Source organism: Pleurodeles waltl, chromosome 7 (assembly GCF_031143425.1).
Source record: "Pleurodeles waltl isolate 20211129_DDA chromosome 7, aPleWal1.hap1.20221129, whole genome shotgun sequence".
Lineage (NCBI taxonomy): Eukaryota > Metazoa > Chordata > Amphibia > Caudata > Salamandridae > Pleurodeles > Pleurodeles waltl.
In genome coordinates, this window is record NC_090446.1 from 1,164,246,873 (window position 1) to 1,164,318,961 (window position 72,089).

The 72,089-nt window shown below is 46.1% G+C and overlaps 1 protein-coding gene across 1 annotated transcript; it reads left to right on the forward strand.

Moving 5' to 3' along the window:
- Nucleotides 1-22,857: 22,857 nt before the first annotated feature.
- CD7 (CD7 molecule) lies at nt 22,858-51,866 on the forward strand. Its single transcript, XM_069200270.1, has 4 exons — nt 22,858-22,933; nt 41,227-41,562; nt 43,992-44,125; nt 46,539-51,866. The coding sequence occupies exons 1-4, from the start codon at nt 22,861-22,863 to the stop codon at nt 46,716-46,718; spliced, it is 723 nt and encodes a 240-aa protein (XP_069056371.1). The 5' UTR covers nt 22,858-22,860; the 3' UTR covers nt 46,719-51,866.
- Nucleotides 51,867-72,089: the final 20,223 nt, after the last annotated feature.

The following is a 72,089-nucleotide window of genomic DNA, read 5'->3' on the forward strand; positions in this document are numbered from 1 at the left end:
ACATTATCAGAGGTAGCTGGTTCTGGTGGAGGCACCGTACCCAATCCCAGCATACGGCCCTGGGACACTGTCACACTTTGTTGTTCATGCATACATGGGACCCAGACAAGGGATGGGCCATGATTTTGGTATACAAAGACAATTTAACAAATATGGTACAATTAAAAGGCAGATGATGCTATACAATGTATTTGGGTATGCATTGATGAAGCACATGACAAAATACCCTCTGAGGAATGAGAAGTTTGGTAAAGCAAGTGTGGTACATATGTAGCCACAAGGAATCTTTAGGGTAACGCACAGAAAGGTGCCAGACAGGCTGACAGGATGCAGGGTCAATCAGGATCCAGCAATTTCACAAGGTACATAATCAGTGGTCTGACTATGACTGGTTGGAGGAAGAACAAGACAGTTGACATGTAAAACTGTGTCTGTCCTGTGTTTTTGAAGGTGACAGATGAACCCAAGGGCTGTCTCACACGGCGTAATTACTAGCAATGCATAATGGTCTATTTGACAAAATGGCTACTACTTCTATGCTGTTCCAGACATCAGCAGGGGCAGTGCATGTTCAGATGGGTGGTGTGCATGGAGGTGATCACAGGTGTGTGCTGCATCTGTTTCTCACAAGTCCTGTATGTGAGATTTGCATTCAAATGGCCAACAGTACCTTTCACATGGGAAGCAATCTACAGGTGCTAACAGGGCTTAGTAACTACAAGCCAGTGTATTAATTCACCTGACGTTCATGCAGTCAGATGCATAGGAAAGGGTGTAGCACACTGCATCACTATTGTTTGTCTGTGTGTGTAGAGGAGGGAATATCGGGGTACACATATTACTATTCCAGGGACCTCTTCAGACCGGTGGGTTGTGACCAGGAGCATGGGTGTGTCAGGAGTTAGGAAATGGGCTGACATGTACATGGAATGTCATGTGCGCAGTGCTTGTCATATGTGTGGCACTTGTGCTGTCTATGTTCTGCTTATATGGAACTCTAGTCACAGATAGTCCTTGCAAAGAGTGGATGCAGCTGGACTTACTGCTGTCAAAGGTCTGGTCATACATTCCTGTTACCAATGCAATATCACATCAACTGCCTCATGGATGAGGCTTGTTTTCCCCTTATTGAGTGATGGTGTCTTAGTTGTGTGCCATATGCTGCGATGAACCATGTTTCCAACATGTATGTGTGAAATAGGTGTGGTCCTCTGCTATTGCCCTTCAAAGGTGAAATGTACAGGATATATGTCATTTACAGTGTGTGTGTATGTGACCATTGTATGATACACATCACAATTGCTCTGTGATTTTCTGTGTCCTGATCGGTATATCAGCAATGCTCCATGAGGCTACACTCTTATTCTGATAGTTAGATATAAAGGTGAGCAAAAATGATTAGCCAGACCATGCTATGGTGATTATTATCGGTGTTTATTTACATTAGTTCATACAGTGGTGATGGTGATTATTTTTAAAAGAAATTGTTCACGATATGTTGGTGCCTACGCAATCCAACAGCCGTATTTTGTTTTTTCCCCTCATGTTGCAGGCCACCATCCTCCTCTTCCTCCTCTTCAGGCATGTGTGGATCTTGTTCCAAGAGGGGAATGTTCCTTTTTATGCAAATGTTGTGCAGGATGGAACATGTTAGAATGATCTTACAGACCATTTCAGGGGAATATAGGAGGCTACCACCAGTGATGTCGAGGCACCTGAATCTCGACTTGAGGATGCCGAAGGTCCTCTCGACTATGCTGCGTGTTCTCCTATGTGCGTCATTGAAGGCACGCTCTGCTGCAGTGCTTGGGTTGCCAAATGGTGTCATTATCCATGGCTGGATCCCATTCCCCTGATCAGCTGAAAGAGAAAATTAATGGGATCATGTTGAGGTAGCTTGCCCCATTGAAATCACCTTGCATGGCAGTAGTTGTCTTGTGTTGTCTGTGACTCTTTTGTGCTATTGTGTTGCATCCTAGGCTTGTAGGATTTACCATCTGCATTGTGTTGTTTCCTTGGCTGAACGAGTGTTTGGCTGCTGACCGGTTGTCAGCAGTATGTTTTGGGATTTGCAGTACAGTGCGCACTCCCTAGAATTGTGACTTGTGATACAGGTGTCCCTGTGTCTTCACTGGGGGTGAGGTGATAGTTCCATACAAATGGGTTCAATTTGACAGTGTTGTTAACACGTTCACATCAATGCACCCTGGACATCCCAATCCTTTAGACTTATGCAATGGATTAATTTAAACATCATTGAGACGCTTACATTTGGAAGGTGACAATTAGGCAAACCACTCCAAACGTTGTGATCATTGACGTCTTAACATTAGACTGTACACTAATTTCAGATGTGTGACAGGTTCAATGGTGACCTATGAAGCATGGCCAGCGATGTCATGACCTCAGTGTGTTCCTGTCGACATGTTGCTGTTGTGGTGTATGTGTTGTGTGTCCTAGAGGGTTGCTGTGCAGTGTGTATATAAGTAGGTTTTTGTATTTACCAACAAGTAGTCCATTGCCATACCGTCCATCCTGGAAGTTCTGATTGATGGTGCTGTGACGGAAGATGAATGAGTCATGGACACTCCCAGGATATTTGGCCACGATGTTGGTGATCAATTCTTGGTGATCGACAATGGCCTGAACATTGATGGATGGAATGTGTGTGCTTCCTGTTGCGGTAGAGGTGTTCAGTTGCAGCAGGTGGCAAAAGACGTACATGTGTGCAGTCGATTGCACCAAGGACATGTGGGAAGCCACTAATGAGGTAAAACCCCTGTTTTGTTTCCTGCTGCTTCTGCAGTGTGTTAGGGAAGCAGATGTGGCGGGTGTGAGTCCAATGATGGCTTCCAGTAATTTGGACAAAAAGGCAGAGAATGATGGCTGTCATATTCCGGTAACCAGGGCACCAGTTGTTTGAAAAGAGCCACTTGCCAGCATGTGAAGTACGGCAAACAGCTTGGTTTCTGTTGGGATGGTGCGGGGTGTCAGCAAGGTGGGTGCCAACTGTGGCTCTATGTTTCGCAGCAGCTGCTGAATGGCCTGTCAGTTCAACCTGTACCTCTGGGAGATGTCATGTTCCGTGAGGCCATGAAGGGTTGTTCTAGTGCGGAATATCCTCTCCTGCCTTCTGCGCTGCCTTTGGGGTTCCTGCTGGTGGTGTGGTAGCTGCTGTTGTTGTTGCTGGGCTCTGCATCTGTGTGCACGCTGGATGTGAAGCACCTCCATGTCTCCCTTTTGCTGCTCTGCTGCTCTGCTGTTGCTTCTGTGTGTTCTGATTAAATACCGGTGTGTTTGTCCCATTTTAACGCCTGCCCTGACCTAGGCGTTAAATTTTGACGCAAATCGGGCTGTGCGTCATTTTCCGGCTCTGCCTCCCGGCCGTGCAGCATTTTTGCCCGGAAGCATAAATACGACGCACGGGCGTTTCAATAATTTTTTGGATGGGAACGCCTACCTTGCATATGATTAATGCAAGGCGGGTTGCCGCATCCAAAACATGACGCACACGGCGGGATTTTGACATCCGCGGGCGTCAAAGTTTAAATATGGGGCAAGGTTTGCGCTGAATGTGCGTCAACATTTTTGACGCACATTTGGCGCAGACAGATTATAAATATGCCCCTTAATTTATTGTATTTTACTGGAAAGGAATTTAGTGCTCAAAAGGTATTATCCTACTTGACTGATACCATTGTGCATGTCTTTTAGGATGTCATTTTTTGACTGAACTTTATATTTTTTAAACTCTCTTGCACTTGCATTTTTTCATGTTGAAGAATTTGTGAATTGCTGTACTGGAACTGAATATTGTACTAAATGTCATATCTGACCTGTTTTTGGTCTAGAACTCGCCCCCCACGTCTGCAGCACCACCTTGCTGTCTCGTGCCCCTGACCCCCGCCCACACTGCTGCTAGCGTGTTCGAGGCCCTCCTCCACCCGCAGGCATCCTCCTGCGCCTCATCCCTGGTGTCTAGTGGGCTCTGGTAAGCTTCCCTAGACCCGTGTGCTCTCTGCCGCTTTTCGCCGTATCTGTAAGTGTTTTCTACTTGTCTGCGCCTTGCCTCCTTGCGCTCTTGCCCCCATTTGTGCCCCTTCTGATTGCTGTATTCCGATTGTATTTTGTGCCATTTACCGTATTTTGTGACTGTTTTTGACTTGTGCCTTATTTTTGTCATTTTGTGCCTTGTTTAACCTGGTTTTCGCCCCTAAGGCGCTCCCCCTTGCCGCTTCCCCTGCCGCTGCCTCCCTGTGGCCCGCCCCCCTCGCGCCCCCATTCGCCGCCCCCTCCCGCCTCCCAGCTGCTCCTCCCTCCCCCCTCCGTTCTTAATGGCTGGCGCGAGCGTCACGGGTGAGCGACCTCTGACCTGTTTTTGGTCTAGAGCTCGCCCCCCACGTCCGCAGCACCACATTGCTGTCTCGTGCCCCTGACCCCCGCCCACGCTGCTGCTAGCGTGTTCGAGGCCCTCCTCCACCCGCAGGCATCCTCCTGCGCCTCGTACCTGGTGTCTAGTGGGCTCTGGTAAGCTTCGCTAGACCTGTGTTCTCTCTGCCGCTTTTCGCCGTATCTGTAAGTGTTTTCTACTTTTCAGCGCCTTGCCTCCTTGCGCTCTTGCCCCCATTTGTGCCCCTTCTGATTGCTGTATTCCGATTGTATTTTGTGCCACTTACCGTATTTTGTGACTGTTTTTGACTTGTGCCTTATTTTTGTCATTTTGTGCCTTGTTTAACCTGGTTTTCGCCCCTTAGGCGCTCCCCCTTGCCGCTTCCCCTGCCGCTGCCTCCCTGCGGCCCGCCCCCCTCGCGCCCCCATTCGCCGCTCCCTCCCGCCTCCCGCCTCCCAGCTGCTCCTCCCTCCCCCTCCCTTCTTAATGGCTGGCGCTGCGCATCGCGGGTGAGCGACCTCTGACCTGTTTTTGGTCTAGAGCTTGCCCCCCACGTCCGCAGCACCACCTTGCTGTCTCGTGCCCCTGATCCCCGCCCACGCTGCTGCTAGCGTGTTCGAGGTCCTCCTCCACCCGCAGGCATCCTCCTGCGCCTCATCCCTGGTGTCTAGTGGGCTCTGGTAAGCTTCGCTAGACCCGTGTGCTCTCTGCCGCTTTTCGCCATATCTGTAAGTGTTTTCTACTTTTCAGCGCCTTGCCTCCTTGCGCTCTTGCCCCCATTTGTGCCCCTTCTGACTGCTGTATTCCGATTGTATTTTGTGCCATTTATCGTATTTTGTGACTGTTTTTGACTTGTGCCTTATTTTTGTCATTTTATGCCTTGTTTAACCTGGTTTTTGCCCCTTCGGCACTCCCCCTTGCCGCTTCCCCTGCCTCCCTGCGGCCAGCCCCCCTCGCGCCCCCATTCGCCGCTCCCTCCTGCCTCCCAGCTGCTCCTCCCTCCCCCCTCCCTTCTTAATGGCTGGTGCTGCGCGTCGCGGGTGAGCGACCTCTGACCTGTTTTTGGTCTAGAGCTTGCCCGCCACGTCCGCAGCACCACCTTGCTGTCTCGTGCCCCTGACCCCCGCCCACACTGCTGCTAGCGTGTTCGAGGCCCTCCTCCATCCGCAGGCATCCTCCTGCGCCTCATCCCTGGTGTCTAGTGGGCTCTGGTAAGCTTCGCTAGACCTGTGTGCTCTCTGCCGCTTTTCGACGTATCTGTAAGGGTTTTCTACTTTTCAGCGCCTTGCCTCCTTGCGCTCTTGCCCCCATTTGTGCCCCTTCTGACTGCTGTATTCCGATTGTATTTTGTGCCATTTACCGTATTTTGTGACTGTTTTTGACTTGTGCCTTATTTTTGTCATTTTGTGCCTTGTTTAACCTGGTTTTCGCCCCTTAGGCGCTCCCCCTTGCCGCTTCCCCTGCCGCTGCCTCCCTGCGGCCCGCCCCCCTCATGCCCCCATTCGCCGCTCCCTCCCGCCTCCCAGCTGCTCCTCCCTCCCCCCTCCGTTCTTAATGGCTGGCGCGAGCGTCACGGGTGAGCGACCTCTGACCTGTTTTTGGTCTAGAGCTCGCCCCCCACGTCCGCAGCACCACCTTGCTGTCTCGTGCCCCTGACCCCCGCCCACGCTGCTGCTAGCGTGTTCGAGGCCCTCCTCCACCCGCAGGCATCCTCCTGCGCCTCGTCCCTGGTGTCTAGTGGGCTCTGGTAAGCTTCGCTAGACCTGTGTTCTCTCTGCCGCTTTTCGCCGTATCTGTAAGTGTTTTCTACTTTTCAGCGCCTTGCCTCGTTGCGCTCTTGCCCCCATTTGTGCCCCTTCTGATTGCTGTATTCCGATTGTATTTTGTGCCACTTACCGTATTTTGTGACTGTTTTTGACTTGTGCCTTATTTTTGTCATTTTGTGCCTTGTTTAACCTGGTTTTCGCCCCTTAGGCGCTCCCCCTTGCCGCTTCCCCTGCCTCTGCCTCCCTGCGGCCCGCCCCCCTCGCGCCCCCATTCGCCGCTCCCTCCCGCCTCCCGCCTCCCAGCTGCTCCTCCCTCCCCCCTCCCTTCTTAATGGCTGGCGCTGCGCATCGCGGGTGAGCGACCTCTGACCTGTTTTTGGTCTAGAGCTTGCCCCCCACGTCCGCAGCACCACCTTGCTGTCTCGTGCCCCTGATCCCCGCCCACGCTGCTGCTAGCGTGTTCGAGGTCCTCCTCCACCCGCAGGCATCCTCCTGCGCCTCATCCCTGGTGTCTAGTGGGCTCTGGTAAGCTTCGCTAGACCCGTGTGCTCTCTGCCGCTTTTCGCCATATCTGTAAGTGTTTTCTACTTTTCAGCGCCTTGCCTCCTTGCGCTCTTGCCCCCATTTGTGCCCCTTCTGACTGCTGTATTCCGATTGTATTTTGTGCCATTTATCGTATTTTGTGACTGTTTTTGACTTGTGCCTTATTTTTGTCATTTTATGCCTTGTTTAACCTGGTTTTTGCCCCTTCGGCACTCCCCCTTGCCGCTTCCCCTGCCTCCCTGCGGCCTGCCCCCCTCGCGCCCCCATTCGCCGCTCCCTCCTGCCTCCCAGCTGCTCCTCCCTCCCCCCTCCCTTCTTAATGGCTGGTGCTGCGCGTCGCGGGTGAGCGACCTCTGACCTGTTTTTGGTCTAGAGCTTGCCCGCCACGTCCGCAGCACCACCTTGCTGTCTCGTGCCCCTGACCCCCGCCCACACTGCTGCTAGCGTGTTCGAGGCCCTCCTCCATCCGCAGGCATCCTCCTGCGCCTCATCCCTGGTGTCTAGTGGGCTCTGGTAAGCTTCGCTAGACCTGTGTGCTCTCTGCCGCTTTTCGACGTATCTGTAAGGGTTTTCAACTTTTCAGCGCCTTGCCTCCTTGCGCTCTTGCCCCCATTTGTGCCCCTTCTGACTGCTGTATTCCGATTGTATTTTGTGCCATTTACCGTATTTTGTGACTGTTTTTGACTTGTGCCTTATTTTTGTCATTTTGTGCCTTGTTTAACCTGGTTTTCGCCCCTTAGGCGCTCCCCCTTGCCGCTTCCCCTGCCGCTGCCTCCCTGCGGCCCGCCCCCCTCATGCCCCCATTCGCCGCTCCCTCCCGCCTCCTGCCTCCCAGCTGCTCCTCCCTCCCCCCTCCCTTCTTAATGGCTGGCGCTGCGCGTCGCGGGTGAGCGACCTCTGACCTGTTTTTGGTCTAGAGCTCGCCCCCCACGTCCACAGCACCACCTTGCTGTCTCGTGCCCCTGACCCCCGCCCACGCTACTGCTAGCGTGTTCGAGGCCCTCCTCCACCCGCAGGCATCCTCCTGCGCCTCATCCCTGGTGTCTAGTGGGCTCTGGTAAGCTTTGCTAAACCTGTGTGCTCTGTGCCGCCTTTCGCCGTATCTGTAAGTGTTTTCTACTTTTCCGCGCCTTGCCTCCTTGCGCTCTTGCCCCCATTTGTGCCCCTTCTGATTGCTGTATTCCGATTGTATTTTGTGCGATTTACCGTATTTTGTGACTGTTTTTGACTTGTGCCTTATTTTTGTCATTTTGTGCCTTGTTTAACCTGGTTTTCGCCCCTTAGGCGCTCCCCCTTGCCGCTTCCCCTGCCACTGCCTCCCTGTGGCCCCGCCCCCCTCGTGCCCCCATTCGCCGCTCCCTTCCGCCTCCTGCCTCCCAGCTGCTCCTCCCTCCCCCCTCCCTTCTTAATTGCTGGCGCTGCAAGTCGCGGGTGATCGACCTCTGACCTGTTTTTGGTCTAGAGCTCGCCCCCCACGTCCGCAGCACCACCTTGCTGTCTCGTGCCCCTGACCCCTGCCCACGCTGCTGCTAGCGTGTTCGAGGCCCTCCTTCACCTGCAGGCATCCTCCTGCGCCTCATCCCTGGTGTCTAGTGGGCTCTGGTAAGCTTCGCTAGACCCGTGTGCTCTCTGCTGCTTTTCGCCGTATCTGTAAGTGTTTTCTACTTTTCAGCGCCTTGCCTCCTTGCGCTCTTGCCCCCATTTGTGCCCCTTCTGATTGCTGTATTCCGATTGTATTTTGTGCCATTTACCGTATTTTGTGACTGTTTTTGACTTGTGCCTTATTTTTGTCATTTTGTGCCTTGTTTAACCTGGTTTTCGCCCCTTAGGCGCTCCCCCTTGCCGCTTCCCCTGCCGCTGCCTCCCTGCGGCCCGCCCCCCTCATGCCCCCATTCGCCGCTCCCTCCCGCCTCCTGCCTCCCAGCTGCTCCTCCCTCCCCCCTCCCTTCTTAATGGCTGGCGCTGCGCGTCGCGGGTGAGCGACCTCTGACCTGTTTTTGGTCTAGAGCTCGCCCCCCACGTCCACAGCACCACCTTGCTGTCTCGTGCCCCTGACCCCCGCCCACGCTACTGCTAGCGTGTTCGAGGCCCTCCTCCACCCGCAGGCATCCTCCTGCGCCTCATCCCTGGTGTCTAGTGGGCTCTGGTAAGCTTTGCTAAACCTGTGTGCTCTGTGCCGCCTTTCGCCGTATCTGTAAGTGTTTTCTACTTTTCCGCGCCTTGCCTCCTTGCGCTCTTGCCCCCATTTGTGCCCCTTCTGATTGCTGTATTCCGATTGTATTTTGTGCGATTTACCGTATTTTGTGACTGTTTTTGACTTGTGCCTTATTTTTGTCATTTTGTGCCTTGTTTAACCTGGTTTTCGCCCCTTAGGCGCTCCCCCTTGCCGCTTCCCCTGCCGCTGCCTCCCTGCGGCCCCGCCCCCCTCGTGCCCCCATTCGCCGCTCCCTTCCGCCTCCTGCCTCCCAGCTGCTCCTCCCTCCCCCCTCCCTTCTTAATTGCTGGCGCTGCAAGTCGCGGGTGATCGACCTCTGACCTGTTTTTGGTCTAGAGCTCGCCCCCCACGTCCGCAGCACCACCTTGCTGTCTCGTGCCCCTGACCCCTGCCCACGCTGCTGCTAGCGTGTTCGAGGCCCTCCTTCACCTGCAGGCATCCTCCTGCGCCTCATCCCTGGTGTCTAGTGGGCTCTGGTAAGCTTCGCTAGACCCGTGTGCTCTCTGCTGCTTTTCGCCGTATCTGTAAGTGTTTTCTACTTTTCAGCGCCTTGCCTCCTTGCGCTCTTGCCCCCATTTGTGCCCCTTCTGATTGCTGTATTCCGATTGTATTTTGTGCCATTTACCGTATTTTGTGACTGTTTTTGACTTGTGCCTTATTTTTGTCATTTTGTGCCTTGTTTAACCTGGTTTTCGCCCCTTAGGCGCTCCCCCTTGCCGCTTCCCCTGCCGCTGCCTCCCTGCGGCCCGCCCCCCTCATGCCCCCATTCGCCGCTCCCTCCCGCCTCCTGCCTCCCAGCTGCTCCTCCCTCCCCCCTCCCTTCTTAATGGCTGGCGCTGCGCGTCGCGGGTGAGCGACCTCTGACCTGTTTTTGGTCTAGAGCTCGCCCCCCACGTCCACAGCACCACCTTGCTGTCTCGTGCCCCTGACCCCCGCCCACGCTACTGCTACCGTGTTCGAGGCCCTCCTCCACCCGCAGGCATCCTCCTGCGCCTCATCCCTGGTGTCTAGTGGGCTCTGGTAAGCTTTGCTAAACCTGTGTGCTCTCTGCCGCCTTTCGCCGTATCTGTAAGTGTTTTCTACTTTTCCGCGCCTTGCCTCCTTGCGCTCTTGCCCCCATTTGTGCCCCTTCTGATTGCTGTATTCCGATTGTATTTTGTGCGATTTACCGTATTTTGTGACTGTTTTTGACTTGTGCCTTATTTTTGTCATTTTGTGCCTTGTTTAACCTGGTTTTCGCCCCTTAGGCGCTCCCCCTTGCCGCTTCCCCTGCCGCTGCCTCCCTGCGGCCCGCCCCCCTCGTGCCCCCATTCGCCGCTCCCTTCCGCCTCCTGCCTCCCAGCTGCTCCTCCCTCCCCCCTCCCTTCTTAATGGCTGGCGCTGCAAGTCGCGGGTGATCGACCTCTGACCTGTTTTTGGTCTAGAGCTCGCCCCCCACGTCCGCAGCACCACCTTGCTGTCTCGTGCCCCTGACCCCTGCCCACGCTGCTGCTAGCGTGTTCGAGGCCCTCCTTCACCTGCAGGCATCTTCCTGCGCCTCATCCCTGGTGTCTAGTGGGCTCTGGTAAGCTTCGCTAGACCCGTGTGCTCTCTGCTGCTTTTCGCCGTATCTGTAAGTGTTTTCTACTTTTCAGCGCCTTGCCTCCTTGCGCTCTTGCCCCCATTTGTGCCCCTTCTGATTGCTGTATTCCGATTGTATTTTGTGCCATTTACCGTATTTTGTGACTGTTTTTGACTTGTGCCTTATTTTTTTCATTTTGTGCCTTGTTTAACCTGGTTTTCGCCCCTTAGGCGCTCCCCCTTACCGCTTCCCCTGCCGCTGCCTCCCTGCGGCCCTGCCCCCCTCGTGCCCCCATTCGCCGCTCCCTCCCGCCTCCCACCTCCCAGCTGCTCCTCCCTCCCCCCTCCCTTCTTAATGGCTGGCGCTGCGCGTCCGCGCCGCTGGCGCGCCAGAGGTGCGCCAGAGGCAAGCCCGTCTGCGCCTGTCCGCGCCTGGACCGCGCCCAGCGCCACCCTCCCTGGTCCGCACGCCCCCGCACCACCAGCTTTCGCTACTCGGCCAGTGAACTCCTCGCCCTTAACACCGGCTCCTCCACAGCCTGCTTCCAGGCCACTCCGAAGCACACCAAAGGACCCTTCTCCTGCCGCACCTGCAACTTCACCTGCAACAGAACAAAGAAGCCTGCAACAACCAACACCAACCACCTCCACTGCATCCTCCTCAACTCACGCTCCGCACAAAAGCACGCCATTGAGCTCTGGGACCTGCTCGACACCACCGCCCCAGATGTAGCCTTCCTGACCGAAACCTGGTGGAACGATTCCTCTGCCCCAGACATCGCCATCGCCATCCCTGACGGCTACAAGATCACCAGAAGAGATCGCACCAACGGAATCGGTGGAGGAATAGCCATCGTCCACAAATCCACCCTCAAGATCAACACCCACACGGACGACACCTTCAAGACAGCTGAACACCTTCACTTCCAGATCCACACGGACCCCGACACTACCCTCAGAGGAACTCTCATATACCGACCTCCAGGAGCAAGAGCCCCCTTCAGTGACACCATTTCCGACCTCGCAAGCACCCACGCCCTCGCCTCAACGGACTACATCCTCCTTGGAGACCTCAACTTCCACCTGGAGAACAACAACGACGCCAACACCACATCACTGGCCACCAACCTCTCCAACCTCGGACTCAGACTACTGGTCAACACACCTACCCACATCGCCGGTCACACTCTAGACCCACTCTTCACAGCAAGCAACCACATCTCCTTCAGCCACACCACCGAACTCCACTGGACCGACCACCACTGCGTCCACTTCACATTCAAGAAAAACACCGAACACCACCGCACCCCACTACCGCCGCACCGCCGCTGGGGCAAAGTCACCGAGGACCAACTAACCAGCACCCTCGCCAAGAACCTGCCGACCGACCCTACCGACCCGGACTCCGCCGCCATCAACCTCCAACAGTGGATCCTCAACTGCGCCAACAGCCTCGCACCACTCAAGAGGTCCACCGTCAACCAAGAAAAGAAAAAAGCAGCCTGGTTCACAGACGAACTGATCACCTCCAAACGCACCTGCCAGAAACTTGAGAAAAAATGGCTTCTCGAGCGCACACCCGACAGCCTGGCAACCCACAAGGAAGCCACCCGCAAGCACCACCAACTTATCCGACTCGCCAAACGCTCCCACTTCACAGAACGCCTAAACAACAACGCACACGACAGCAAGGAGCTCTTCTGCATCGTGAAGGAGCTCTCCAACCCCAGCGCCAACGTCAATGACGTCCCACCATCCCAGAAACTCTGCGACGCACTCTCCACCTTCTTTTACCAGAAAATCGCCGCCATCCACGACAGCCTCAACACCACACCTCTGCCAGACCCCACCCCCGACAACTCCTCCTACGCCGACCGCCTCACCACCTGGACCCACGTAGATGACGCCGAAACCCGAAAGACCATGAACTCCATCCACTCAGGATCCCCCTCAGACCCCTGCCCACACCACGTCTACAACAAAGCCGACTCCACCATCGCCCCCCAACTTCGTAAGATCATCAACCTATCCTTTGACACTGCAACCTTCCCGGACAGCTGGAAGCACGCCGACATCCGAGCCCTCCTCAAGAAACCCAAGGCTGACCTCAACGACCTCAAAGACTTCCGCCCGATCTCCCTCCTCCCCTTCTCAGCGAAGGTCATCGAGAAGATCGTCAACGCCCAGCTCACCCACTACCTCGAAGACAACTCCATCCTAGACCCCTCCCAATCCGGATTCAGACGCAATCACAGCACCGAGACTGCGCTCCTCGCCGCCACAGATGACATCAGACAGCAAATGGACAACGGCAAAACTTCAGCCCTCATACTCCTAGACCTCTCCGCTGCCTTCGATACGGTCTGCCACCGCACCCTACTAACTCGTCTCCACAAAGCCAGAATACAAGACAAAGCCCTCAACTGGATCTCCTCATTCCTCTCCGGCAGAACCCAGAGAGTCCGACTCTCACCCTTCAGCTCCTAAGCCACCAACCTCATCTGCGGCGTCCCCCAAGGCTCCTCGCTAAGCCCAACGCTGTTCAACGTCTACATGGCACCCCTCGCACAACTGGCCCGTCAGCACAGCCTCAGCATCCTCTCCTACGCCGACGACACCCAGCTCATCCTCTCCCTCACCAATGACCCGCACACCGCCAAAGCCAACCTCCATGAGGGATTGAAATCCATCGCCGAGTGAATGAGAAACAGCCGCCTGAAATTAAACTCCGACAAGACAGAAGTCCTCATTCTCGGACGCACCCCCTCGGCCTGGGACGACTCCTGGTGGCCCACCGCGCTGGGACCCCCCCCCACTCCAGCCAACCACGCACGCAACCTCGGCTTCATCCTCGACTCCGCCCTCACCATGTCCAAACAAGTCAACGCAGTCTCCTCCTCCTGCTTCAACACCCTTCGCATGCTCCGTAGAATCTACAAGTGGATCCCGACGGAAACCAGAAAAACGGTGACCCAGGCCCTCCTCAGTAGCAGACTTGACTATGGCAACGCACTCTACAAAGGCATCCCAGCAAAAGACATCCAACGACTCCAACGCATCCAGAACGCATCCGCCCGCCTGATCCTCGACATACCCCGCCGATGCCACATCTCCCACCACCTAAAGGACCTCCACCGGCTCCCCGTAGACAAGAGGATCACCTTTAAACTCCTCACCCACACGCACAAAGCACTACACAACGCCGGACCCGCCTACCTGAACAACAGACTCAACTTCTATGTCCCCTCCTGCCAACTCCGCTCTGCCAACCTCTCCCTCGCCATTGTTCCCCGATTCCAACGCAAGACCTCCGGTGGCAGATCCTTCTCCTACCTCGCCGCCAAGACCTGGAACTCCCTCCCTACCCCCCTGCGCCAGACTCAGGACCTCCTCACCTTCAGGAGACTCCTCAAGACCTGGCTCTTTGACCAATAGCAGCTGCCCCCCCCCCAAACACCCCCCTCAGCGCCTTGATACCCTAACGGGTACATAGCGCGCGTTATAAATTTAATGATTGATTGATTGATTGATCACAGCACCCAGTTAATTGCAATACATTTATGTGTCTGCATTTACACTTTTATATATTACATGAATGGCTCTCATCAGAAAGGTGCGGCCTCCAGGAATTGTTTTTTTTAGAATGGTATGGAATATAGGCCCTCATTACAACTCTGGCGGTTGTAAAAGTGGTGTTAATACGGCCAACAGGCTGGCTGTAATGACCGCCAAATCATGACCATGGTGGAAAGATCTCAGATAGACAGCTACTTTACCACACCGACTGCCAGGGTGGAAACAACAGCCACCACGGCGGTAGCCACCTACAGCCAGGCGGAAGTCAATGCTCCACCCACCGTATTAACACATGCCAATCCGCCCCCTTTTCCAGGGGGGTACCAACAACATCAAAGGTCTGGTGGACACCCTGCACAGAAGTGAAAGGACTCACCGTTGGAGACACAGGGAAGAACCACGCCGCCATTTAGGCCGAGCTGCATGTCTTTCCCATGATCTTCTACGTGCTGCTCCACCACGAACACCAACGACAGCGAAGATGACGATGGTGAGTACAGCCGCCTAGCACACAAGGGAGGGGGTGAGGAAAAAGAGAGTGACACACGCACAACACACACGCCACACACACCATACATACAACCAGATGCCCAAGAAAACAAGTTATTCCCCCCTATATCGACTGAATAATGCAAGGACTAAATGAATTTACTAAAGTGAGTGTAATAATATCAACAGAATATAAAAATACCTTAGCCAATGTTACGGATATTTACAATTGTACAGTTCAAGGGACACTGCCCAGTCCACAGTTTGCGTGGGCCACAAGCCAAAGTCCAAGGCCCCACTTGTCACCTGCATCAACAAGGACAGAACACTGCAGGGGGATCAGTTGGTAAATAAGCAGGCACCTCAGGGAGACGGGGGCGCCTCAGCCGGGAGATGATGCAAGACCACTGGTTCTGGAGAGGACAACATGCCCTGTGCTTGGTCCTGGGGAGTGCAAGGCCACAGTCTCTCAAGTTGGTGACTTCCCCACATGCTCTGGAGGGGGCAACATGCCCTGTGCTTGGTCCTGGGGAGTGCAAAGCCACAGTCTCTCGGGTGGGTGACTTCCCCACTGGTTCTGGAGGGGGCAACAAGCCCTGTGCTCTTGTTTCTGGGGAGGCTGGGGTTGATGGGTGTCTTACCCACTCGTCCTGGAGGGGGCATCGTGCCATGTGCTCTTGATCCGGGGGAGGCTGGGGTTGGTGGGTGTCTTACCCACTTGTTTTGTAGGGGGCATTGTGCCCTGTGCTCTTGATCCTGAGGAGTCACAGTCTCTCAGGTGGGTGTCATACCCACTGGATTTGCAGGGGGCAGGCCGCATAACAGCCCATGGAGGCAGGACTACATACGGTCTGCCGGCAGTGATGGCTGCTCAGTGGTGGTAGTGGTGCTGTTGCAGTCGCTTGTGGGGGGAAGCTCCAGCCCATCCCCTGCAGCCTCGGATGGCTGCCCACTGGTGGTGGTGGTACTGCTGGTGCGGGGAGGCTCCTGCCCATCCCCTGCAGCCTCGGATGACTGCCCAATGGAGGTGGTGGTGCTGCTCCTGCTGGTGGGGGGAGGCTCCTGCCTATCCCCTGCAGCCTCGGATGGCTGCCCAATGGAGGAGGTGGTGCTTCTGCTGGTGCAGGGAGGATCCTGCCCATCCCCTGCAGCCTCGGATAAATGCCCACAGGTGGTGGTGGTGCTGCTGATGGGGGGAGGCTCCTGCCCATCCTTTGCAGCCTCGGACAGCTGCCCAATGGAGGTGGTGGTGGTGCTGCTGCTGGTGGGGGGAGGCTCCTGCCCATCCCCTGCAGCCTTCGATGGCTGCCCAATGGAGGTGGTGGTGGTGCTGCTGCTGGTGGGGAGAGGCTCCTGCCTGTCCCCTACCGCTTCAGATGGCTGCACAACCATGGATGGTGGTGGGGGCTGCGTCAGAGTTTCTGCCCTAGGCCCCTTGCCCTTCCTGCCTGCTGGGGCAGGCTCCTTGGTCTTCCTGGCAGCTGCTGGAGCAGGCTCCTTGGTCTTCCTGGCAGCAGCTGCGACAGGCTCCTTGGTCTTCCTTGCAGCAGCTGGGGCAGGCTCCTTACCCCTGAGGCTGCCTGGTGCAGGCTCCTTCACCCTCAGGACATGGGCCCTGGATTCTTTCCCACCACAAGTCGGTGTGGTGACTACTGGGCCTGTGGGCTGGGTGGCTGAGGTGCTTGGCTGTCTTTTTGCCACCCTGGCCAGCTGTGCAGGACGGGAGGGGTAGGGAAGAGGTCAATGGTGGATAGGAAAAGCTTTTTAGGGACTTGGGGAGGGAAGAGGGAGAAGGTTTGGGAGTGGAGGAAGAGGGAGTGTTTGTCGGAGGTGTCTGTCTGCTGTTTTTGGGTGCAGGTGCATGGGAAGGATTCTATTGTGAGGAGGATGGCTGTTGGGTGTCTGAGTGCTTGTATTTGTGTACTTTAGGAGGGAGCACAGACACAGTGAGAGAGGACACAGGGGACGTGTGCATGGCTGTTGTGGAGGTGTCTGCCAGTGAGGTGTGTATTCTGCCAGGTGTGGTGGTGATGCTGATAGTGGATGAGGATGTAGTGCATGCAGGTGTGAGTGTAGACGGAACTGGGAGGGAGGTGGCAGAGGAGGAGGGGACACAGTGGAAATTGTGGGTGTTGGTATGTCTGCATCTGGATGGTGTTTGTGTGAGTGCCTGTGGGATGATGTGTGGGGCTTGTGTTTTCCTGTGCTACTGTTGGGTGTTGTCTTGTGTGCATGCTCGTGTGCCTGTGTGCTTGGGATAGGTTGGGGTTGAGGGGAATGGGATTGGGAAGAGGAAGTTGGAGGGGGAGGGTGAAAACAGGAGAAATGGCTGCCATCAGAGATGAGGCCAGATTCTGGATCGATCTCTGTTGGGCCGCCAAGCCAGTGTGAATGCCCTCCAGAAATGCATTAGTCTGTTGCGTCTGGGCTGCCAGCCCTTGGACGGCATTCACAATGGTTGACTGCCCTACAGAGATGGATCTCAGGAGGTCAATAGCCTCCTCACTCAGAGCAGCAGGGCTCACTAGGGCAGGGCCTGAGGTGCCTGGGGCGAAGGAGAAACCCACCCTCCTGGGTGAGCGGGCATGGGCAACTCAATGAGGGGCTGCTGGGAGGGCGGTGCTGGTACGGGGAGTGGCGGTGGCTGTACCTGTAGCAAGGGGGGTCACAGAGGTGTCCGCCACCACCAGGGAGCTTCCATCAGAGGAGGTATCTGTGTCTGAACTGTCCCCTCCAGTCTCCACTGTGGTGCTCCCCTCACCCTCTGTCCTACTGGTGCCCTTACCGTCGGTGGACTTTGCCTCCTGGGTCCTGTGGGATTTAGCTCCCTCCGTTGCCGGTGCCTCTGCTCCTCTGCCAGATGATGGTAATGCAAATAAGGACAGGGTGACGAAACAAAAAGGAGGTGGGAAGAGTCAAAGGATACACTTGGTCAATGGCTGCACCAACACCACCGTTGGCGTACACAGCACACTCACACACAGATTACAGGCCTACGCACTATGCATTGCACTACCAGTGATATTGCTAGCGACCAAGGCATGGGAGGGGTGCACACCGGCAAATCCAGCACACCTGGGACCCACACTGCCTTGACCAGTAGTGGATGCCTACGAGCTAGGTAGCAGGATTATCCCTTATGGACCCTTGCCACCAGGGGACCTATGCTGCAATGTCAGGACTGGCCTAGGGGCACCCACTGACACACATCCCCCACCAGGATACCACCCTACCATGCGTAAGTTGTAATGATGGGCACTGTACTCACCCCGTGTGGCTGCTGTGATGCCCTCAAGCGCCCATCCAGCTCAGGTCAGACCACCTCCAGTATGTGGGCCATCAGTTGGGTCAGGGTTTGACAGGCACCCCTTCCTTCTGGGCCTCTGCCATCTTCCGTGCCCAGTGTCCCAGATCCTCCCACCGTTTCCAACAGTGGGTGCTCTGCCTGACATAGACCCCCAGGGTGTGCACATCCTTGGCGATGGCACCCCATATACCCTTCTTTTGATGGGCGCTGACCTGCAGAGGGAATACACACAGGAAAACAGTATTAGTCAGACAGTCCTGCCTGTTACACGTATGGCTCACCATACCCCTTCACATCACCACTTACACACACATGGCCCAGCACACAACCTGTACACCGCCCAGGGGACATCCACCCACCCCCTTACACAAGGCCTTCACTCACCACTCCATGCATTCATGCCACATGCATCGTGCCAACAGTGTACTGACCTGTTGGTCTGGAGGCCATATACCAGTCCCTCCAACTACGCCGAAGTGAAGGCATGGGCCCTTTCCCCAGTCACACGGTCATGGTAGGTTCCAGACACAGGTCACAGCAGCACATGCAGTGTAGGCCTTCTCCTGTTGAAGGTCAGGTAGCAAGTGAGGAATCAGATAGAAAATTGCAGTCACGTCCACGGCGGTCACATCACCGCCGGCGTACATCACCATTGCCCACTGTAACCCATAGGGCCCAATGTTAACCAAGGAGGATTTGTATGGCGGTTCCTGACCGCCTCCCGCAATGGTGCACAACGTCAGCGGAATTACCCCACTTCCACCTGTCCCTCCACACAGGACAGGCAGTCGCCATTTCAGGGGGGAGGACAGGCCCTGGATAATTACTGTGTCCCTGTTTCAATTTGGACATACAGGACAGTTCTCAGTGACCCATTTTAATTTGACAGCATGCATCGTACTGTTGATGCCCCATTGTTCAGTTTGTGACCGGCTCCTCACTCTTTTGTCCCTTAGATTGCTACCGCTGCGGATGAATAGGAGATGGAGATATACCCCAGTGTAAAGACCCTTGGTGGACCTGGCAACAATGGAGGACAGGCCCTTCATCCCCACCTATAGACTTGACAGGGCCATAATCACAGAGCTGTGTGCCCAATTGGAGCCTGATCTGCTATCGGCTATCCGTCACCCCACTGGGATCCCCCCGCTTGTGCAAGTTCTGTCAGTGCTCCATTTCCTGGCAACTGGTTCTTTCCATGAGACAGTGGGCTTGCAGCAGGAATGTCACAGCCAATGTTCTCAATAGTGCTGACAAGAGTGTTGTCTGCCCTGATTAAACACATATGCAGCTACATTGTATTTCCTCAGGTGGAAGATTTGAACACAGTGAAGACTGACTTCTATGCAATGGGACATATCCCCAACATAATTAGGGCGATTGATGGAATTCATATTGCATTTGTACCCCCGTCAAAATGAACAGGTGTACAGAAATCGTAAGAGTTTCTCACTCAATGAATGTACAGATGGTGTCGTTGGCGGACCAGTACATCTCCCATGTCAATGCTAAGTATCCTGAGTTGGTGCATGATGTCTTTGTCCTGAGGAATAGCAGCATCCCAAATGTGATGACCCAACTACAGAGGCACAGGGTGTGGCTAATAGGTGAGCCCTGGGTCCCACCCAGTTGAAGTTGGTGTATGGGAATGGTGTCGGCTGTATGAGATAGTGTGTGGCTAAATGTTGTCCCTCAATATTTGCAGGTGACTCTGGTTACCCCAACCTATCATGGCTACTGACCCCTGTGAGGAATGCCAGGACAAGGGCAGAAGAACGTTACAATGAGGCACAAGGGTGAACCAGAAGGATCCTTTAAAGAACTTTTGGCCTCCTGATGCCCAGGTTTCGGTGCCTCCATCTAACAGGTGGATCCCTGTGCTACTCACCCAAGAAGGTCTGCCAGATAATAGTGGCATGCTGCATATTGCACAACCTTTCCCTAAGATGCCATGTGCCTTTTCTGCAGGAGGAGGCTGGAGACGCCTGTGTGGCAGCAGTGGACCCTGTGAACAGTGAGGATGAGGAGGCAGAGGATGAGGACAACAGAACAGCAGTGATCAGACAATATTTCCAATGACACCCAGGTAAGACAGTGTTACTTCACATTACATTGTCATTATTTTTAAATTCTTTGGCACTGGCATGCTGTTATTTCCCACTTCTATGCCCACTTACTGTATCCTTTGGCAATTCATTTTACAGATGTTGGTGCCTCACAATAGCTCCTGGTGTGATCACTGCAGCCAACTACAGGTCTTTCATATGTGCTCATTTACTGTACAGTTGAATTGTAATGTGTGTACATGGTTAAACGTATACATACTTAACAAATGTGACACACTCCATACTTCTATTTTTTCCAAGGGTGTTTATTGAAGTGCTAAGATATTGAGGGGCAAGTGCAATGGGATGGGGTGATGATGGAGGAAGTTCCATGGTATAGTTCTAGTCTGTAGCACTGGTGCATTGTTCATGGGACATAGGAAGGGGAGCAATGGCAGTTCAAGGTGGACAGGGTGACAAAGTGGGACACAAGGGTGACAATCAGGAGAGTCTCATTTCCTTGGAGGGGTCTTGGAAATAGTCTCTGGCTTCTGCCTGGATCGCAGGGAACGTTTGTGGGGTAGTTCTCTTTCTGCAGGGGGAGGGGTGCTGGTGGACTGTGAGTACTGTGGCGGGGCCTCCTCTCCACTAGCGACAGCGGAGATGGAAGGTAGTTCAGATGGCTGGCTAGTGGCAGGGGCCCGCTGTTGTGTGACTGCCTCCCTCATAATATTGGCCATGTCTGCCAGCACCCCTGCTGTGGAGACCAGGGTGGTGGTAATGGCCTGCAAGTCCTCCCTGATCCCCTGGTACTGTCCCTCCTGCAGCCGCCTGTTCTCCTGCACATTGTCCAGGATCTGGTCCATTGTGTCCTGGGAATGTTGGTATGCTCCCAGCATCCTTACAAGTGCCTCCTGGAGTGTCGGTGTCCTGGCCCTGTCCTCCCCCTGGCCTATAGCACTCCTCCCAGTTTCCCTGTTGTCCTGTGCCTCTGTCCCGTGACCCGTATGCCCATTGCCACTGACCCCAGGTCCCTGATTGTCATGGGTTTGAGTTGTGCCCAGGGGTCCCTGTAGAGGTGGACACACTGCTGATTGACATGTCCTGGGGACAGAGATGTGGGTACACTGGGTGAGTGCTGTGGTGGTGTTTCCAGATGGGGGAGGCTCTGTGTTTGTCTGTGACTGTGCTTGGGTAACTGACTGTCCAGAGGTCCCTGAAGGGCCAGGTTGGTCATCCAGATCCAGGCGACCAGAGTTGCTGTCATCACTGTGGACCTCTTCAGTTGGGGGACTGGATATTGCTGGCACCTCCTCTCAGGTGACATTGGCTGGGATACCTGTGGGGATGTAAATGATGTGTTATTGTTTCCGTGTGTGACATATTGTGCATCGGTGGCTTGCCCTCTTTGGTTGTATTTGCCCTGGCAGCTTTCATTTGTGTAAGTTGGTATGTGGTGGGCTAGCTGATTCTCTCTAGTGTGCATGCTTTAGTGATAGGTGTCCATGCAGGGCTGTGTGTGATGTCCATGCATTGGTAGGGCATGCAGGGCTTGGCATTGGGATGAGTGAGATGTGATGGTGGGGTGTGTGGGAGGTGGTTGAGTGATGTGAAAGAGGGTGAGGGTATGTGATGGTATGCAGGTAGGGGGTAGTAGTAGTATAGAGTTGACTTACCAAAGTCCAGTTCGCCTCCTACTCCAGCCAGGCCCTCAGGATGCATGATTGCCAAGACTTGCTCCTCCCATGCTGTGAGTTGTGGGGGAGGAGGTGGGGATCCACCGCCAGTCCTCTGTACAGCGAGTTGGTGTCTTGCTGCAATGGAACATACCTTCCCCCGTAGGTTGCTCCACCTCTTCCTGATGTCATCCCTAGTTCTTGTGTGCTGTCCCACCAGGGCAATGACTCTGTCCATGATTCTCCGCCATAGCTCCATCTTCCTAGCTATCGATATCTGCTGCACCTGTGCTTCAAATAGCTGAGGCTCTACCCTGATGATTTCCTCCACCATGACCCTTAGCTCCTCCTCTGAGAATCTGGGGTGTCTTTGTGGTGCCATGGGTGTTGTGTGAGGTGTGTAGGTGAGGGTGTGTAGGGTAATGTGTTGGGGTGTGTGATATGAGGTACGTGAGTGGTGTACAGGTGTGAGTAGTGTGTGGCTCTGGTTGAGTCAGTGGTCTTGCTGTCTCTCTTTGGTGGCAATTGTTTGTAGTTGTAAAGGGTTGTGGGTAATGTGGGTGTGTGTTTTATAGTGGTGTGGGTGTGTGGGTGTGATGTGTGTATGGGTGTCAGGTGTGTAATTGTTAATTGTCAAGAATTGTTTAATGTGGTGTTGTTTTGTTTGTGTGTGTGTATTTTGAGCGCAGTGGTATGTACCACCAATGGTTTACTGCTGTTGAATGTCCGCTATGGTGATTCATGGTTCATAATGTGGTGGGCGTTGTTCTGTTGGTGTAATGGTGTGGGTTTTGATACCGCCAGTTTATCACTGACTTTTGGTGTGGCGGAATTGTGTATGTGGCTGAATAGTGACGGATTGGTGTGTGTGTGTCATGATATGGTGAACGAATGGCGGTCGGTGTGGTGGTATGTTGGTAGCAGTCAGCGTGGCAGTAAGTGGGATTTACCGCCAATGTCATAATGAGGGCCACAGTGTCTACATGCTATTGAGCCACATAGCAGACTGCACTGCATGTGTTTTAAGAAGTAGGATTTCTGTTTTTAATTGCAGTTACATTACAGTCTTCAATTATTGCAAGACTGACAGCTGAAACGATAAATTAATAAACAGGATTAAAAGACTTGTTTATTTGAATTTCTACATGGGCACAGTTATGAAGAGTCTAAGTGCTCTGAATGAATAAGAGGAAGGAAGTCCTGTGGGTGGGCTAGTAAGAGGGGGAGGTGAGGCGTGTAAGAAATCTGCTTCTTTCTGCCCTCAGAAACTAGTTAGAGCATTCCTCACCAGCCATGCTGTTGGGGCCAGCCCCCCCGCTCTTGGTGAGCTCTGCGCTTCTGTTCCTGTGCTGCTGCTTCGAGGCAGGTATGTAAGGTGTGCTCATGCATGCCATGTTTCAGATAAAAGGGATCTCTCTGCCTGAGCCAAGGTGAAACCTGAGTCGGATGAGTTTGGACCTAGAGGTTTTCAGGAAGCAAGCTCTAGTCAGGAAGGTGTTGCCTCAAAGGTTGATAATAAGAGTACCCAAGTGGGAAATAATACCACTTCCTCAAGGGAGTAGTCAGAAAACTAAAATATATGCTTTTAACCATGTTCCATGCCGTTCTAAAGGAGTGGAGGAGACGAGCGAACCTACAGTCATTTGGGAGAATGCTTCCTTGAGGGAATTCTGAAATTCTTATTTTTCCACCCTTCTTTCAGTCTTTTGACCTTCTTTTTCTCAATCCTTCGGTGTCATTTTTCATCTTGCTTTCCTTCTTTCTTTCCATTCTTTCTGGACTTTTTCCATCATTTATTGTATATATCCACATATCTCTCAATCATTCTTTGTCTTTCTTTTTCACCCACCATCTATCCCTTCTTCTCATCATTCATCAACCCATCCATCTCTACATTCTACATTCTCAGCCATCTATCCATCACTCTATCTGTTCTCTCAATCCATTCCTCTCTCCATTCCATTAATCCTTCTGTCCATTTAATAATCATCTGTCCTACTTTCCATCCAACCTTTTCTCCATCCATCCCTTCACCCCTCTCTCATCTATCTATTTCTGCATCCATGCATACATCTACCTCTTCATTCTTTGTCTTCATTATTCTGTTTGTCTACCATTTCACCCACTCTCCATCCATCTCTGCATTAATCCATCCATTCTTTTTTAAGGTTGCCTGATTGCGCACCTTCGCTGGGAGAGAGGACAGCACCTCTCTCTCTCTCTTTCTCTCTTCTGCAGCAACTGTGGTTGCTGAGCTGCCCTGCCTGAAATTTTAGTAATAACACCTGTTAGTTTGGAAGTGAAGGCCTGAGGCGATCTTCATCCCTCCGACCTTTCGTCAAGAGTGTTCAGAGCATCAGAAAAGGGAACACGGCAGGGTGTGTGAGTTGTACAATACTAAACACGTTCATTTAAAGGCTTTCCTCTAGTGTGTGTTCTGGGCTATGGTTACTTCCAAAATAACTAGAAAAAGACTTGCCTCATAGAAATCACTGACACACCAGCACTGTTTGGGATTCATCAGTGTTGTGTGACTGTCATGCTGAAAGGATCCAAAGTGCTCTAAAACGAGGCTCGAACGTGTCTGTGATACCTGCTCTTGCTTTGAGGGTTGTCAGTGCAAATACTTTGACATGAAGCTGCCCTGCATAGAGCTCTTGAAACAAAAGTTACCATGGGGGTTAAAGTTCTCGAAAAAAATCTTAGTTTGAATGCAATATCGGATTGAAGGAAGCCATTTTTAATTGGTGATGATACTTTATCCACCTTCTATAATTAACTTTAAACCTAACAAATCCTTAAAAGAACTATTTTCCCTAGAAATGATGAGAAGCAAAGGTTCTAGCTTCTTTAGGCCCAACCAAAATCAAGTCAAGAGGCTCTCTGTCATATTCCTCAATGGCTAACCCTGACGTTGGAGGTTCTCAGTTGAACGCCTGTGTGAACAGATCATTATTTCGGTGTCTTTTGAAGCACACGTGTTTAAGCAGTGGGTCTTTCAGAGTCTAGCAATCTGAACTCTTTGGTGCCTGCGCTACTTACTTGTATCTTTAAGGCTAACTGGTTGTTTAGATGTGAGGTGTGTTGTCGCTTGGCCATTGCTGCTACGACGGGGAGTGCTTTTTCTGCACTTGTCCTTTGCATGAATGAATGCTTGAATGAGAGGTTTATAAAATGTATGATTACCAGGAAGTGGGTGGCCTGGGCTTAGCATCTGTGGAGAAAAAGACTGCTGCCTAGTAAAAGGTCTCAGAAAATCTTAATGACTAATTGGGACAGAAACTAGTATCATACTGATGTCATGGGGTGGATGCCAGCACAATTTGGTACCAAGGTTGTGACGGAAACCAGACTGACGCGCATTCGGCCACTGATGCTTTACAGTATAGGCAGGTAGGTGCTTGTTCACCAAGCTTTCGGCAATATTAGCCACCTGAAGCACGAAAACGATGGGTTGGTACTTGGACATAACAGATGGGTCAGTGGTAGGACAACAAAGCATTTTCCACCAGTTGGGGATCTACTCCAGAGGACAAGAAGAATTGCATATCTCCATAAGAACTGGATGTAAAGTACTCGTCACATATGTACTCCTAATGCTTATGCAAAGTTTAACGTATTTCAAATATGATCTGATCTTTTACTGCACCGGGAATCGGTGGAGGGTCTCAAGGCTGGTGTTACATTTGTGTAGTCTGAAGCTAATTGCAGCCACCTGATACTTCAGTGAATTTGTGGGGGATTAGTTTAATATCATGCTGCAGTGGCCTAGATGCACCGTCACTGGGGCTCTTATAACATCAACTCGATTGGGAGTTTACTAGAGCAGGAGAACTGACCTTTTTAAATGAGTGACCTGGCCAGAGCAGTAATTTTAGGTGAAAATGCGACATTTCCAGGGCAAGGTTTTCAGGCTTGACTTTGATCCAGTAATGACACCCTGCCTGACCCACTGACAAAGGTGGTCTCGAGACTTGCTGATGGCTGTCTGGTCTCCAGAGCCCTTCCCCAGTGCCATGTGTATCCAGTGTCACCTACATACTTATGAAAGTGCACTTGGTGCTCTTTTCCTGTAGGTGCCCAAGATCCCAAAAAGTTATTGCCATGCATGGTTGAGAAATGGACCCCTGTGACACTTTGCATGCAGTCTTATCTGAGCAATTGCACCAATTCATTTCTGTCTTGTTGGCTTCAGGTGACGAGGAATGAAGATAAAAGCCTGAACAATCCACTCCAGCCAGTTCTGAAGCGCCTTTAACAGTACCACATGGTTCACTGTATTAAAAGCCGCTGAGCCCATGAAGGTGTCATGGTTCTAAATATGTATTCAACGCTCATACACCAAGGTTTCATGGTGTTACCATGTCTGTAAATACTGTAGCTAAGGCTGCAGGACTGTGAAGGAAACACAAATGTTTTCAGTTGTGTACATACACAACTGGGGACAGCAACCCCAATAAATTTCTTTTAAGTTCAGCGGAGGGATAATTAGACCAAAATACACACAAACACTCTCACTTAACCTATTTTGCTTTTTTTGAATAGCATCCAACTGATCTTTGACCCATATTACTTCACTAGCTTAAAAATGAATATTCATCATGAAATGTTGTTACATTCTTAGCTACACAATGGATTAATTTAGATGTACTTCATTAATAATACATTAATTATATTATTTCTTTATCAAAATGTTTTATATAATCCCAATACATATTTTGTTGCACTCTGCCCCTTTCCTCGTTCACACATTCACACACTCATATTGGTAGCAGCCCACGTGGAGAGTCCCAGGAATAACACCTCGGGTGTATTTCCCACACGACTGAGCCATCCAATCACGTAGGACACCGGTATTATCTGTCTGACTAACATAGTTTGAATTCGTGGTACATTTTCGGCCTTCAGCAAAGCCACTCTTAGCTCCATTTGAGTTCTTACTTTGTTAAAAAACATAATTGCAGGCTGGTGCTGCTAAATGTCAGGGTTGTGAATACCAAGGCTGCCCAGTCTTCATTAATTTCACCGTGCGCCTCTTTCTTCTACCGCTCTGCACTTCCTGCCTCTTTCCCTCGCAGGTTTTTTTAGGTCTGGCTTTACTGCACAGCCGTCTATAGACCTGTTATTGCCAATGCTTTGAAATATTGATACAGTGAGCTTCGGCTCTGCCCAAAGAAGTACCCTGTTTGGTATATACTTCTGCCCCCTATAGTTTGTTTCAATATCAGAGGGACTATATTATGTCTCAAAAGCACTCTATATTATCATGCATACCATTCTTTATTTCAATTAAGTTGTTTTTTTTCACCGCAGGAGGCTTTTTTATGTGTTTTAGTCTAGAATCAAAAAGCAATTTCCTATCGTTCCCTTTCTCCTCCATTCTATCTTTTTTGTCTTTCTTTCTAGTCCATTGAGTTAAATTCTGATGATCAAAAAGTAAATACTGGCACCCAAAAAGACACCAAGCATTATATTATGCACTATATCACTCACTCGTCCTAGCATTTACCTATCAGTTCAACCACCATACGAACTGTTCCTAGGTCCCACCACATGTATATGTGACAATCAAATGATTGTCAATCAGTGTAAAATGCTTTAAGTTAAAACAAGTTTAAAAGCCTGACCTATTGGTTTTGCCAGTAATTGCTTAGTGTGTATCCAAACTCTCTATTGTAAGGCCTCCCAACGTGTCCACGCTTCCTATATTACATTATGACTGTCAGTGTTGACTCCCCATATGCTGTGGTGTAATAAAAATTATACCTGCATCCACAGAATGTGAATTTGGCTCTAGGTCTCCGATATCTCACAGATATTCATTGGACCTGGACTGAATCGGGGCTTCCTGAAGGGTTGAGGGGCTATGTAGGGCTAGTGCGCCCCCTGCACCGCAGAGGCTAAAGGTGCTCTCACCAGAATATGACCCCCTCTACCTCCCATTTCACAGACACATAACACCTAGCTCTTTCTGCAGAAGTGAGACTTAAAAAAAATAGATGTGATCTCCTGCTTACTAGAAATCTGATGTCCACCAATGCCACATACAACAAACTGGTGTCCACCTCGTGAGGTAAAATATTGTTAAAACAAATGTTTGTGTGTTCGTTGTTGTGCGACGTGTAAAATAGTTTGTTTGAAAATGTGCAGGCCATCAAAGCAATTTAACTCCGATCAACTGTCCAAGATGTTTCGATGTTAATCTGGCTAATATTTCTTTATATCATGTCCTGTTCTCTTTGCCAGGCATTAAAATAAAAAGATGTGGACCCCCTAGAAGTCGACACAACACATTTTTCAAACTCTTCGGCTTTTAGCCTATCTCCGGCAGAACAATATCTGCACGTATTTTGGATTTATCAATGACAATCGTAGCCGAAGTAAAGTGCAGCTGCTCTGCTTTTTAAGAGAAAATGTGATCAAGTGAAAAAGCTGCAAAAGAGCAAGTTTCCGCGCAAATCGTTTAATTTCGTTAGGTCTGAAAGTGTAAATTTGCATAGTATAAAACATGCAAAAAACTGTGTTCAGTGGGCTATGGATTACATGTTCCCACTCGCCACCGATCACATCCTGGTTGCTGTTAACTGGTGTGAAATGGGTCCAATAGTTTTCTCTGAGTAGCTAGCGCGACATATTTCAGATGGTCCTGCTACTATAAAAATGTGCTATGCTGGGAGAAATGTGCGCTCTCTATCAAATACCTAAACCACACCATAATACCATTTCTCATACCTGCTTAACACTGAAGCAACCTACATTGTTGGATTAAGTGAACCCACACTGTGAGTCCTTAGGCCCAAAACTCTTTCTTGGCTGACAGATATCAAGATCAACAAGCGGATGTTGACGTCTGAGGAGCAGTAGATCTAAAGCAATATTTTGAATCTGTACTGCAGGTGTGCGCTGCATTTGTTTTCCTAATTTCACAGGAAGCTCTTGCAGAGTGCTTACGAGACACCACTTTGGTAAACTAAACAAGTGGGCTGCAAGTTTAATGGCAAGGAAGTGCGCTCTTGCACCTTTGCAAACAGCAGTGGAAATATACGCATCCTCAGAGCCACTTCAGAGCAGGTGCGGAACATTGATGCTGGCCCAAACAAGGCACCAAGAGCGTCAGAGCTCGGCAGGCATAACTGATATCTCACACGCCGTATTACAAGAGCATTATATTCAAGGGCACTTGCAATGCCAAAGTCAGCAGAGCAGGTTCAGCTAAGTTCTTCCCTTCAGAGACAGCATCAGCCCCATTTACAACCCCACGTTTATGCTAAAATGAAATTTCCTTCTAGAAACTACTTTCCTAGTTGTGGACTTTTGTCAGGCTCACAGCAGGTCAGACAAGTGCCAATATCCAAAAAGGCAGGACCACTGGAATTAGGCGGCAGGAGAGGGCCAAACTGCGCGGCAAGGTAGAGTAAATTATGCAGCAGGGAAATCCAAAGTATGCAGCAAAATGCAGCCCGTTTTGTAAATGTATAACTTCATTATTTCGGCATTTTTAAATTTGGTAACACTGCATGGACACTGGTTGCATCCCATCAGTACCAGTTTAACATTCAATATAGCAATAGGCAACAGAAAGATGACTAGTCCATTTTTGCAAAGAACCTTCCACTGCGCAGCAACACGTGTTGCTGAATATTTACTAACTTTTTAACCATTTGAGCTAGAAACGTTTTGTTTTTGTTAAAATCAGCAGATTATGGGTCAGGTGATGGATTATGTGCAAATGTGGCAAATATATAGATATGTGAAAATCGTCACAACTGCACAATCGCATAATTTCATTGGCCCTGCAAACAGGCCAGCAGAAGAAATCCGTTTTAATGATAAATATATACACTTAGATATAGATAAATACAAAAATAGATAAACCAGATTTAAACGTTTTAAGCAAACAAGACTGTTTAGCAATGAAAGGCGGTTGGACAAATTAATGTGTGTGGCAAAATGAATTGTCTGCTTATCGTTTTCTGCGTCACTTCCTGGATCTTTCAGCAATTTTGCTGGTGGCGCACAATGAAGCCAGATCAAATAGAGGTTTGGCCCCGGCCCCATCTGGGCCCCCACTAGAGATTCCACGGACCTCCAGCATACAGAGGAAAAGGGCACACTAACATCAAAAATGTCTCCTGCACTATAAAATCTTGGTCCTCAAGAGGAATATACTCCATTTTATAAATACTATTCGGCACCCACCAGCATAAGGGCAGCATAAAGGCTGGCAAACGTATTTCTGCTGTTAAATTCGCTCTCTCCATACCCTAATTTCCTTCAGAATAGCAGGCAGCTATAACTTGCCTAAACAACAGACCACTTCACTTCTAGGAACGCAGAAACACTTTGATACAGAGAAACAGTGCATTTTTAATTTCCTTTTGTCAACCAAACATTCCACAGCATGATAAGCGATCTCTGCCATAAATCAGTAACCAGACAAAGTGGGCCCTCTACCAGGGAGATCTGGAGACATGGAGTACCAGGTGGCGGATGACATACTGCACATGCCAATCAGCAGTTCCATCTGAAGACCCGAGGTGAGGATTATGCTTAACTTTTAATGTTTCCCCAGCATCCATGTAGGGACATTAGATGTAAAACTAACTTTTCCATAAAAACTTGGGAAAAAGGTAATATGTCAGGTTTATCCAGTCACAATGCTCTACAGTCTATAATAGTTCCTCGTCACTTTCCATGGCCCCCTTTTGTCACTGCTCCAGCAGCTGCAGTTAAGCGTCCCTGTTCTCCTGGGATTGTGTTTGGGGTTTGGTGATACATGTAGCTTAATGGCTTTGTTATCCTTGTAAAAACTATGTTTTTTTTCCCTCAAAAGCTGACTGAGAGACATCGGGCGTTTACCGGGAGGCTAATGCTTTGTTACTTGTAGCAGTGCTGCAGTTTTAAAAAGACTGCAGAACTTTCCTGGAGTTCTCCAATTAATCTACCCCTTCTTCCCGATGTCCTACTGGACACATAAGAAAACCTGCATCACCTGGTAACAGAGGGCGCTTTACATCTTATGGCCTGGAGAAGTACAGGGAGACAGGGAAAGTCCCTGGCCTTTCCGAGCACACTCAGTCACTCTTATCTAAAGCCTGGCCTGATGGAACCATTAGACAATATAATGAGAAATGGTCTAGATGGATGATGGAAGACATTGAGTTGTTGTTTGACAGGATGTAAACCCTTCTTAAGCAACAACCACAATCCTTGTCAGGGTGAACCACAAAAGTTTTTAATTAACTTGTCTTCAACTCTGTAGCACCTTGGTACTAGAGCAGTCAGGCTTAATTTAGAAACAATGTGTTAAGTATTTATGCAGCACCCAAACAGTAATAAAGTGACAACACAACACAAAAACAATCACAAACCATTTTAGAGAAAGAAATTGTGTTTTAATAAATAATTGGAAACCAAAACAAAAATCCACTTAGTATAACAGGAGATATTGAATTTTAAAGGGTTAGATAAACGTGGTGTAAAAAGGTTTAAAGAAACAATTGGGGGTAACTGGCAGCGGTGTATTGGGACACAATCACAAGGTCAGGCTGACCATGAAGGGGCTCAGGCCTGGCACAAGACCAAGTTCAGCCATCTGAGATTTGTACTTATTATCTTGGTGAGAGGTCTGTGTGGCTTTGCTTTACAGGGCTTTGCGTCATCTGGTGTCTGTTCCCAGTGAGTGCAGTGAGGCTTTGCAGAGTTTTGCATCACTCAGTGTAAGTTCCCATGACTGTTTCAGCTATGCAGCAAGGCTTTCTGGGGCTATGCGTCACTCTACATTGGTTCTGATGAAGCTGACAGCTGTGTGTTGAGGCTTTGTGGTGCTTGGTGTCACTTGGCATCGTTCAGATTAAGCTTTTAGCTGTGTGGGGAGGATTGCAGGGCTTGGCATTGCTTGCATCGGTGCAGATGAAGCTTGCTGCGGTGTGAGGTGGTTTTGCAGAACTTTGCATTGCTTAGGGCTGGATTTGCTATGACCTTCAGTTAGGCCAGGAGGATTTCTCTCTGATACCAGCCAAGGGTCCTGGCCCTGTGGAGACATGCAGCAGAGGCCAGCAGGGTTCAGGCAGGCCCAGTTACAGGTCGAGGCATGTCCAGTGCAGCAAATCAGCTGAGTAGTTATAAGGAGGATTCAGGAGCTTGTTGAATCCTTGTAGCTCAGAATAGGAGGTCAGCCAACTGACCCTTGGAATCACTCAGGTACCATGAAACAGGCCTCAAGCAGCAGGGCATTCCTCTGAAGTGCATTGCAGTCCTTCTGAAGTCTTCCACAGGTCCGGGAATATACTGAGGGGTTTGGTCTGAGGGTCCAATATTTTTACCCGATGCCAGCCTTTGAAGTAGGGGAAATGTCTTGACTTCCCCCACTTCTTGTTCTGGAATTTCCCTTCCACCCCTCCCAGGCTCCAAGAGGTCTAGAAGAACACAGGACTGGTGTCAAGTTCCCTGTGAGTGCGCTGGAGCCAACCCCTTTGAAATATGTGTGGGGCCAGGATCAACTCCATACTTCCCATACTGGCAGGATGGCCCATTCTGAAAACACCCAGTTGCGCTTTTTTTCACTATCTGGGAGCAATACACAAAGGCCAACTGCCAACTACACCCTTACATGTGGCCCAGGCACAGACTGCAGGCACCAAATAGTTAGGGCAAGAACATGGCAACTTTCTAAAAGAGGAAGTTTCAGAACTGTGACTTAAAATCTGACTTTACTGTTCAATTATAATTATTTAGAGACCAAACATGATGTTTCTACCCATCCCCAGCCCCACGTTACCACTTATGTAATAAGGCAACCCTATGATATCTTATGGGAGAGGTAGACCTAGTAGTAGTGAAAAATGAATTTAAAATTTTTTCACTACAAGGACATGTGAAACTTCAAAGTGCATGCCACCTTAAGTACACTGCACCCTGCCCTGTGGGCTTTTTAGAGCCTACCTTAGGGGTGACTCTTAAGTATTAAAAGGGAAGATTTAGACTTGGCAAAAATGTTTGTTTTTTTCAAGTCAAATTGGCAGTTTAAAACTGCACACAGGCTGCAATGGCAAACCTGAGATATGTTTTAAAGAGCTGCTGAAGTGGGTTGCACAATAAGTGCACAGGTGCCTCATGCTAACAAAATCAAAGTTCAGAAAACAGGAGGGATGAAAAAAAAATATTACGGGTGGCCCTGCAGAGAGGGCCACCTCCAATGGATGGGTTGGACCTTAAAGAGGAACCTGTTGCCCATATCCTATATTTTTTGGCAAAAGTGGCTTCAGAGGGAAGGAAATACAGGTCGGTGAATACCTTATGATTGGTGATCTTGACAGGGCACTCCTCCATCAAGACTCAACCATCCATTAGTTAGAAAGCTATTAAAGGGTACCCATATCTCAGTAACTCCAGAACCTAGTGATTTCTCACTATGGGATGTCACTACTGTATAGTTCTCAATCTCTTCTTCTCATGGCAGGATAATAAATGCCTAAGTCGGAAAGAACTGTCCAGCAAACTGGCCATGCTCCTGTGCTAAGAATCATGCAGGAGGATCTTAGACATCAGAGCTCTCGACTTAAAGAGAGAACTATTAATCCTGTATAGGGTTGCTTTTTACATATCCAAAAATACTAAATGTAATTCTAGACTTATATCATACCTAGCACTTAGGGATTCCCCAAAGTTGTCTGTGATAAAATACATTAAGGCATGTGAAAGTATGACAGAAGGACGTCGCCGACCAGGTGAGAGGCAATTGCTCATCTCTACCACAAAACCCCACAAAGCAGTCTTTTCCCCAACCACAGCTAAATGGATCTGCTGGGTCATGAAGAAAGTGGGGATAGGCTGTAAAAGCTCTGGGGCCCACTCGCCTAGAGGTGCTATGATTTCAAAAGCCTTCTTTTTTGGTACTAGATTAGAGGACATTCTAAATGCAACAGATTGGTCTTTGGATTCAACCTCCTAGAGGGCTTCCTTTAAACTAGTCACACATGTGGCTACTCCTGTTATCAATAAGCTTTAAGCTAGCATAGTCCTCTCCTCTGATCCTTTCATAGAATGAAAACTTTCATATCTAACATAACAGAGAATTTCAAATTCTGTTAAGGACACAGAGGTGAGGATTATCCCACTGAGGGATCATAGGCCATTCACCCAACCCGGAGACATAAAAATGCACCGAGGTAAGAATAAAACATTGGCTGTAGGTCATTTAGTTTGTTGCTACTAAGGCCCATATTTATACTTTTTTAGCGCTGCATTTGCGTCATTTTTTTGATGCACAATCGGCGCAAACTTACAAAATACAATTGTATTTTGTAAGTTTGCGCCGTTTTTGCGTCAAAAAGCGGCGCAATTGCGGGGCTAAAAAAGTATAAATACGGGCCTAAGTGTCTCCCATTTAGAATGATGTTCAATGAAAACAGGTACGAGGCTATGAAGTTATTTTTGGTCTACATAAAGTCTGCTGTGTTCATACATATGCATTGTTAATAGTGGAAATGGAAACAAACACTGCAGTTATGGTGATAGTGCAACTGTCCCGGCATTTCGGGTAACAAGGGCTCCAAACATGATTAACTGGATTTGATGCATTGGCGCTTGTCGCAGAAAGAAAGGGGGCCATGAAAAGTGACGAGCGCCTTCTATAGACTATTGAGCATGGTGACAGGATAAACTTGACATGTTACCTTTTTCCCAAGTTCTTATGGGAAAGGTAGTTTAATATGTGGTGTTCCTACATGGCTGCTTGAGAGAAATAAAGAAGAATGTCAAGCATCATCCTCACCTCTCTTTCCTTAATAGAATTGAAACATACTGTTGTGTTAGCTTGAAATTTTTCTTTAATTTGCCACTGTGTAACTAAGCTTTCCTCCTATGATGCAGGTTTAGGGACTTCTTTGGATGGAGGATAGGTGAAGGGCATGTTTTGTAATTTGAATTAGTTGGAGCCTAGCAGAGAGAACGCAGGCTAGTCGGAGGATCTTCAGATCAGGAAAGGAGGAGTGATAATGTTTCAAATGTGAGAATGAGAGGCAGACCTGGTCCTATTGTGGGTGGGTGAATGTGAATGCTGGGAGTGGTTGAGACAGAAATACAAACCGGCAAGAATAAGAAGACTTATTCAAAGTTGAAGTTAGGGGTGGGGAGCTTCAGACGTTATGGGGTAAGAACCATATTAGAAACTTTGTGCCATAAAGCTAGTGTCTTGGAAACCTCTTCTGGAGGAAATACACTACAAGCATACCATGTGAAAAAAGCAATCTGTAACCATCCACACTACTAGGCAGTTTTTAACCACCGAAGATTGACTGTCACTAGCCTTGCTGTCTGAAATCTATGGCTCTGTGAGAGTCACTGATAAAATTCCTTGGTGCCTTGCTACCATCTAGTGACTGTTGTCCATAACAGGCATAATCTTCTCTGTCTTGCTGTAGACTAAAGGCTACTCCATTGCAGCACATCTCCTATCTTCTCAGAACTCAACATTCGCCCCCTCCAATCTGCACCTCTTCCACTACCCTTTCAATTTCGCTTTGTGAAGATTTGGTGGCTAACTAGCAAGACAAAAGGGAAATAGGCCCACAAGTGAGCTGCATCTGCCAGTGACACTGTAGGCAACCACTGATGCTCCGGAAAGGGCTGGGCACAGCCCCCAGGCCATCCTGCTCAAAGAAGAAAAACTCTTTTTTACACTCAAGCCGTTTGTCCATTGTCTGGGAGCAATCCACATCTCACTACAGGGACACTGGCAGGAAAGCCCTTTTTTAGTTTAGGCAGCAAAATTACAACTTTCTGAAAGTTTCATTTTCAAAATGGTGATATAAAATCGGACTTTACCGGTAACTGGGTTTTTAAATTACCTTTAACATGAGTCCTTGAACTATTTTTCTAGCTACCAAAACCTCATGTCTGAATCTGAGAGCATAGAGGTTGTAACGCTCTGCCTGCCTCACCTAAGGGATTAGCCTCAGCCCCATACCTGTGTTGAATAGCCAGAGTCTGCCTGCTGTATGGATGCCAATCCTCTTGGGAAGCTGAGAAGTCAGCACCAGGGTCAGCAAAGCTGGCTGCCAGGCATTACATGTCACAGGACGGTCATGACCGGAATGCCCTCTACCCTCCTTGACCCTATGTGTTGCTTACATAATGATCCATGCATCATTCAGGAGAACAGTCCTGTTGTAACGCTTTGTGTCAGAGATAGAAGCTGGCTCCTGGGCTGGCAACATGACTTAGCATATCATGTACTGTAGGTAGCAGCCTTGGCCAAAGGTGCAAATTACATGTGGTACAACAGCTGATCAAATGTGCAGTGTGAACCTTGCCTTCCTAGAAGAAGCAACTGATAAAATATGTAAAAACAATTGCTAAAGGCAGCCCCTCTAAAACATGAATAAAAATGTATATGAATGTAAAAAAGGCACAAGCCATGAAACTAAGTTAGGACAGGGGTGCTCAGCCTTGGTACTAAAAAGGGTCCCCACGACAAGTCAAAAATCCAATAAATATTGGTTCTAACAGCTTTCGTTTAACCAGTTTAGACTGTCGCTCTATATCTAAAAAAATTTGGAAATCTCTGTTTTGATTTTAGATCTTAATCTGGGTGTGTATTTTTTTACTGAAGTGTAGGTCAACCCTTATTCCAGCCCTGATATAGTGTTGGCGCTTCCAGCTTACTTCTCTGTTGTAAGCGCCACCTTCACGGGCAGAGGAGTTGCTATTATTCACAAATCTCACAGCACCTACACTTTTAATCTCCTTGATGTTTCGGGATGTGACGGTATTGTGATCTCATTACATTTTTCAGGCTACTTCTCAGTCCCGGGTGCATTGATTTATCACCCACATGCCTTGGAATCTAGTTTTCACTCTCCATTGGCTGATTACATCTCGCTATTTGCATGAATTGTGCCAATTTGATGATAGTGGGTGATTTTAACCTTCATTTTGAGGATCCTAATGATTTAGCTGTGGTAAACCTGGTTCGGAGTCTGGAGGCTCTTCTGTTTACTCAGGATGTCTAACAGCCCACAGACAGTACAACCCTATCAACTAGTTGAACACTCGCTTTTCCACTCACTTCTGGGTTAGAGAAAGCAGAATCACTAGAACTACGCTTTAATTTCAGAGAGTTTTATTGACTTTATTTTGGCGTCCATCTAGAACAAAAAAGGGCCTGTGCACAAAAGGAGAGCAGTCTCCAGGGGATTGTAAACAACACATACAGAAATTACTGCATCCCTTCAAATAATGCTTACTTGAGTATAACTATAACTCATAAGTGATACAACTTTATATTTGGAAATAGAGCCAAAAATTAACACAAAAACTATATGAAAATGATATTTTTATTCCATCATACATGCTTTTTAGAATTTCATTATATTATATATGCAAACAATACACAAATCACCAAAAACAATATAGATAAATAAAATAAAATACAATTCCTTAATCAACACTCGTCTACCCCGGGTATCTCACACAACCTAACTCAGTCATCCAAATAACTCTCATCAATCACTTCATTCGTACCATCATACCCACCAAAAAGCACTCAACCAAAACCAAAATAATAAGTAATGTTTTAATACACTTAATGGAGGACTGCCACTTCAATTGCTCAAACATGTAAACGTATATTACATTTCAATTACTTGATATGGCGTAGAGCTCCCAATCAGTAAATGATACATTTTACCAACCAATATATGGTTAACAAACATTAGGCACCGTCCAAACCAAAATTCTATTTACATATTTTCATATGTGCCAACTTCAACAACCACTGTACAGTATCCTAATAGATTATTGGAATTGCGACTTGCAGTCCAGTGTTCAGCTCCAACGCGCGTTTCGGTGGGATGCCACACAAAGCGGGAACCACCTTCCTCTGTGCGTAACCATTAGAATCATGGGTGCGAGACCCTAGGGCTGTTTCTAAACAAATATGAAAGATAAACAAAATGGCCCCAATTCCTTAGAACAAATAACATGAAAAATGTATAACAATAAAGACTTGTTTGACCATGTAAAGCAAGCTGGAAAGGAAAATATTAAGGTGCCAACACCAGAAAAATACGTGATAGTCAAATACACCCTACACAGGCGGCCTTCACTGTGTCTGTTATTCTGTTTACATCATCATATACCCAACATGCTACGTGCTATTGCGTGCATAGAACGTAAAAGACCACAATGTTAATCCGTAACTTGTGTCCTTCCACCACTAGCACACAACATTCAGTGTGATGCGCAAATAATTCTACACACTAATGCCCATATTGAAAGGAAAATGACGGAGTGCGACGCTGCACCAAAATTGGCAGCAACACACTCATTTTCACAATGCAGGGATAGGGTGTATTTAATTAAATATGGCGCACCCCTGTGTTGACCCCTGCACTGGCTCTAAATTTAGCTGCCAACGCAGGCATCCTTGCACTATTGTGTAAGGATGTCTGCTTTGAGGGGTTTGATTGTTTATCTGTGGAAGGTGTCCCTTCCTGCACATATACAATCACTAATGACGATTTGGCACTTCTGCAGAAACGTCATTTTGAAATGATTGTTTATGTGCAGGAAGGGACACCTTTCCACACAAAAAACAATTGTGTGGCATTTTGCTCTTTCTATGCGTGCTGTAGAATGCAGCACACATAGAAAAAGCAAAAAACGAGGAGGAATAAAAGTATTCCTCCTCGTTGTGCCTTAGTAATGCCACCCCTGGGGTGGCGTTAGGTTTTGGCACTTCCTCAGGTTTAACAAAACTCGTACATCTGATGCAGCGTCAAAATGCAATGTGTTGCTGTGGCACGCCCACAGCAACATCCATTGCCCTCTCCTTCCACCCAAAAGGGGGCATGTGATGGGGTCGTATTTAGAAAGTGGTTTCAAGCCACAAAAAGTGGCTTAATGCCACCTTTTAAATACGGCGCTTGGCATAGTGCCACCAGAGCATCACAAAAAGTGCTAGCTAGGGGATCATAAATATGCCCCTAAGCGTCCTATGTACTTATTTTGGTGTCTCCTCATAAACAATGTCCTATATATTACTGTTTTGAAGTAAGTGGCTTGCTGACTTATAAGACACTGCTCATAAAGTATGTAATGTGCCTGTTTATAATGCAATATCAGGTTTATGTCTCCCCTTCTGTTATTTCCCCTCTCCCTTATGTAGATTTTCTCTGGGGCTCTTCTTACAATGGAGTCTTGATGATCCTGTTATTACAAAGGATCGAAACTCCATCAACTACTGAAGCAGACCGGTTTCATTATAATGTATTTGTGCCTTGTGGGCTGTGACTTTATGATCAGTGATACACGTATATTTATATACATTACAGACGTGTATTACATTTTGCTTGAGCACCGGGTATCTTTATCTGCTTGAGTGCCAAATATTTGTTCACCTCACTGCACATTGTTCTTTATTGATGGTTAATATTTATTGATTTCGTGATGTATTAGTAAATGTAGACAAATCCTTGTTTGTGTACATGATTCATCGTTTTGCGTTAAGGACCATTGTTCCTGCACATGCTTCAGGGCATATCTTGGAAGTGACTCATAAACATTAACAAGCATTGGCAAAGCCAAGAGGTCTTGCCTATGGAAGGGCTATTGTCTTTGTCAATGTGTTTTAGCCGTGTTGTACAGCTGTAGCGCTGCTGTACAGCATGACTGAAAGTAAAGAAAATAAAAAGCAGTATGATGCGGTCAGGAATGGCGACTGATGTACAACATGGCTAAACAAAACGATTGATAAAAACCAATCGTTTTCACAAAGGCGAGACTTATTGGCTTTGCTGATGCTGGTAAGCAAAAGCCTTTCCCTCTCATCAAACACCTTCTCTGTCAAGCCGCCCCAAAACACCATGCAATACTTTCCTCCCCACTACCACCGCACCTCCCCCTTTCAGTAATCATCAGGGCAGGCACGCCCCAAACAACGACTTTATGAACTGGAGCCACCAGAGGGGTTTTCCTGCCTTGCTTCTTCGCACCTCAGCTCCCCCTCACCTTTAATAGTGAACGGTCCAGACACTGGAGAGGAGGGAGCACACAAGGCCACAGACCCCGTCGGCAGGATGTGTGACTCTTGGCTCACGTACCAAGCCTCTCCAAGAAGAATGTGGAGTATTCTGACCTCAAAAAGATGACGGGCTGCGCACCCCTTTTCAGCATTAAATTGGCTGTGAGGCCCTAAGGTGGTGCTTCCTCTGCGGCTGCCTCGTATGTTCCGTGCCGCAAACACACCTAGAGTGCAGTAAAAGCTCATTCTATTGTGAATAATCCTAAACCCACTTTTAAATTGAGCGGCCCCGGAATCCCTACCAATTCTTTCCCTGAAAAGAAAAATCTCTGCAAAGAAACCCCGAGGGAGGGTACGTTTCCAGATATAATTTGTTGTCATTTATCACGATGTTTTAACTGGAAAAGGGCGGGTCGGGGGAGGGGGTTGAGCAACATGACCACCACAGAGAAGCACCCATACGAGTCAGGAATACCACGGGCTCAAAGAATTACAGAGGGGAGTGAGCAGTTAGACAAGGGAGAATGGGCGAGTTAAGGGGGCTTAAACAGACCCTTGTGTGCTTTCCTTCACCCCTCTCTCTCTCTCTGCACTCTGAAGCACCCTCTGCACCCTTGTGCTATGCAAGAGAGACCACTGCAGACCATGCAACATCCCAAGGACAAATCAAGTAATCTCTTCGTGCCCCCGAAAAATGAATGTGAACTTATGTAATGTAACTGTTGCTCATTTAAATCGCTTTGATACCTTCGGTTAGAGTTCTGCTACATGACAAATGATGAAAAAAGGAAAGAATAGTACCATGATCACAGCACGAAGTGATGAGGGAGACTAATTAAGATAAATGAATCCTTACTTGGTCCCTGTGTCTCTGAAACAAAAGGAAGTGATGCAGGAAGTGGCACCCACGAATTAGAAGGCAGCAAAGAAGATTGATAATATTGTGAATTAATGGTAAATTAAGGGTGGATAAACAGGCCCTTTTTAGAGATTTTTTTTTACTAAGCACAATCGATCATTGTCATATTAACAGCGGCTGTGCGCTGCATGCAGGAGAGACCTAAAAAGGAAGGTTTAGGACTAGCAAAATGTTTGATTTGCCAAGTCAAAATAGCAGTTTTAAAACTGCACAGAGGATGCAGGGGCAGTCCTAGATATGTTACACATTGCTACTTTAGTGGGCGTCACAAAGAATGCTGCAAATAGACTATTGGCATTTAATTTACAGGTCAGAGGTACATGAAGTACCAGTTACTAGAGACTTATAAGTAAATTAAATGTGACAGCTGGGTATATGTTGAGCTTAGCAGGTTTAAAAGGGAGAGCACAAGCACTTTAGTACTGGTTAGCAAGAGAAAAGTGTGCAGAGTCGTATGGCAAACAAAAACAGATCCAGCAAAAGAAGGCAAAAAGTCTAGTAAGACAATGCAATGATGCTTAGTCATTTTTTCAAGAAGATGTTCTGATAAGGTGTGATTGTCCAACTGAAACTTGTTACATGCAACAACTGTGCTGGGAGCCCTGTAGATAGAGTCATGGAATAATGCTTATCAGACTAACTGTTTCACTTATAGAACAGTACAAGCCCTCCTATTGACTACCATATTTGATTGTGTGTCCTTCTCTATGCGCAGGTGCGAATGACTTTATTGACCAATACCCGGCCTTCATTTCGGTCGCTGAAGATGCAGCGGTCAATATCACCTGCGTGGTTCGTTTACCTGGAAACGCTAAAAAGATGAGTTTAAGAAGAGGGGTCCGAGGGCTACTGCACTTATCGACAGAAAGTGGATTAGTCAGCAGTATGGACAATGAATTTGCTGGGCGCTTCCAGGTTTTTGGAACAGCAATGACCATGACAATAACGCTTCGTCAGCTGCGGAAAAGTGATACGGACTGGTACATGTGCGTTGGTAGCAAGTCAGATTCTTACCATGTGCACGGGTCAGGCACAGTGATCATTGTCACAGGTAACAGAATTTACTTTCTATACGTTTTTCCTAAATTTATATTTCATTTTGGTCCTCCTCGAATCCTGATAAGAAAGTCTTTTTAAAACTGCTCATGGGGAATAGTTTCTGTGTTGTACCAAGACCTGCAGTAATGTAACAGGCATCATCGAATAGAGCAAAGTAGGATGGCTTCTAGCTTGGCTAATTAAATCCTATACACAGGGCTCACTGACCACAGAAATTCACGATAGCACTGAGGCAGTAGCATACTCACAAGGAGAAGTAAACCGAGGAGCATATTTACAAGGAACTGGTGCATCGGCCGTGCGCCCCCTAACAACACCATAGTAGCACTGTGTTTACAATACAGTGCACCATGGCGCTCGTTAGCAAAACTGCACCAAAATGTTTGGCACAGTTGTGGCACTTTGCTGGACTAGCACCACAAATGTTGGCCCTAGTCCAGCAAAGCTCAGGGAAGATCACTGGATATAGCACTGGCACAAGTTTAATGCTGCCCTGGGCAGGCGTTAAAAAAATGATGCTAGAATGGCGCAGTAAAATCTTGTAGATTTCACTGTGCCATGTTTTGGGGCCTCCCTGCGAGAGAACGCCTCCCTTGCATACATTATACCCACCACAGGTATAATGTGGCACAAGGGTTTATAAAGTGGCACAGTGGTACCATTGTGCCACTTTGTAAGTACGCCACAGGGTGAGGGCCTGCTTAGCTCTGCCACAGCATAAAAAAAACGATGCTACAGCGGCAGTAAGATGCGCAAGAGGCTTGTAAATATGCCCCAATGTTTTCACAGACTATTAATCATGTCTGTATGAAATAAAATATGGGGTCGATGGAGGAACTGTCAAGAGCTGTTTAAGAACCATAAACCTTCAGTCACAAACTCCTGAACAGCTGGAGGAATTATATGCCCCTATTGCCATCTGTTATGCTGGCGGTATTCCTAGCTCCCTATTATGACTTTTCCACTGGGCCAGTGGACGGTAACAGTGTTACTGCCGCCGGCTCAGCGGAAAAGTCACATCAACATTGCTGCCGGCTTGTAATAGAGCTGGCGGCAATGCTGATGTGCAGCGGGTGCAGTAGCTCCCGTCACACATTTTACTGCCCGAAATTCGGGCAGTGAAATGCACGATGGGCTATGTCTGAGGGCCCCTGCACTGCCCATGCAAAGCGCATGGGCAGTGTAGGGGTCTCCAGGGGCACCCCAAGTCCCCCTTACCGCCTGCCTTTCCATGGCAGTGTTTACCGCCGTGGCCGGGCTGGCTGTTGAGGACTCATAATCCCCTGCCCTGGGGATCTGGCGGTATGTTGGAGGGGCCGGCAGTATGTTCGTGGCTATTGCGCCATAATCATAATAGCTGGCGGAACACCGCAAGCCTGTTGGCAGTGTTACCGCCAGCTTACCGCCGGCTGTCAGGGTCGTAATGAGGCCCATAATCAGGAAGGCAAAACAATTTCTATTTTCAGAATAAGCCTCCACACTGATAAAATATGGGAGTCACACAGTTAATGGATACACAAGAATAGCACATCAAACCCACCACTATCCTAATACTAAAGCCAAACATGTGAAAGGCTACATCTATTTCAGAATGGAAAACAAACTGTTGAATGACAACCCTCTCATCTGGCGCGTTCGCCGTCAGACCCCTGTACTTACGGATCATAATCTTAAATAGAGACCACGATTTCCAGTTATATTATAGATGTTTGATGCACATGGGTTTAGTAAGGCTTGTGTTCAGTGTAAGATAACCTTTGATGTGGACAACAGTGATGGGCAGATATTGGGCAGCAACAGACTCAGAAAGGAGAAGACTGGAAATGTAGCCCCAGTTGCTGTTCATCTGGGCGGACATGCAGTTCTTCTCAGCATCCAAGTACTGGTCTCATGTTTCCCTCTCTGTGGTTTATTTCGATGTTAACACTACAACTACCATACCTAATAGATGACAAATAATTGCAAGCAATGGCAAGACCAACATGTCAGGTGTTAGTGTGGTAGAATGGGCAATGGTGCACATATAATATTTATGCAGTGTGTCTGTGCAGGCACCACTTTTTGCGAGAATACAAGAGAGAAAACACTCACTGTGCAAAAGGGGATACGATACCTCCGACCCACTCTTCAACGTCAGTCCTCTTCTGCCTTCTGACCCCACCCCCCCAACATTTATTTCTTATCCTCAATCTGATTATATTTCACAAGGCTGTTTGTTTATTCATAGGCAAAGCACTGCACCACACATCGTTCACAATGTTTAAACATACATTGTTGAATACATATATATAGGCTTTATCTATCGTTTATGAAACAATTTCGTGTTGGGGAAATCCACTTCCGGTTCTTTAATGGCCAGTTAGCCTTTTGAACAAAACTCCACCGATGTTTAAGAACAAGCATTCTTCTATGACATTCCAGGTGACGAGGGGACTGAGATGTCACAGCAGCCCTGCCAACCTTCTGAAGACTGGATATGGGAAAAAGCTTTGCTCGTTATTTTTGCGTTGGTGATTCTGGTCTTGTGTACAGTCATTGTCTTCAATAAGGTGGAGGTAAGCACAACATGTGATATCTCTACAGTGATTACAGTGATGTCTAAGGGGCTGCACTAGGGCTCACAGATAAAAGTGTTTGACTATCTATCGCGCCTTACTATGTGTGTCTGTATGCATGTATCCCTTTATCACCATATTGTGCAGACGCTAACAGCACCCCACCCATTACCCAACAATGAGGGAGGGAAAACTGCTCCCACTGCTCTTCCTTTGCCTAGGAGCAAAGGGGCTACCAGCTCCAACACTCTGTTCCCAATTAGGGGATAGGTTGCAGGGGCGAGTGCCAGCAGATCTGGTCTCCTGTGCCCCACACAACGCTGCTGCTAAGGAGGAGCAGGTCTGCTATCACCCACTCCTGGCTCATGTTTCCAGTTGCAAAAAGTGCAGTGGGTGGCTGCCAGCGGACCTGCTTCATCGTGGCCCACAGCATTGTGTGGGCCATGGAGGAGGTGGCAGTGGCAGTCGATGACCCTCAACAGTGGAGGTGGGTGTAGTGGACGGAGAACCAAATACAATGATAGGCATTGTAATAAATCACGATGCCTTTAGGCTCAAAGGCCAAAGCTCGCAATCACAGTTGTTAACAGATTTAAAATGGGCTGTGCATGAGAGCTCTAGCATTGCGACTCAAGGCAATGCGAGTTTCTCACAGTGCCTGTCAGTGGGCCACAATAAGAACATAAAAAATGTACTTACCTACAATTCTTCATCCACCTGTTTTCTACTTGAATGCCGTCAATGTGACGGCACCTCATCGTGCCTCAGCCAACCCCCTTCGGCAAATCCTGATGCTGCTCTCATGCTGCAGATGAGCAACATGAGAGCAGCACCAGGATTGGCTGGAGCAGGCTGCCTTGACATTCCAGCAGGCACTGGGTGCCTGCTCTCCACCAAGATGTCTAAGACAGCTAGGTGGAGAGGTTTGCACTGTACATGTCAGGCTGGCTGTCACGAAATAGCCGACCAGAGTGACTCGTGCAGTGTAAACTTGTGCAGCGCCACTCCACTGCTGTGACTTAGCAACAATGGCCCCTCCCACAAACACTGGCAGGCTAGAAGCAGTGAAAAATAAAATGGTAATTCATTTTATTGCCACTTTATTTTTCACCTTTACTACACCGGCAGCAGGGGAGCGACGCACCTCTGCCGTAAAGGGGGGGGGGGTGGGAGGCGCCACTGGGAGCAGGTCACGTCCCACCTAACAATGTAACTAGTTCCCAATTGAGAACAGGCCACAGGAGCGGGTGCAGCTGTTTTTATTTAAGCCTGGAGCAGATATTATCCCTTTCCATGGCAAGGTGTGGGCATATTGGTTTGAAAACTGCCCCATAAAGCAAGGAAGTGGATTAATCGAGACACATACTGCTTTTATTTTTGCGAAAGGTGTGGGTAGTAATTGTTAAATGATCTCCAACCCCTGGTTAAGGTGAGGGGACGAGGCCTGTTTTTTGTCCCTCACTTTGGCAGTGGTGAGGTCATATTAAATACTTGGCAGCATTTCTTAAATAAATCTCTTCAAATGTTCAATAATCTTGTGAGAGATTTAAAAAAACAGAAGTCCATGGATTTGATTTATGCTAAAGAACCACCACACTGATTCCTGATTCACCAATTCCCAGGCTTACATGTTTTAAAAAAAAACAAAAAAAAAAAAAAACTTTTCCTGATGTCACTAACATTGGGAGCTATTTAACAAAATACTATGGTTGATTATTATAAACTTCATGGGGAGAGTGTTATTACCTTCAGGGAGTACCTTTTTCGTGTGCTTTCAGCACTCCATGGGAGGGTGTTTGTTTTCTTGCTCTCTGCACTCTCTGCTCTCTTCCTGCTATGCTGCTTTAGTAGTGATCTTTGAAGTCTTTTGCTGTTACTCCTTGAACAGCAGTGTATTCCACAAGGGATTTCAATCCTGCTTAATTGTCACTAATGCAGATGTCTGTGCTCCTAACCTTTCCTCTCCGTTTGTAATGTCGGCTCGGTCTTTAGTTTATCGACTTTTCTTTCAGTGCATAACACCCCTGTTTGCTGAAAGACCACAAGTCTATTTACGTACGTTGTTTTCTCTGACCTTATGCTGCACTGAAGAGATCTGAGCACCCTCACATACAGCGCCTTTTCTTTGAATTCAGATTGATGTGTGCTTTATTCAGATCCATGCTAAAATGTGATTCGCTGAGTTGCACAGGCCCAGGTATTTCTGTTGTGGCTCATATCATGTCGTTTTTCTCCCTCCTGTAATTACTTTGTGACGTTCTCTGTCTCTAGTGATTCGTAATTTATTTTCTGCAGAAGCTAACGATAGCACTTCATTCAGTACCTCAGTGGTTATCGACCTGGTAACACGTTTAACAACTATTGTTTGCACCTCCAGTGCCTAACGCTTTTGTTTATTTTTCGGATCAAACAGGGAATCCAGTCTCAACAGAAGTGTACCACCAGCACAGTATATGAAGTTATGACAAGCAGCGTCCGACGGAATTCCACGACGAGACCTCACTTCAAAACTGTTACTGACAGTATCGCCATGGACAGTATCGCCATGGACACCAGGGTCCATCTGATGCAGCCTCCTATGGCCAGATATTGAAAGCCAGATATTACCTATAGTACCTCACCTTACGGATCATAGGCCATCGTATATACTCCTGCCCTTCTCAGTGCTGTAACGTTAGGGATGGGGATTATGGTATTCCGGGTACACGGGCAGATTTGAATATGAAGATGTGTTTAGAATTCACATTGGAAGGCCAACAGGGCTGTGGCAGAGTCAGTCTCCTTTCCACGACGTCTTTCTTTCCAGGTTCTTATGAGCCAATTGATATCTTGTGATAACCTCAATATGAATTTCAGAAATCATACCGCCCTGACTCAAGTTTTGCTGTCTCCTTCACTAAAGAGAGAGTGTGTATCTAAGGTACACCATTATCTGAACCCCTGAAATGACTAACTGTGCTTTGTTTGAACTTAGACTAAACTATGGGGCATCTTTATGAAGAGTGGCGCGGCACCTGGTGCAGCACCACTTTTTATGCGCCCCCTAACACCACCATGTGTGTGCCATATTTAAAATGGGGTGCATCATGCCGCTAGTTAGGGGTACTAGTATCAGAATTTTTTACGCTAGTTCGGCGCTTTGCAGGATTAGCTTAAAAAATGTTGACACTAATCCTGTAAAGCACCCAGAGGCCCATTGAAACCAATGGAAGCCTCCTTTTAAAGCCTGTTCTGAGCAGTCATTCAAAGTGGCAAACAAAATGGCACAAGGAAATCTAACAGATTTCCTTGTGCCATTTTTTGTCCCCCACTAACCGGGGAACGCTCCCTTTGCATACATTATGCCTGGCGCAGGCATAATGTCGTGCAAAGGGTTACAAAGTGGCACAATGCATGCATTGCACCACTTTGTAAGTATGGTGCAGTGTTTTTGGCCTTCTAACGTCACATTAGCATAAAAAAATTACGCTAATGTGGGGTTAGAATGGCGCTAGGCCCTCTTAAATCTGGGCCTATGTGTTTTTCTGTATTCTTTGATAAAGCTTAGTCTTAGCAACTTCATGTTGTGTCTCTCAGAGCATTCTGGGAGCTGTGCCATCCTGTCTGCTTTTGTGGAGGTGTATGCTGCTGCCAAGAGCCATGCACTGAAACCATTCAAACCTTGGAAGCAGTCTTCCCTTAGATTGTTTAATGTAGCGTGTTCAATAGCCAATAGGTGGTCGAGGAGTGCTTTGTCTTACAAACCAAGGAACAAAAACCTAGTTGTGACCTGGGGCCATATGTACGAACACATTTTCCCATTGACACAGAATGGGAAAAACCCTTTGCTACACCTGGCCCCTGCAGTATTGAACAGAGATGACCCTTAGGCCTCAGACGCAAAGAGATCAGAGAAAATAATTGTCAGCAGTTAATTCTTGCCACTAATTCTAAAAATTCCAACGTTTTCTAGGAAACAGTTATTTTGATAAATTATCAGAATTATACGACCAGCATTAGGTCCTACACACCAGCAGAGCAGGCGGTAATGCATTTTCTAACATTTACTCACTACCGTCTTAGGAGTAGCCACGGCACGAATTCTATAAGTGGTGTCCAGCATTTCTTAAGCTTGAGAAAGAATTACACAAGATTGTTTCCTCATTACCTGATTACCCATTCAATAAGGCATCCAGAACGGATGGCATCCCAATCAAACTTTTCAAAAGTAACATTAACTTATGGGCTCCCCTGCTTGCTAAGGTCTTCAATAATGCACCTGATACTAACTTACCTTGCTCCTGGTGCAACATTATTATCCTTCCCATCTCTAAAAAAGGCAATTGCACTGAACTAAGATAATATTGACCCATTTGTCTAATGGACTCTACTTTCAAAGTTTTAGGGAGAGTCATTTTTATTAGGATCACATCATGAGCCAATGAACAGGACATCTTGAGTAACTGTGAATATGGGTTCAGACAAGGCCTAGGTACAACGGAGCAGTGACCGAAACTCCATCTAATTGTTAGCAAACATACCCCCACCAAGCACTCTCCTTTGTAACTGACTTTCATGGACCTCTCAAGCATGTTTAATCATATCAAGATATCAAAATTATGGCCGATCCATCTGAGTATGAGGCAGGACCCAGCACTGGTCAATTTTCTCTCTGCTCTTCTGGGGTCAGGTTTGGGCCAATGGGAGAATGTACCAATCCATTTAGTCTGAAGCGAAGGACACGCCAAGGCTGTATTCTGGCTCCTTTCTTGTATATATTATATGTAAACAACTTGCGTACATTTTTTGTTGGGCAGCATAAGGATGTACCCGTTACTGACTCCCTTTTTATCCCTTGAATCCTATGTGCAGATGATGCAGTCCTGCGGCCATGCACTCCTATTAGCTTAGGCAAACTGGCATCTGTTTTTGATTCTTTCATGACCAATTGAAATCGGAATATTACTGATTATATATTTTTTAATCTATCTAAAACTGGAAGATTATTAACTCTGTAAAGAGACAAAAATCATCACAATCAGTGGAGGCAGTATTTAATGTAATTCCCTCACTGCGCAGAAAACTGGTAATTCCTTTCCTCAATATTCACAAAGCACAATGTCTCCCTGTTACCACCTCTGACTCTGCAATATGGGCATTTGCCAAAGCTATTCTAATACAAACTGAGGAAAATCAGTTATGTCAACGTTTACTTTGTACCCCTCCTAGTAGCTCTACTGTGTGTCATGAGGAGTTGGGACTCCTGTATATCGAGTACCTCATTTGGGTCACCCCCTGCAGCGCTGATTATCAATCTGGTCCAATGAATGTGCCACCTTCAATCGTGATGTCATCAGGGACTGCTTGCAATCCACTTATTGACATCACCTTCTGTTGTTGTCCCATGTCAAGCAGTCCTATATGTCTCTAGGAAAAATTGATTTCTACCATTTACAAAAAAGACAAGCTTTGCGACAAGAGTTCTTTCTTTGCTATGAGACGACCTGAATGTGAGCGTAACGAATTCAGCAAGCCCAGAGCACTTAACTATATAGAGCTCAAGGCCATGCTTTTTCTTGACTATGTAACATCTGTCTTTGGGAGCTGGCGTTTGTTATTTAGGTTTGGATCAGGCACAGTCTGCTACCTTTTGGCCTTTCCCCTGGTCCAATATGCGAGCGATATCATTGGTACCGGTCCTTGTGGTGATGTTTCAGCTGCTGCGTTTTCTGTTTTGTATGTTGTGTGACTTCTATACTAAAAAGGGTTTTATTTCCTCTTTGAAGAATGAGAAATTTAAAAAGATATATTACAGCCTTAGGATTCCCACAGTTGGTTAGAGATGATGTCTGCTCGGTTGTACGCTATTTTCCTAAATGCTATGTTGTGACTTTATGTGTGACTACCCTTTAAGAAATATTGTTTTTTTTAAATAATTTTATCATGTTAATTTTGTACTTTTATAATTAGATAAGTCATGTTTTTTATGAAAATGATATGAGGCATAAGACTACATGTAATTGCTTTTATTTTTGTGATCTCAGTCAAAGCCATAGTAGTGAAATGTGAAGCTCATCTAGTGGGGGTTGTGAAAGACTGCTGCTCCAGCTGTTGAAAAAAAATAACATTGGATCCTATTATTTATATAAAAAAATACTTTCCTCGAAGATTGGTGTGCGGGAATTACAAACTTGTAGCTTGTTAAAGAGAGACACGGGCCTGACACTTTGTTTATGGAAGTGATGGTGGGTGAGGATGTGGCACTGGGAGGTAAGGATTATGCTGGGGAATTTGATGAGTCCCGTGCGCGTGAGTGGCCGAGGCTCTGTGGATGCTGAGTGGTGGGTGGGTGTGGATGGGCAATTCACATTTGTTAGGTCCCGCGTATTAGACAGCGCATGCGCTCTATGTTATGAGACGTATTGTTAGTTTACAGTGGCCTCAGAGCCCGACCATTGATTACCGTTGGTTGGTTTCATTGTCCCTCACATTTACTTGTGTCTTATTCTTTAGCGTGTGTAGACTTTTCTTCCTATTCTTGTATTTATTCCTCCCATGAAGCATGGACTCAATACACGTGTTCTTCTATGTTTCATGCACTACTTTTCCTATTTGTTTAATCACTCAACAAGAGTTATAAAAAACTTATAAAAAAGAACTCAGTCTTTGTACTTTATTTATCGATCCAACTTAGCTCGGTAAGTAAAAAGAAAAAAACAGTAGCGTCATTTTGTAGGCACACACACGTGGTGGTTGTGCATGCCTACAAAATGATGCAGCAATTTTTCAAAAGCTTTTTTAAAATTCTTGTACATTCTTGTACATCAACCGAGATGCTGAGCAGCATTGCTCAAAACCATTGGCAAAGCAAGTAGGTCCCACAGGTGATACCTATTAGCTTTGTCAATGCTTGTCAATGCTTGTTAATTTGTTACATTTTGCCCCCTGGAAACTATGATTACTCTCAGCTTGCCTGAAGCCTCGCTTTGTGGAGGTGATCATCATTTGCATTTGGCCATAGCCTATCAATAAGGATCCGTCACTCATCTCATGCCTCAATTTATTAAGGATTTGTTTGGGAAAAGGCACAATTTTACTTCCCTTTCAAAAAACATTACTATGGGAGAGAACTCGTTCTAGTTCAGTCATGCTGTCTAGTGCAGGTAAATTAGCTGTTAACCTTATGCTCTATCACTTTCAAACTTCGTAGCGTGTAGTTCCATTGGTATAGTGTAATGGGGGATATTCCAACATTGGATTATCCTGTAGAATTAGAACTTCCTCCTAACATTGGTAGATATTTTTTACCACCATACTGTAAATCATGTCTTTGGATTTTGTGGAGGGGGTCGTGCTGTATTCTGTCCCAGACCTAAGTGAGTTTATATAAGGTACTGATTGGGCTGCACTTGGGCATGGACACGTGGATTTGTGGCAGAATGTTTTTCTTAACCATCACATTATTAACTTCCTTCAGTGTTCACTTATTATTAGATGTGACATCTGCTGGACTGCACTCAAACCTGATTCCAGAAGCAAGGCCTGAAAACAAAGAATGAAGGAAGACAGGCTGCTGGAAACAGAATGATGAGAAGAAAGCTCGTGTCTGAGTCCCTCACTTTAGCGCCCATCACTTTCCTCTGTAGTCTTGTATTTCACCAGCAAGTTGCAAAAATGAACTACAGCTCTATTGCTTTATAAGTGAGGTTTCAAGTTTTCCGTTTTAACTGATTTTTACAAATAAATACAGTAAGAACATCTATTTTCCAGGCTATAGTATTTTTTTTTTAAATATGGAAAAATACGTAAATTGGTCTTCTTTTGGATAATTCTCACAACCTCTATCACAAGTGGCAGGTCAGTAGCTGTACAGATTGACAGATGGAGGAGTTAAAGAGAAAACTATTTCCTAATTAATCTTAAATAACTGCAGATGCACTGCTGTTTAAGCTTTTCTACAGTGTAAATGATTTTAGGGGACTGTATTGCACTGTATATGGCGAAAGCCTGTTAGACATTAAACATGAGAATACATTTATCAGTTGGACAAATGTGTAACTATCCATATTGCAGCTACATGTTTACAAATATGGATACATGCGTATAAAGTGAGCAAAAAATACATTTGGACGATCGCATACGAAAATCAATAAAAAATAAATACTATAAAACCGGGAGCCAAATTCATAAGTAATACAGCCCTGCATTCCAAAACTACTCTTATATTGCAGCACTTACTATCTGGTTATTTGAAAATCCTTGTACCATTTGATGCAATAACACTGCACTTGGATTCCACATACCATTGGGTGAGAAAAATGCTGATGAGATTTAATTTGGCACACCAGTTATAAGGTACCGGAACGTGGAATAATCCTGACAGACTCTATGTACACATCAATTCCTGCATGTTTTTTTAACATTTTTATAGGGCTTTTTCAACCCTAAAGAGTGAAGTGTACACACATATCTTACCTGCAGAATAAACATTACCTGCTGACTCATAATGCGGCCTACATAGATAAACCTGTTCGTTGAACTAACTGAGATTCCCTGCTCATCTTTCATTGGTATCTTATCTGCCACAGTGGTTCTTGTTGGTGTCATTCAGACAGAAATTAATTAATACGAGGTTAAATGACCTCATGCAATTAATGCTTACAAAGACCACCAGATAAATGGAATTTACATAATAAATGCATTTATATTACACACATCAATGTATCTACAACACAACATTGCAAGCATTTACAAAAACATAGCAGCGCAATGTGATCCCAGTGCGAACCATGTAATACCACAATGCAAAAGAAACATATATTACGAAATCTAAAACAAGGGTCTGATCAACTGGTAACAAGCGATCCACAAAATGTCTTTAATAATCCATATAACAAATCCTTAATTGATTAATTTGTTACTTCTTGGTGTCAATGACATTTTGACCCTCACTAGTTCTGTGCTAGTACCAGCCCTTAAAGATGTGGGGACTTCTGAGAGTTCCTAAATAGGAACGCTACTGCTAAATAACCCAGCTCTACATGTATCCCCTCAGTGATAGGGTGAAGACTAAAAAGGTACTTATAAAAAAGGATTGACCACCCAACGGTATCAGAAGAGGATATCCAAGAATGGGGAGGCAGGCTAAGGACCAAATCACTCTACCCTCTACCGAATCAATCCCCATTCAGGATATCAGTAGCACTGCCAACATGATCCGCAGACGGCTCAAAATTACAGACCAAAAATCCAAATTACAATACCTTCCACAAAATAAAAATGTCCCATTCTGAAGCACAATAACACAGTCAAAATGTGCCGCAATGGGAATCCTGAATGGATGACTTTACATTCACTGGTTTGAATCCTAGTCAGTACACTAAGCCTTTAATTCAGTTGGGTAACAATAAACATCTGTTATTCAGAGCAACTCTCACCAGTGCCACAAGAGTCAACATAATATCCATGTTATGTTATCTAAGGATATTGGGCACTATCACATGTGAAACTATATACCTCATTTCAGGACAGGAATAAGCACAGCTATATGATCACAGGTACTTCAGAAGCAACAGCCACAACCCACACCAATCCAACCATGCTTATCCCCAGTGACAGATAACAGAATAATATCACTACTCTGTTAATCTTGCACAAACACAAAAACAATTCCCAAATAGGTGCCACCACAATCCAACATCCTTCCATTCGAGAATTACCCCTGGTTCCACGTGCTACTGTTCCACTAAATCACTTCTGCTTCTTGTAAGGAGTGTGAGGTATTAAATAAATGCAACTATAACACAATAGGAAACATTTCACTGCATCCATAGCGCCCAGTCCCAGAACCTGATGCTGAGAGCAGCAGATCCTCACAGGTTACCCTTTGTCTTGAGAATTAAACCACCTTGCAGAATTGTAAATTGGACTTTCTTGAGCCCTCATAATATGAGGACTTAACTGTTGAAACACAAGTGACACAAGTACATATAACCAGCTCTCAAAAAACCCTCCTCTCACTCTCAGTGAATGCAAGAATAAAGGTAAAGGTCCTATGCAAGATGAACATTGCATATTAAATTAAATGGTTCACAGCACACCAGCTTATTTTAACTTGCTGTTCACTGAAGTCCATCCTCACAGGATTGTAGTGTCAGGATTCGGACGCTGGTCTTAGTAATGTCAAAGATGAGGAGAATGAAAGGCCCCAGTCTTGGATGTTCTTGTCTGCCAGATATAAGGGCAACCCCATCTAGTAACCACGATGCCACAGACACTAGGAAGCGCTTAGCAGATAGTCCCTTCAGGAAGAAGCCCCAGATGGAGGAAAAAGTCCAAGGGAAAAAAAACACCTCCAAGTGGCATCAAGACTCTGGTGGCAGGGAGACCAGCGAATGACAGCACAAAACAGGAAGCAAGTAAGCAGGAGAAGAAGCAAACACTCCACACAAAAAAGTAAGAGCCCTGGACAGGAACCAGGAGCGAGGAAACACACCTATAACTAGGAAGCGCTGTATTGCAGGGAAGAAAGAACTGCCTACCTTTAATTCTCTGGAAACAGGAAATTACATTAAAATCAGGCACCAACATTTGAATTGGGAAAAACCAGTAGGTGAAGAAGGCAAGGCACCTTAGATTGGGCAGGATATAGTCCTGTAGCGGGAATCCTGGGAAACAGAATTCCCAGAAATGAGAAGGTGCTAATGGCCTGCAACCAGCAAGGCACCCCCATAAGAAACAATGATGGCGTGGTACATCATACTGGCTGGCTGGCCACCTACAGGCAACTTTAGATAGGGAGTGCTTTTAACGCTCTAAACTGCATTTGTGCCGCTGCATGTTCCACCCACCTGAGCCTGCTCAGAAAGCTGCGTTGTGCTGGACACCAGCAGTATGATAGTATTCCCCCCTCATGAGGCCCCAGGCTTATCTGGGAAGTGGTGAAAAAAAGCAATAAATCAAAATAGGGACATGAACCATGGAAACATCTTCCCAGGATTGCTCAGTAAAAAGGCAGCCTTGCCAGTGTATCAAGAATTGTAATTTCTTACTGAAAAAGCGGGAATCACAGATCTCCTGAACCTCAAACTCAGAAATTGGATTGGAGGAGGTTTGGGAAAGAGTTGCAGAAAAGGGTCAACACTGTATAGCTTTAATTGAGAGGGGTAGAATATGGGATGAATCTTCCATTGAAGGGGCAATTGCACCCTTAAGTCCACCAGGTTTATATCTGAATCATCTGAAAGAGGCCATAACATTTGTTTGGGGTTTGAATTTGTTCTGGAAGAGGTGAGCAAGCAGAAACATAGAGGAAAGGTATTCCCTGCCCCTGACTTTATAAGCCGGGGAACAGGTGCGATGGAGATCTGCAAAAGATTTAATTCTGGTTTTCGATTCAACCAGGTTGTACAAATTTTACGTCTAAGGGATTGCTGGAGATAACTGGCATCAGCAGCAGGAACCTATACTGAGCCAGGAAGGACTAAACGAAAAATCCTAGGATGAAGACCATGAAGACAGAAAAATGGAGTGGATGTAGTAGCACTATGAACAGCATTGTTGTAAGTAAACTTAGCTGAGGGTAGTAAGAAAGACCAATCGCTCTGTGAGCATTTACAAAAGTAACAAACATACAGTTTCAGACCTTGATTTACGCATCCTGTCTGGCCATCGGTCTGAGGATGAAAACCGGAGGACAGCTCCAATTTGATTTGGAGGGATTTGCAAAAAGATTTCCAAAAATGAGAAATAAATTTGGGACCTCGTCAGATATTATAACATGAGGTAGCCCATGTCATTGGAAAATTTCTTGTAAAATTATCAGTCCCATTTCTTCAGTAGAAGGTACTTTCATTAGTGCAGTGAAATTAGTATTTTTTTTTTTAAAGAGTCAACAGCACCCTGTATGATGCTATTACTGTCAGACAGTTATATGCCAGGGTTCTGGAGGGACAGGCAAAGGTTTGAGTAGCCCTGAATGTTTAGAATGAGAAGCCTTATTTTGAGGCAGGACAGGAACCAACATACAACTCCGGTGCTTGTTACGACTGCGGCGGTCGTTTCGAAGATCGCAGAAGCCGCAGGAGCCAAAAGACCATCAGTGCTGGCAGTCTGAAGACCGCCCTATTACGATGTCGTGCAGATTTCCGCCCGATTTTGGGCGGAAATCCGACACCGTCGGCCTGGCCAACGTCGTAATAGAGGCGCTTTCCACTGCCATGCCAAAAGGAAGTTGGTTTCTTGGATGTCAGGGTGGTGGGGGTGTTGTCTGAATGTGCGTGGTGTCTGCTTGTGTGTGTGAATGCGGGGGGAGGTGTTTCTATGTGCGTTTGTGAGTGCCTGTATGCTGATGGGGTAGAGGGGTGTTGTCTGTGTGTCTGAGTGTTTGTGTGGATGCAGAGAATGGGAAGGGGGTGTCAGTTTGAGTGTGTGCATGCAAGTGTATGTGTCTGAGTGCCTGTGTGCGAGTGAATGGGTGTATCTGAGTGCGTGTTTGGGTGCGAGTGTGTGGGAGTGTATGTAAGCAAAATTCGTGGGTGCGTGGGTGTGCGTGAATGTAAGTGTGTGGTTGTGTAGGGGTGTGTCTGCCGGCGGCAGGAATGGAGATTCCTGTGCTGGGTGCATGACCACCAGCATTTTTAGGACAGTGCGACTGCCACAAAAATGCTGGCGGTCTGCCGAGTCACAATACCGATGGTGGTGTTATGGCTACGGTCAGACCAGAGGTGCTCACCTCCGGCCCGGTGGTCCGACCATCCTGGCCTTAGCAGTGGCATTTTGGTGGTTTGGCTTCGGCCAAACGGCTGAAGTCGTAATATGACGGTCTTTACCGTCAGCCAGGCGGCGGTAAGACCGACACAGCGAGTCTGGTGGTCCAAGGGACGCCAGACTCACAATGAGTGCCTCAGTGTCTTCTCTGATAGATGGCCACCAAAAGGAACACAGCATGAACTGCAGAGTAGATTTGACACCCATATGACCAGCAACTGGTGAGTTATGGCATATCTTGAATACCTCGAGGTGTAGCGTTTTAGTGGGAATAAACAGCGTTCTTCTTCTGAACACTAAATCATAATTTTAACAGTTAGTCCTTTTAATGAGTTCCACTCCACTTGAGAGACTTTAGAATACCCAGCTAAAAGTTTCTCAAGAAAGGATTGTGCTACTTCTATTATTCGTTGAGGAGGAAGAAGATTCTGATCAAAGAGTAATGGAGTTACAGGATATCTGCGTGATAGTGCATCTGCTGGAGTCTTTTTGGTGCTGGGCATGTAGGTAATAATTAAAGGCATTCTGGCTAAAGAAGTATGCCCAATGGGCCTGGGGGCTATTTCTGAATTATATATTTCTAAGGCATTGGAGATTTCAATAGTTGGCTCAAATTTCAAAAGGTTCTTGGGATTTCATTAAGAAATGTGTCACTCAATGCAACCTTTCTCATGGCTAGGAACTCTCTTTCAAGGGCAGAATATATTTTTTTGTATGAGATGAGACATGGGACAAATAGAACATAGGATGTTCAAGGCCTTCATCTTCCTGGTGTTCCAGAAGCACTGCTCCAATGGCTCAGTCTGAGGCATTAACTTCCACAATTAACTTTTTAGTGGGGTCCGGATGATGCAAGATTGGAGGTTGCAAAAAGGCTGTCCTTAAGCTTAGAAAGGCATTTTCAGCTAGATCATCCTAATAAAAACCATGACAAACGATTTATTTCATTAGGATTTGGTTAATTCTGCTGGTTAGTTGGGCAACATTTTCAATAAATTGTCTGTAGTAGATAGCAAATGCTAGGAACACTGGATTTATTTCACATTAGATGGAGTTGGCCAATCCAGAATGGCAGAAACCTTGCGCTGATCTACAGAGACTCCAGTACTGTTGATCCAGTAGCCTAGGTACTCTTTTTTGGTTTGATCAAATTCTCATTTCTCCAGTTTACAAAACAGTTGGTTCTGATGGAGTCTAAGTAGTACCTGATTGATGTGCTGAGGATGTAAGAGTGGATCTTTGGAGATATTAGGATGTTATAAAGATAGACTGCCACACATTGATTAAGCATGTCTGAGAAAGTATGGTCCATGGAATGTTGGAAGACTGCTGGAGCATTGGTCAATCTGAGGGGCATAAACCCAATATTCAAAATGGCCGAGTGGAGTTCTAAAGGCAGTATTTCACTCATGCCTCTCATGCTCCTCCTTGATGAGTAATAGGTGGGTCAAGTCTAATTTGCGGAAGACTTTAGAACCTTTGATAGCTTTCAATGTGTCTTTGATCAAAGCAATGAGTGTCAATCCTTTACTGTGATCTTGTTTAACCCTATTAGTGCCCATTGAAAATCCTTCCTCACCATGCCATTCATTGATGTTATAACGTGCTTCTCTTTAACCTGCAGTAGTTAGTGTAATTATGATTATAATATTGAGAAACTATACATTTCTGTTTTCAGTAGTTCTTGTACTATCAATTTATATAACACACACATTTACAAAACACCCTGAAGTCACATGACACAATTCAAGATGGCCAACAGGGGACTATAGAAATGATAAGTGCAAATGACAGCGTGGGTAGGATAATACAAAAATAGTGTTTTTCAAAAGCAGATGCACAGAAATGTTTATTATTCTATTTGCTTGCCAGGTAAAAAGGCAGATTTAAATGTTCTTTTTGTTATTTGTGTTTGTAATGGCTATTTGCCATACTATGACTTAGATGTAAGGCACATACAAGCCCAGCACAATTGGTTCACAGTAGTAAAGTGAGATTTTCAGAATACTGTTGGTAAAGATATGAAAATACATATTTTTGCTGCTTGTGACGGCACTTTACATACTACAAAATGCTATTTTGCATGTTAATGTTTTTCATACGATGATCTCAGTCATGTTATTGGAGATATGTTCAACATCAACACGTATTTTATGACCTTTATGTACAGTAGTGATGCATATTTTGCGAATAGGTGACATATGATTTCATGTGTAGTTTCTTGAGTGTCACAGTTCTTGACCTTTGATCTTAAATATTAGCTCCTGGAAGTGTGCAAAGGATGTATCTTTAGCACAGTTAAATTGTTTTTGTAAATTGAGCTATCTTTGGAAATGTCATTGTCTGAACTCACAAATCAACTAGTCAAAATTTATAAGAGGGCAAAAAAAATGTGACCTTTGGCCCTGATATAAATTTTTTAAAACATTTTTAGTTTTATTATGTTACCCTTGGATCAATTTCTGCAAGTGTGGTATAATTGGACTTGACATGAAAAGCACTTACTTTTTCCTTGTTCAAATTGTTGGAGAGGCCAAAACATTTGACCTTTGACCTCTAATTGAACTTATTGTAAGTGTTTCAAGGTGATTATTCCATTATGATTAGATTATTTGTTAGAGGATCCTGCATTGTTTGAATCGTCATGATAAGTACTTACATTTTTCTTCGTTAAATTGGTGGGTGGGTGGGGGCTTATGTAGTTTTCACTATTCTAAGTGTTTCATAGTAATTATTCCATTATTGCTAGATCATTTGTTACAAGTGAGGCTTTATTTGAATCATCATGTTGAGTCCTGACATACTACTTGGTTACTGTTTTGGAGGGGGTTATGCTTTGTGACCTTTGACCTCTATTTAAACGTGTTTAGGTTTTTTAAGGTATGTATTGCACTACCTGTGGATCATTTGTTGCTAGTGTTTCATTATTGTAATTGTCTTGATAAATGCTTGCATTTTCCTTGGTTGGATTGGTGGCAGTGGCTGTGTCTGTTGACCTTTGATCTCAAATTACACTTTTCTAGGCCTTTCAAGGTCATTAATACAATACAGTTAGACCCTTCCTACTAAAAACAATCCCGCCTACACAAAGGCACCGTTGCACCATGGCCCAAGAGAGCCTGCATTGGCAGTAAGCGGCACACAGTTTGCAAGCACAAGGAAAGGACAGGAATGCACCATATAATGTTAAATACAGCACATTTTTCCCTTTCACGCAGCGCAGGTAGAAATGCCTAAGTATATGAGAAAGAAAGGCGCTTTGGCGTGGGTCTTTAGGGAAAAGAAAAGTCAATGCAAGCCTGTCCTACTGCTGCCCCCTATAGCCTAGCATGTAATGTGATTGTACACACCAGATCTGAGAAGTAAATCATCAAACCTCAAATCATTCTAGATTACAAGAAAGGAATTGGTGGGATAGATGTAAGCGACTGCAAAATATATGAATTCATAGCTGACCGATCAACTCACAGATATTGGTCCATGATTTGGTGTAATCTGATTGATGTGTTGATCACGAATGCTTACGAAATGTATGAACTGAATACTGATCAATACAATGTCCAGATTTGCCACAATTTCATAGAGTTTTGTAGGGGCACTTTGCCTTTGGCAGGATGGTGTCTCTCAAGAACAAATATCCTCCTTGTACTGAGGAGCATGGCCTTTGTCTGTTGATTGGGCCAAAGGAGAGAAACTGTGCTGTGTGCTCTGACATGAGTCAGCCTATACAGAGAAAAAGGTCCCGCCATTGGTATCCTGCATGCGGGATTGGGGTTCAAAATACATTTTTTACACCCAGTTAGGTAACTGCCACACCTTTCCCAGTGATTAGGAGGAAGAAAACTAGCTTTGTGTTGCCTTACATTTTTCTTAGTAAGTTTCATAATATTTTACATCACCGTTACTATATTAGTGAGCTATTTCAGTATTATTATAAGTTGAGTAAGTTAGAGGCTGTAATAAATGTTATTACATTTTTTTTTTAAAGTTAAAAAGTGTATTTTTTTGTTCACTCTTTAAATTACAAACCTGTAGGATAGTACATGTAAATAGTTTTTGAGTAGCTTTTACATGAATGTGTCTTACATTATAAATGAAGTCAAACTCCACCAAGTGAGATATATTTTCAGCAGCAAGAAGCAAAGCACATCTGTTTTGTTACATGGTATCTTAGCTTACGATAATGAATCCAGGTCCTCCACTAACAACATATTTTATTAAAAGGTAAATAAAAAAATGCATTGATGCATAGGTGTACAACACTGGAGTCTTAACCCTGCTCCAGTCTCAGCTGTACTTTTGCCTAATAAAATGGTGAAATGGGAAGCCTGTATAGAATGTGTACACAGAGTCAGAGCTGGTGTAGCCTCAGGACATAGCCTGGATGCACCTGTGGAGGGTCTGCACCCTTGGACCCACTTACAACACCTGATCAGACAAACACAAAATAAGACAGGACTTGTTTCTCAATGAGCAATGTAAATTCAGTTGCATAAAGTAGGGCACAAAGATGAGTCTTCTTTTTCACAGCATGGCCAGAAAAACAGGTTTTCACTCAGGAGAAAATGTGTACATGGGTCCATCACTTTGAAAGTAACAGGTATATGACACTGAAGTCTCTTCCCGCTCCTGTGCCAACTGTATCTTTGCCTAGCAAAATGGAAAAATGGAAGGCCGTGGCTCTATAAGGAAACTTGAGTAAAGCCTGTGTCTCCCGGACACTGAAACAATACACGTCTGTCTTCTTCAACTGCAACTGTGTTCATGTCTCAATGAACCAAATGCTGACTGCTGCAAATAGAGCTACATTTAGTTCAACCTACGTTTTGACAATGTGCTCACCTGAGTTTACAAAACGTAGTCTGTCTCCTCGTTGTAACACATACTAATCTGTAAAAATGTACTAACTGATGACAAAGACCACTAAAATGGAAGCTGTGGGTGCTGGTAATAACCCATTATTACAAGAGGTCAAAACCCTGCTCAAGTGTACACAGTACCATTGCCTAGTAAAATGGCCCAAAGGTCACACCTACTGGCCAAGCCTGCCAAGCTGCTTGATGCCAGTAACTAGAGTGATAATCGAGGTGACCATCTAGGATTCTGCCCGCAGTGATGAAGTCCCCGATGGAGTGACTACAGTCGAGGACCATACAGCAAATGCTTAGCAGCTATCCTCTATATTAGAACAGATATTGCTTCCTTCAATGCACCCTTTCGGAACATCAACAAACTGGATCGAGTTGCAAAACAGATCATTGCCTCGACTGTCTGTAAGCAGGATCACTGACTGGTACATGCTAATAATGATTGTGGAGCTCACAGAGACACCCTATGCTTTCCTGAACTGCCTAGGACCAGGAAGGTAATTACATTTTAGCCTTCCTTATCTGTTTCATACAACATATCACAAACTTTATGTTTGAGCCTCCCCTAGAGTTCCAACAGGCTCAGAGGATCTGATACATTGAAGACCCAAGTCCAGATATTAGCTTGTTTCCTCTGTTCCTCTGTCACCATCACAGAAGCAAAGAAATGCGGCCCTTCATCTACGAAGAATACATAATATTCATCTTCAAAGTATTCTTGCAGGAAACAGTACATAGACACAGATGATTCCTGAAGCTATGGCCATGTCTCTAGAAGATGGACATCTAATACGGCATACAAGACCATAACTAAATGCCATGTGAACGAGAGAATAAAATAGGATGACCCAGGCAAGTGGGAAAGATTCTTGGCCTCACTGTTTGACATAGACATGTCTAATGGACAAGAAAACCTCGACCAGCACCCAACCCAGCAAGACAGATCACACCCTGATTAGTCAATAGATGAACTGAACTATCTGGAAGAAGTAACAAGGCGATAGTCCACTGGGAAAAAATCAAAGTACCAGCAAAGTCCTCTTCCAACCAGAGAGAAGACACAATCACAGTTGAAAACCTCATAATATGACAAATGAGGTGCTGCATCTTAATGTTAAGGATTCAACAATCACTGACTTTGGAATGTCAGTAATCAAGGAGAACTAACACCTTGTCAGTATCGTACCAGTCTCCCTGATCACCCTGTATTCATTGATGGATTGATTGCACGGGAATGGGTGAAAAGCTGGAAGACTATTGACCATTGCAAAATAAAGCACTTAGAACATCTGCCTCCACACCATACTGAAATCTTATACTTGTTTTGATCTTCTATAAAGCCCATTCTACTCCTTGAACTGTCATAATATAAACTTAGAAGCAACAAATTCATATTTCAAACCCATAGCTGATGCATGATCAGGTGCAAACTCTAGATGATAAAATCATGGAAGATGAAATAGGAAAAATGACAGAGGTCCTCCCCCACAGTGAGATTCTATGGACCAATTTAAACCCTGCAGAGTATTACAAAGTAAGCAAAGATCTGCTAGTTCCTTTAATCTGTAAAGCCCTAAAGGAGTCACAGGGAAATCACACCCTGCTGAAATACAATGCATTTTCCATAACTGCTCTGGTAATGTTCCATGTGGAATAACCTTTGGACAGAGATGTCGAGAGGAGGAATACAGTGGACATAGGGCACCACATGACGGGACAAACAATTCTTCTATGTTTCTGTGACTTGTACCCTGAGATTACATCAATGGACACAACAGACTGCAATAGCGTTAGCCACAGCAGTGGCCTGCATCTTTAGACTTTAGAGAACAAAACCTAGCCCTAACCATTGAGTCTTGGTTGCAGAAAATGTACAATGTTGTCTTTTATGCACATGTGATTTATATACTGAAAGACCAGTTAGATAAAATCCAGTTTACATAGGTTATATTTGCTGGGGATCTCGGAGGCCCCACTTTGCCTAAGTGTACTTTGAATATGGTGTGTTACCCCCATTGCACTTTAAGTGCCACCTACCTACTCAGTAAATGTATGACACTCAAAGGTCAGTAAATCAGCTTCATATTAAAACTGAACATCCTGTACTTAGTCCTTGTTAAATGCAAGCTCTGAACCTACAATCTTCCGCTCAGCTTAAAATGTGTAGATGATGCTTGCTGAAGTTCCTAGTCCACCAAGAAGGGAAAAAAAGAGAATGTGCCTATACCTTGTACCTGTACTAAACATTCTTGGTACATCCAGGAGAAACGAAACAAGAGAAAGGTGGCCTTGAACCAACTGTACAAAGTGGTGCTGTGTTTCTCGAGTCAGCATAAGCACCTCAGTGAGGGCATTAGCTCAAGGCAAGCTGCAAACTATGAACCTACAATCTGTCCCTAAGCTAAACGTGCGTAGTTGATGGTTGTTGAAGTTCCTGGTCCACCTGGAAGGAGAAAAAGAGAGAGAGTGTGCTTACAACCTGCCTTAAACATTCTTGGAACAGCCAGGAGAAACAAAACGAGAGTGAGGTTGCCTTGAACCAACTGTACAAAGTGGTGCTGTGTGTCTTTTGCCAGCAAAAGCACTGCCTTTGGGGCATCAGCTCAAGGCAAACTGCAAACCATGAACCTACAAACTGTCCCTGAAGATGTGTAGTTGATGGTTGTCGGAGCTCCTGGTCTACCTAGAGGGAAAAAAGAGAAAGAGTGTGCCTACTATCTGTCTATATACTAGACATTATTGACCAACATGATTAAGCAGAAAAGGATATAGTTTGCCTTGAACCAACTATACAAACTGGTGCAACATGTCTCACGCCAGCACAAAGCACCTCAGTGAGGGCACTGGAGGAAACCAAATTGCAAAGAAAAAATAAATAAACTTACTCTAAGCTAATTCTGTGTCCTTGATGGTTGAAAAGGTTCTTTGTCTACCTGTAAAAAAAGTATGTCTATGACCTGACCCTATGCTAATAATGTTGAAAGAGTAGGAAATACATCTGGATTCCAGTATAGTATATCACAATGCATTTTGTGGGCTTTTCAGGAGGACCACAGGTTTGGTATACCTTCTAGTCACAGACTTACCTGACTGACGTCTCTTTGGTGATGGCCAACAGTCTTGCCTGCAGGGCAACATGTTTGTTCATGTTCTTCTTCACTTCAGAGCCAGTACCGTCTTCGTCACAGTGTTCTCACATGTACGGTTTTGACCATGTAAAGATTAAAAACATATTTTAACATTAAGTGCTGGCAGTATAGTCAACAGCTTCTATTGTCTTCTCAACAATAGGTGTTTAGTTTTACATTTATCACTGCAGTTGCAGACAGCTATGTAAATAATCAGTGAATTTCTAAGGTTATCCCCCTACCCCTGTATCTAGCCTCCACTACTACTATGTATGTGTCTCCACACTCCAGCCACAGAAAAGCTAGCAATAAGCTAGCAACTGCCTGGAAAGGATGTATGCATCTTTACGAGTCATGTTTCTGCGATTGTTGTGTTTGTGATTTGTTAGACCTGTCAGCTCTTGGCATGGTTTCCCTATGCTTTTTGCTTCTGACCTCCTGTTTTTGTACCTTGTGCTGTAATTCGTTTTGGTTGGTTTTGATACTACTGCTAACCAGTGCTGAAGTGCAAGTTCTCTCTGTCTAAATTGTATTAGTGATTGGTAATCCGTGATTGGCGTATTTGATTTACTAGTAGGTCCCTAGTAAAATGCACTAGAGGTGCCCAGGGCCTGTAAATTAAATGCTACTAGTGGGCCTGCAGCACTGATTGTGCCACACATGAGTAGCCCTGTAAACATGTCTCAGATCTGCCAATGCAGTGTCTGTGGGTGCAGTTTTTCACTGCCAATTGAACCCGGCAAGTGTACCCACTTGCCAGGCCCAAATCTTCCCTTTTACTACATGTAAGTTATCCCTAAGGTTGGCCCTAGATAGCCTCAGTGTACGTAAAAGGTGGGACAGGTACTGATGTGTTGTACATGTCCTGATAATGAAATACTGCCATATTCGTTTTTCACTATTGCAAGGCCTATCTCTCCCATAGGTTAACATGGGGACTGCACAAAATATTATGGTTGGGTGGTTTGTAAGGAGATCAGGCGCTCACAATACACTACATTATAAGTTATGCATCCAAAAATCACTATGTTATTTCTCCATCCGATCGTGCTCAAACCAGGGAACCCAACCAAAACCCTGTATGATAGCAATCAATAGATTGTCACCCCAATGTAATACAGCAAAAGCACACGTCTTAACTTCAGTCCCAAGCGGTTCAAAGTAATCTTCTTTATTTCCTTCTTTCACTTCAACTTCAGCCAAGCCAACACGTGTTTCATCTGGGATGTAACCCAATAACTTCCTCAGGGCTTTTCAAGGCTGTAAATAACATGTAGTACATAGTACTTAAATGTACACCCAACTTGCATTCCCAAATCTCTCAGCATCCCATTCCAGTGCAACTTGTTGTGTAAACTAATATTAATAGGTGGAAACCCATTACATATGTGATTCTTATACAAATAAGTATATGTATTTGTATTATTATATATAACCATTATACCAATCACCTTTATACGTAGTGGTATCCAATTTTATAAAGTATATCCCAAATCCTAAGTGTATAAGCATGCTCACTCAAGTGGAACAGATCCCCTAATATGGACTTCTTTGTGATCTTGTCTATATGTGTCCATATAAAACCAACTTATACCCATGAAACAATACCTGTCCTATGCCAATACACTTCCATATGATCTCTCCTCATACAATTCTGCCGTAACAAATCAGGCTGCTTCCGTCAGCTTATTCACTACAAATCAAAACTTCTGTATAGCATAACCGATAAAACTATTAACATAGGGGTTATATTGATGCTACTTAATCCAAATACAACATCATTCTCCATTAAATACCCTTTTCAATTGGGGACTTCCTTTAAATATATTTTAAGTGTAGTTTCCCTTTGGGAGCAGATTGAGATTTGGAGTTTGGGGTCTCTGAATTCACAATTAAAAAATACATATTTTGGTAAATTTGTTTTTTAGATTGTCTGTTTGAAAATGCCACTTTTAGAAAGCGGGTATTTTCTTGCTTAACCATTATGTGCCTCTCCCTTCTTGTGTAATCCACATCTGGGTCAGACTGACAGTTGGGCTGTTTGTGAGTCCCTACTAGAACTAGACAGTAACACAAAGGGAGCTGGAGACTGTCCTGCATATCCTGATGAGTCTCCTGCGCTCGAGTGGGGAGGGAGGAGCGGACACTTACACCTGAAAGGGCTGTGCCTGTCCTCACACAATGTAGTCACTGGCCCCCAGGAGTGTATCTGGAGCCAGGTCTGGACAAGACAGGATCTTGTAAACAACAGAAACTTTCCTTTGAATTTTTCCTAATTCTTAGGCCAGTACTGGTATATTTAGTGGATCTAAAACCCCAGACCTTTAGATCACTTCTGGATCAAGGGGAACCTCTGCCAAGGAGAAGAGCTTGATGCTTGAGGAAGGCTTGCCACTCTGCTTGTTGCTTTGCTATGTTGGCCTGCCGCTGCTGTTTCTGCCTAAGAGGTAATGGATTGGACTCTACTTTCTACAATCCTGGAGTTGAAGTGTGTCCAAGGGCTTGGACTGAGTTTGCACCCAGTTAAGAAGTCTCAGGGACAGCAAAGACTTCACTTATCAGCCTTTGGGTCTACTTGCTGTGGATCCTAGCTCGCTAGTTGATGCCTACCCTAGTCTCTCGGCCCCTGGGAGAGAAAGATGGTTGACACATATCAAAAACCAGTGCACCGACTCCCGATGTCCAGCCTGACGCTGCTATTTGAGACTGAGACACCGCCTGCAACTGAAGCCATCGTTCCTACTGGATTGCAATGACCCCCCCAACATCGCAGGCCTGACGCCACTGCAGTCCCCTGTTGTCCCATGACTTTGTGAGTTTCAAGTGTATGTCACCGACAAAGTAACACCCAACTCCGTCACGGCACCGTAGCCCAGTGGTGTGACCACGACCCCATGAGGTCGCTCCACTGCGTTTGACCCGCCGGACATTGACCCTGCCAGGAACCGACGCTGCATCACCTCCCCTGCTCCACAATAAGGAACCAATGCCACACCAGATCCAGTGACACTTCTCCTCCCCGACTCCGTGCATGAGCTTGTTTCCTCGTTACCAAAAGGACTGTGCCTCAGGGTCTGTGTAACTCCATGACCAGCGCCATTGGCGTCGGATTGTTGGGTACGACTCCTTCACGACGCCGCAATAACTCTAAACTGAAGCATTTGTGTTTCTAAGCTCTACATTCAAGTTTAATCTTTACAAATTCATACCTTTACTTGTGTTTGTTGGATTGTTTTTGTTTTGGTCTTGTTTGATTTAGATAAATATTGGCTATTTTCCTGAACTGGTGTTGGGTCCTTTTGTGGTGTTTTCACTGTGTAACTGTGTGCGTTTGTACAACTACTATACACATTTCCTCTATGACAAGCCTGCCTGCTTGTGCCAAGCCACCAAGCGGGTGAGCAGGAGTTTTCTAAGCTGTGTATCTCCCTTACCCTGACTAGAATGAGAGTCCCTGCTTGTACAGAGTGCAAACTGACTTACAACCAGAGACCCCATTTCTAACATGAATAGCTTCAATTAGTTGCTACATGGGCTCCCCAGTCTGCAGCACTAGAAGCCTAATATCTGTCTGTTGGACTAGAGCCAAACACATTATGTGGAAAGTGATCAGCACCACGGTGTGGAATAGATGGGGCTCTAAATTAGTGACTATAGTGGCACATTGATGGGCCAGATCAATGAAGGGAATGTAAGAAAGTATAAAGTTGGAAAACCACCTTAAACGTTTAACACGTTGGACTGAAGCCCAGCTGGTGTTCACTGTCGATATGGGAGAGGATTGTTTCTTTGAACAAGAGGGTGAAGTGTATCCAGGTAGCACTATACAGAAAGGAAGAACGGAGAGGTATAAAAGTGGCTTCATAGATCTAGTGCTGGTATTAGCTAAATGTGGAATAGTAATGAGCTGAAAATTACCCTGTGCCCCCTTCAACTCAGTGCGAAGATCTGACACCGTCTGGTAAGCAAAGGTGGAGATAGAAACACAGAGTACTGGAAGCCAGCGGTAACCAAACATTTTAGAACCATGTCCTACATTTTAGAACAAAGTTTTGGGACCCACCTACTTTTAGAAGACATAAGGAGGGGAGAATTTTGAATATAACTAAAGCATCATGTGCCAGCGCATTGCCATTTATAGACAGCACATTATCCAGTGAAATGGCCACTAACTTTGCACGGACATACAGTTTTACTAATAAATTATATAGCACACAAATGATAATGTGTGGAAATGGTGTTTCTGTGAATATTTATCATTTGTGTATCACAAAGTTTCTTGATTAATTTTTGATTTTATTAAAATCTGTTTGCAGGCCACTTCAGAATTAGAAACAAATGAGCTTCATTTTTGCTTTTCAAATAGCTGAACGCACACAGTTCATTTACAGGTATTTACATTTTGTTGTGTGTTGGAAAAAAAAATTTGGGAAAAAAATGACAGCCTATCCTTTCCCATTACCTGTACTTTAGCAAGATTGTCACATACTTCACTTTAAAAATTCCTCTCACTTTGCAGTCAGAGAAAGGAAAGGAAATGGCAAACCTGAAGCAATATGTCAGAAGACATAGCCAGACATTTGACCTCTGTCTTTGTGACAAGTAAACACAGGACTAGAAAGCATCTTTATTTACTACTTGGACTTAACGACCCACCAAAAATCTGCTCACGATCCACCAGTGGGAAACGACCCAGTTTGGGAGATGCTGTTATAGTCACGAAAATGGCTAAACAACCCTACCTTAAGATATGGGATACTATGCTAGATGCATTAACTAAATATTTTGATGAAAGACCCGTCTTAGTTGCCAGTACCACTGGCCATTTAAGGGTAGTGCGACTCACAACATATGAATTAAGTGGAGAGGGGAAAACAGAAAATGATAGTGTTGAGTTGTACAACTGTTGCACAATCTTTCTAGATACCTGTGTAGATTAACTTAGCTCTGGGCTAGTTTCTGATGTGACAAACACTTGGAGCCATTGATGCACCAATCCCACTGAAACTGAATAGGACCAGTGCAGCAGACCAGGAAGACAGTTACACAGAAGAGAGAGGAGTGTGAAAGATGATAAGTCATCACCCTCCCTTTAAATCAGGCCAAAGTATAGAAACTATTTTTCAGCCCCTACACAAAACACATGTAAGGCACACCTCATTTATACCTAGGAGAACCCAGCAGTTGTGCTCTTCAGAAGCATAGCTTCTGAATACCTGGCTGCATGATCCACCAGAACCAAGACATCCTTATCATTACCCACAGCTTGCAGGAAACATGTACTACTGCAGTGGCATTAACGGCGCCTTGGTCTTGTCTTCTGACTTCCCTCGCAATTGGCAAGTGGGACAGGTTTAACAGAACCTCTATCTGCCTTATTACATCCCTGGCCACTAGAACAAAGAGGTCAACATTCCTGGCTTTTGCCCTAATTGACCTGCTAAAAGGCACTTTCAGGGCCAGTGACACCTTTCTAGGATATTGAGAAAAATGCAAACCCCAAGATCCACCAAGCTGCAAGCACCATAACTCCATCACACCTCCCATGCTGGTGTGGACAGTTTCTACTCTTACCTGTGACCCTGTGCTGGTACCATAAAGGATAGATGTGTATGCATAGGTTAGGCTTGGAGCAAGGTCTATATCCTGTTATCCTTGGGCTGCGTAAAGCACATCACGTGGAGCAGTGCAGCCCTCCAATACCCAGCAACTGCATGTGCTGCCTGCAGTAACTAACAAAGTAAAACATAATGGTGTTATGCAAGCTGGGATTTAGTGTTCCCTAGGGTAAAGTGTTCCAGGAATGTCTAAGTGCTGAGTTTTGGGTCAAATAAGATTAGTGCACAAAGCATCAATTGTAAAGGGCTTTAATTGATAAAATCTTAGTCTTAGTCCAGTAATCCTAGAATGCATTTGAACTTCTGGAAACATTCTCTGGTACACCATCTTACTTCCACACAGTATAATGCAAACACATTCATGAAATCCAAATCACACATCATCATGTAAACAGAGATGACAAAATACCATACTCCCACACAGATGATCCCACTCATCTTAACCACACATACCAGACATCCATGAACACTAGGCATGCATACACAACTGATACACTCACAGACCATCAGGCACATGATATTAGACATGGATTGACGGATGGCTGGATGGAAATACAGAAACATTTCAAATGGACACAATCTGATCTGGTGTGCTGCAAGATAGCAGAAATCAGAATAGGAAAACACTCCATAAGGAAGTTACGACAACATTGGCAGGAGATGGGACCTGATAAAGATGTAAAGTGCATCAGAAGCTCCTGCTACCAAATCAGGCTCTAAACACAAATGCAACACTGAACTAATCACAAAGTGAAAACAAAAACACTGGCACTGCAGGGAACTAGCTTGTGTGCTAAGTTAACCAGAGGCTAAAGTAGGCTGACTCACTAACCCATAGGGGTGGACCAAACATGTGAATGATGCAACAACATACCAATGGATGAAGAGAGGTGGCTAAAAGCCCCTTTGGTAAGTATATTTTATATATTTTTAGTAAAATCATAAGGTCTTGGCTAACGCCATTGAAGAGAGATTTGTGGAGCTAGAGAGAAAACAACCCTCTACACTTCAGTATTCCTTGAAAATACAAGGCTTCTGTGCATAGCGTGCATTTTTTCGAATCACTGCCTGATCGCTGCCCAGTACCATCTATGGCCTGGAAACAAATGTTCCGAGCACAAGATCAGGGCTAAGTACACATACAAAGCACATGAGCATTGGGTCACGGACCGGAAGTCATCAACCAAAAGTACAATTAATTGCATAATTTAGAACTGCTAAAAATGAAAAAGTCAATAACCTTACACCTGAACCAAGAGGTGACACTTCCTGTCATGAAGGACACCCTACTCAAAAGGTATGGTTTCACCCCTGAGCAGTATAAGGACAAGTTTAGGTCCTACAAAAAGAAGGAATCCCAAACATGGTTGGAATGTGTTGACTCTTTTTGCAGGTCACTGGATGGTTAGGTGAAGGGCAGTAAGGTAACAACTTTTGAGTACAATTGTATTGCTTGGGAGCATTTGTATAGTCTTTGATTTCCAGAGTTGCGCCAGCACCTGATTGACAGCAAGCTGACTGACCCCAGAAATCTTGCACAGGAAGCGTACCGTTAGGAGAACACCAGGGTCCAGAAGAGGTATGGGGGAGACCACGGCAAGTG

Coding starts and splice junctions, on each gene's coding strand:
- CD7 (XM_069200270.1), top strand. CDS start 22,861: ATGCTGTTGGGGCCAGCCCCCCCGCTCTTGGTGAGCTCTGCGCTTCTG. Junction 22,934..41,226: donor GTGCTGCTGCTTCGAGGCAG/GTATGTAAGGTG, acceptor CTCTATGCGCAG/GTGCGAATGACTTTATTGAC. Junction 41,563..43,991: donor CACAGTGATCATTGTCACAG/GTAACAGAATTT, acceptor ATGACATTCCAG/GTGACGAGGGGACTGAGATG.